Source organism: Spea bombifrons, chromosome 2 (genome assembly GCF_027358695.1).
Source record: "Spea bombifrons isolate aSpeBom1 chromosome 2, aSpeBom1.2.pri, whole genome shotgun sequence".
Taxonomy (NCBI): domain Eukaryota; kingdom Metazoa; phylum Chordata; class Amphibia; order Anura; family Pelobatidae; genus Spea; species Spea bombifrons.
This window is the reverse complement of record NC_071088.1, coordinates 47,154,989-47,227,077: the sequence shown is the minus strand read 5'-3', so window position 1 is coordinate 47,227,077 and position 72,089 is coordinate 47,154,989. Positions and strand designations below refer to the sequence as shown.

The 72,089-nt window shown below is 43.4% G+C and overlaps 1 protein-coding gene across 1 annotated transcript; it reads right to left on the bottom strand.

Moving 5' to 3' along the window:
* Window positions 1-30,473: 30,473 nt before the first annotated feature.
* LOC128475312 (PI-PLC X domain-containing protein 2-like) lies at window positions 30,474-51,180 on the bottom strand. The gene is made up of 4 exons (XM_053457794.1): window positions 50,884-51,180; window positions 37,915-38,375; window positions 35,172-35,413; window positions 30,474-30,877 (listed from the first exon to the last, which is right to left on the bottom strand). Exons 1-4 carry the CDS (start codon window positions 50,966-50,968, stop codon window positions 30,727-30,729), a joined length of 939 nt encoding a protein of 312 aa, XP_053313769.1. The 5' UTR covers window positions 50,969-51,180; the 3' UTR covers window positions 30,474-30,726.
* Between the last annotated feature and the right edge of the window lie 20,909 nt (window positions 51,181-72,089).

Sequence of the window (72,089 nt, the reverse complement as noted above, 5' to 3'; positions counted from 1 at the left end):
CCAGTGTACCCTGTCGAATGCCTTCTCCGCGTCCAGGGAGAGCAGCAAAGAAGGCATCCGTCGAGTCTCCGCATAATGGATTAAATTGATAAATCTTCTCGTTCCATCTACCGCTTGACGGTCTTTAATAAAACCAACCTGGTCATTGTTAATTAGAGATGGAAGAATGTCGTTAATTCTGTTGAGGAGATAAAATATGGTTATATTTTTTATAGTATTCCCCTGTAAGTCCGTCCGGACCTGGAGATTTGTTCGGCTTCAAAGAAGAGATCGCTGATGAAACCTCGTCTTTGGAAATGGGTTTATTTAGGAGGAGTAAAGTGTCCTCATTAATAGAAGGAAGTTTAATAGCTTCCAAAAAGGACGAAATGGAGGGTGGTGTCGGTTGGGGAGTGTTTGGATCCAGATGTAAGTTGTAAAGGTCCTTATAATAATCTGCTAGTGTATTTGTGATCGTTTGCGGGTTCAACACTTTACGCCCTTGTTTATCATAGATAAAGGGAATTTTAGATTTTGCTGCTTTTGTTTTAAAACGATTTGCTAATAATTTGCCAGCTTTATTGCCTTGCCAATAATATTGTGTTTTAGTCCTTTTGAGAAGAAAATCTAATTTGTAATGTAAAAGTTGGTAGAGTTGAAAACGCAGCGATTTAAGGTCCTTGAGTAAAGCAGGATCTCTAGAGATTTTATGTTTGTCCTCAATAAGTTTAATATTTTGCATAATATCTTGTGTCTTGGCGAGCCTGTGTTTTGTTTGAGCTGAAGTGAGTTTTATAAAAGTACCCTTCAAGACAGCTTTGTGTGCACACCAATTTGTAAGAATACTGGTGTCGGCAGGGGAATTGAAATGCAAGAATTCGTTTATATCCCTTTCTATTATGGAATCAGCGATTGGGTCGTTTAAAATAGAGTGGTTGAGTCTCCAGGGGGCAGTTGGCAGGGTGTTAAATTTTTCTGTGATAGTGATTGATACAGGGGCGTGATCTGACCACGAGATAACGCCAATTGTGGATGAGACAATTTTCTGGAGAAGCCATTTGTCCACCATAATCAGGTCAATACGCGAGTACATGTGGTGTGGGTTAGAGAAAAACGTGTAGTCTCTCTCGTCAGCGTGAAGGGTCCTCCATGAGTCATAGAGGTCTTCTTTGAATAAGATATTATATATGTCTGTGTACGTGTCTGATGTGTTATGTGGATTTTTGTCTATGTGGGGGGAGAGGACCTTATTAAAGTCCCCAGCTAAAATAATTGCCCCATATCTGTGTTTTTTGAGAACGGATAGTAAGTGAGAAAGGAATCCTCCCTGTCGCCTGTTAGGAGCATAAAGCGAAACAATAGAGAACTTCTCATTATTAATGTCACAGTTTAAAATTATGTATCGTCCATTAGCATCATAGGTGACATCAACCAAACGAAACGCCACTGAGTGCTTAATAGCTATGAGGACACCTCTCTTTTTTTGTGTGTTAGGTGTGAAAAAGATATTGGGAAAGTGTTTATGTTTAACCCTAAAAGTATCAGAATCGAGCAGGTGAGTCTCTTGTGCGCAAATGATGTCACATCGTAAGTTACGACATTCCTTCCAGAATACGTTTCTTTTAAAAGGACTATTCAAGCCCTTTACATTTAACGTGGATAATTTAATAACCATGATAATAAGTTAGGTGATGTGTGTGGAGTAGAGCACCTGCTCAATCCCTATAAGGTAATGACACACCATCAACAACATATGTTGCAGAGGAGTAGTTCCAACAAAGTGAGTGCAACAAAAATAGAAAACAATCAACTTTAAGTAATAACAATAATGTTCTGTGAGAACATGCCAAACCAACAGGTTTACAATGGCAAACAAGGGGGTGGATAAGCGTGGAGTGTATGAGTACATTAAGGCAGAGAGCATAACTGACTGCCTAACCCTGAACTAGAATAGGTAACTGTCGCTAACCATACATGACTAAAGATTGTCCGTTCAGGAGGGATCAGGAGTTTCGACCGAAGGCAGTTGTTGAATAAGCCGGGCGCGATGAATGTTCAATCCAGAAGCACTATCAGTACTGGAGACTGTAATGAAAAAACATAAAGGGCACGCCACAAACAGATAACCACATAAGTGTGGAAGGGTAAGGAGAGGATAAGGAGAGGGGAAAGGGAGTAGGGCTGGGGGAGGGGAGAGTATAGGAAAGATAGACCAGGAACCAAATTGTTGTGGCCGAACATGGAGGGAAGTGAGTGCGATGATGGAATAGATCTGGTGCAAAGGCAACAAACTTTGGCCAACGCGTGTCCATACAGTTCTTGAGGCATCATAATGTTCAAGTAGGAGATTCAGAGCCTAAATGAGAACGTTTATGTCCATGTGAAGATTCTGCAGATGGAGATCTCCTGACAGTGGTCCATTCTCGGTGAAGGGGGAAAGGCCGCTTCTTGTGTGGAGTCAGGGAAGTCTCCTGTATGGAGTCCGGGAACCATTTGCTAAGTAGATGAGAAGCCTCAGTGGTGTTATGAAGTACATGGGTGGCCCCATTTCTGGTTACAAGAAGTTTCACAGGGAATCCCCAACGGTAAGGAATTCCTTTTTTACGTAAAATTGTAGTGGTAGTAGCGAACTCCCTTCTTCTTTTCAAAGTAGCTGCTGATAAATCAGCAAATAACGCTATTTTAGAGAAACGTTCAGGTAGGATAGGAGGTTTCTTGGCTGCTTTAAGTATCTCTTCTTTGGAGAGATGAGAGGGTTTTGGAATCCTGTGGACTCTATCTATAATCATGTCTTTTTGAACCGCTTGAGGTGTAAGAATTGTAAAGTAATCATTGAGGAAATCTCTAAGGTCAGAAGCCTGTACGGATTCTGGGATTCCACGGAATCTGATGTTATTTCGCCTGGACCTATCTTCTAGGTCTGCCAATTTCAGGTGGACTGCAAATAAATCATCAGTCATATCATTTTGGTTGTCTACAAGGGCATTGTGGGCATCAGTAAATTCCCCCATTTTTTCCTCCAGATGTGCAGTTCGTTCCCCAATGTCAGTAACTTCTTTAGCTAAGGTGCTGAGGGAGGACATGAATTCTTGCTGTAGAGATTCCCTAAATTCTTGAAAAAGGGATCAAATGGTGGTTTCTAAAGTAGGTGAAATTTTAGAGTCTTCTAGTGATGCGTTCGAGGCATTGTCATCTAACATTGTAGGAGAGGCTGCTGGAATAGATGGTTGAGGCATATTTGAGTGTGTAGAGTAGTGGAAAGGTGACACGGAGTGGTAGTCACTTTGGTTGGGTTCCACTGAGGAAGGTAAGGAAGATGATGGTGGTTTATTGTATTTTGGAGACTAAAATGTAGTGAGCTTAAGAGGGGTTTGTTTTTTAGATCTCTTGCTGGGCGTAGTTTGGGCTGAGATAAGATTGGTGAGAGCGGAACAGTCTTTTCAGACTATTTCACATGCTTTTTAGATTTCAAATAGAGAAATGTGGCGTCGTATAGGATTTGTTGTGCTATGATGCCCTCTCGTGGTAGTATTTAAATCGTGCAGTATGAGTGAAGAGAACTTTTTTTTTTTTTTTTTTCCTTCTTCCTTATATTTCTTTTCCTTCTATAATCCACCTAACCCAGACAGTTTTTTGCCCAATAACAGTGTTTATGTCAGTTGTAGGAGGTTGTTGGCGTTGTCTGCTAGTTGGCAGGGAGTTCTGGAGGTGCTGGCTGATATTCCTCCCTTATATATGATAGCCGGAGGTAGGATATGAGTGAAATGGCGAAGGGAGGGGGTGAAGGTATCCCTTACCCTTGGAACTGTAGCGCTTCGGTGCAGGTTTGTGGTCGAATGCAGGTTGCTGACGCCGCTACCGGAGCTCAATACTTGGTGTAGCTGCTGTGTGGATGTGCCGGCACCTTCTCTCTGTAGAATCGCAGATGGTAAGTGTGGAGCAGGGCCGGGGAGAGATAAGATGGCGTCCTCTTCCCACGTGTTGTTCCAGGGAGCCGCCGGTGTTGTGGTTGATTTTTGGCTGTGGGTAGCGCGGATCTCGGTAAAAGTACCGTCCGGTGTGTGCTCCAGGACGAGCAGCTCTTCGGGATTGAGCGTGCCGGTTTTTACAGGGTTTTGAAGAGAGAAGTTCAGTCGTGCATCTTCTCTCTTCGGCTGCCACTCAATTTTATCCCCTTTTATTCTAACCGATACCCTCATTCTCCCTAATACCCCTTTCTTCCACCCTGCGACCCTCCACGCCCTTTTATTCCACCCTATACCCCAATTCTACTTAATACCCCTTTATTCTAACCGATACCCCTATTTTCCTTAATACCCCTTTATTCCACTCTGTGACCCCATTCTCCGTTAATGTACCTTCTTCCACTCTGTGACCCTCCATACCCTTTTATTCCACCCTGTGCCTCCATTCTTCCAAATACCCTTTTATTCTACCCTGTGACCCCCCATGCTCCCTGTTACCCTTTTGTTCCATCCTATACTCCCATTCTACCTAATACCCCTCTATTCCACCCTTTGACCCCATTCCCCTTAATACCCTTTTATTCCACCCTGTGACCCCCCATTCTCCCTAATACCCCTTTATTCCTCCCTGTGAACCCATTCTCCCGTAATACCCCTTAATTCCACCCTGTGACCCCATTCTCCCTAATACCCCTTTATTCCTCCCTGTGAACCCATTCTCCCTTAATACCCTCCCTTCCACCCTGCGACCCTCCACACCCTTTTATTCCACCCTGTACCCACATTGTCTGTAAAACCCCTTTATTCTAACCAATACCCCCATTCTCCCTAATACCCTTTTATTCCACCCTATACCCCCATTCTCCCTAATACCACTTTATTCTACCCTGTGACCCCCCATTCTCCCTATTACCCTTTTATTCCACCCTATACCTCATTCTACCTAATACCCCTTTACTCCACCCTGTGACCCCATTCTCCCTTAATACCCCTTCTTCCACCCCACAACCCTCCATACCCTTTTTTTCCATCCTGTGACCCCATTATGCGTAATACCCGTTTATTCTTCCCTATACCCCCATTATCCATAATACCCATTTATTCCATCCTGTGACCCAATTCGTCCTTATTACCCCTTTATTCCACCCTATACCCCATTCTCTCTAACACCCCTTTATTTTAACCGATACCCCCATTATCCCTAATACCCCATTATTTCACCCTGTGACCCCATTCCCCCTTATTACCCTTTCTTCCACCCTGCGATCCTCCATACCCTTTCATTCCACCCTGTGACCACCCATTCTTCCTATTACCCTTTTATTCCACCCTATACCCCCATTCTCCCTAATACCCCTTTATTCCACCCTGTGACCCCCCATTCTCCCTATTACCCTTTTATTCCACCCTATACCCCATTCTACCTAATACCCCTTTACTCCACCCTGTGACCCCATTCTCCTTGTTCCCCTTTTATTCCACCCTATACCCCATTCTACCTAATACCCCTTTACTCCACCCTGTGACCCCATTCTCCTTGTTACTCCTTTATTCCACCCAGTTACCCCCCCATTCTCCCTATTACCCATTTGTTCTACCCTATACCCCATTCTACCTAATACCCATTTATTCCACCCTGTGACCCCATTCTCCCTTAATACCCCTTCTTCCACCCCACGACCCTCCATACCCTTTTTTTCCATCCTGTGGCCCCATTATCCGTAATATCCGTTTATTCTTCCCTATACCCCCACTATCCATAATACCCATTTATTCCATCCTGTGACCCAATTCTCCCTTACTACCCCTTTATTCCACCCTATACCCCATTCTCTCTAACACCCCTTTATTTTAACCGATACCCCCATTCTCCCTATTACCCCTTTATTCTACCCTGTGACCCCATTCCCCCTTATTACCCTTTCTTCCACCCTGCGATCCTCCATACCCTTTTATTCCACCCTGTGCCCCCATTCTCCCTAATACCCCTTTATTCCACCCTGTGACCACCCATTCTTTCTATTACCCTTTTATTCCACCCTATACCCCCATTCTCCCTAATACCCCTTTATTCCACCCTATACCCCATTCCCTATGACCCCCCCATTCTCCTATTACCCTTTTATTCCACCCTATACCCCATTCTACCTAATACCCCTTTATTCCACCCTGTGCCCCCTCCCATTCTCCCTATTACCCATTTGTTCCACCCTATACCCCATTCTACCTAATACCCCATTATTTCACCCTGTGACCCCATTCCCCCTTATTACCCTTTCTTCCACCCTGCGATCCTCCATACCCTTTCATTCCACCCTGTGACCACCCATTCTTCCTATTACCCTTTTATTCCACCCTATACCCCCATTCTCCCTAATACCCCTTTATTCCACCCTGTGACCCCCCATTCTCCCTATTACCCTTTTATTCCACCCTATACCCCATTCTACCTAATACCCCTTTACTCCACCCTGTGACCCCATTCTCCTTGTTCCCCTTTTATTCCACCCTATACCCCATTCTACCTAATACCCCTTTACTCCACCCTGTGACCCCATTCTCCTTGTTACCCCTTTATTGCACCCAGTTACCCCCCCATTCTCCCTATTACCCATTTGTTCCACCCTATACCCCATTCTACCTAATACCCATTTATTCCACCCTGTGACCCCATTCTCCCTTAATACCCCTTCTTCCACCCCACGACCCTCCATACCCTTTTTTTCCATCCTGTGACCCCATTATCCGTAATATCCGTTTATTCTTCCCTATACCCCCACTATCCATAATACCCATTTATTCCATCCTGTGACCCAATTCTCCCTTACTACCCCTTTATTCCACCCTATACCCCATTCTCTCTAACACCCCTTTATTTTAACCGATACCCCCATTCTCCCTAATACCCCTTTATTCCACCCTGTGACCCCATTCCCCCTTATTACCCTTTCTTCCACCCTGCGATCCTCCATACCCTTTTATTCCACCCTGTGCCCCCATTCTCCCTAATACCCCTTTATTCCACCCTGTGACCACCCATTCTTCCTATTACCCTTTTATTCCACCCTATACCCCCATTCTCCCTAATACCCCTTTATTCCATCCTATACCCCATTCCCTGTGACCCCCCCATTCTCCCTATTACCCTTTTATTCCACCCTATACCCCATTCTACCTAATACCCCTTTATTCCACCCTGTGCCCCCTCCCATTCTCCCTATTACCCATTTGTTCCACCCTATACCCCATTCTACCTAATACCCCATTATTTTACCCTGTGACCCCATTCCCCCTTATTACCCTTTCTTCCACCCTGCGATCCTCCTTACCCTTTCATTCCACCCTGTGACCACCCATTCTTCCTATTACCCTTTTATTCCACCCTATACCCCCATTCTCCCTAATACCCCTTTATTCCACCCTGTGACCCCCCATTCTCCCTATTACCCTTTTATTCCACCCTATACCCCATTCTACCTAATACCCCTTTACTCCACCCTGTGACCCCATTCTCCTTGTTCCCCTTTTATTCCACCCTATACCCCATTCTACCTAATACCCCTTTACTCCACCCTGTGACCCCATTCTCCTTGTTACCCCTTTATTCCACCCAGTTACCCCCCCATTCTCCCTATTACCCATTTGTTCCACCCTATACCCCATTCTACCTAATACCCATTTATTCCACCCTGTGACCCCATTCTCCCTTAATACCCCTTTACTCCACCCTGTGACCCCATTCTCCTTGTTACCCCTTTATTCCACCCAGTTACCCCCCCATTCTCCCTATTACCCTTTTATTCCACCCTATACCCCGTTCTACCTAATACCCCTTTATTCCACCCTGTGCCCCCTCCCATTCTCCCTATTACCCATTTTTTCCACCCTATACCCCATTCTACCTAATACCCCTTTATTCCACCCTGTGACCCCATTCTCCCTTAATACCCCTTCTTCCACCCCACGACCCCCATACCCTTTTTTTCCCATCCTGTGACCCCATTATCCGTAATACCCATTTATTCTTCCCTATACCCCCATAATCCATAATACCCATTTATTCCATCCTGTGACCCAATTGTCCCTTATTACCCCTTTATTCCACCCTATACCACATTCTCTCTAACACCCCTTTATTTTAACCGATACCCCCATTATTACCCTTTCTTTCATCCTGCGATCCTCCATACCCTTTTATTCCACCCTGTGCCCCCCATTCTCCCTAATACCCCTTTATTCCACCCTGTGACCACCCATTCTTCCTATTACCCTTTTATTCCACCCTGTTACCCCCCATTCTCACTATTACCCTTTTGTTCCATTTCCCGAATACCCCTTTATTCTACCCTGTGACCCCCCATTCTCCCTATTACCCTTTTGTTCCACCCTAAACTCCCATTCTACCTGATACCCCTTTATTCCACCCTGTGATCCCCCCATTCTCCCTATTACCCATTTGTTCCACCCTATACTCCATTCTACCTAATACCCCTTTATTCCACCCTGTGACCTCATTCTCCCTTAATACCCCTTCTTCCACCCCACGACCCTCCATACCCTTTTTTTCCATCCTGTGACCCCATTATCCCTAATAACCATTTATTCCATCCTCTCACCCCATTCTCTCTTATTACCCCTTTATTCCACCCTATACCCCATTCTCTCTAATACCCCTTTATTTTAACGATACCCCCATTATCCTTAATACCCCTTTATTCCACCCTGTGACCCCATTCCCCCTTATTACCCTTTCTTCCACCTTGCGACCCTCCATACCCTTTTACTCCACCCTGTGAACCCCCATTCTCCCTATTATCCTTTTGTTCCACCCTAAATGCCATTCTTCCTAATACCCCTTTACTCCACCCTGTGACCCCATTCTCCTTGTTACACCTTTATTCCACCCTATACCCCCATTCTCCTTGTTACCTCTTTATTCCACCCTGTGACTCCCCCATTCTCCCTATTACCAATTTGTTCCACACTGTACGCAATTCTACCTTTTACCCCTTTATTCCACCCTGTGACCCCCCATTCTCCCTATTAACCTTTTATTCCACCCTATACACCATTCTACCTAATACCCTTTACTCCACCCTGTGACCCCATCTCCTTGTTACCCCCTTTTTTCCACCCTATACCCCATTCTCCCTAATACTCTTTTATTCCATCCTATACACCCATTCTCCCTAATACCCTTTTATTCTAACCGATACCCTCATTCTCCCTTATACCCCTTTATTGCACCCTGTGACCCCATTCCCCCTTATTACCCTTTCTTCCACCTTGCAACCCTCCATACCCTTTTACTCCACCCTGTGAACCCCCATTCTCCCTATTATCCTTTTGTTCCACCCTATACCCCATTCTTCCTAATACCCCTTTATTCCACCCTGTGACCCCATTCTCCTTGTTACCTCTTTATTCCACCCTGTGACTCCCCCATTCTCCCTATTACCATTTTGTTCCACACTATACCCTATTCTACCTAATACCCCTTTATTCCACCCTGTGACCCCATTCTCCCTTTATACTCCTTCTTCCAGCCACGACCCTCCATACCCTTTTTTCCATCCTTTGACCCCATTCTCCCTGATACCTGTTTATTCTACCCTATACCCCCATTAGCCCTAATGCCCATTTATTCCATCCTGTGACCCCATTCTCCCTTATTTCCCCTTTATTTTAACCAATACCCCCATTATCCCTAATACCCCTTTATCCCACCCTATGATCCCAATCCCCCTTATTACCCTTTCTTCCACCCTGCGACCCTCCATACCCTTTTATTCCACCCTGTGACCCTCCATACCCTTTTATTCCACCCTGTATCCCCCATTCTCCCTAATAACCCTTTATTCCTCCCTGTGACCCCCCATTCTCCCTATTACCCTTTTGTTCCACCCTAAACTCTTGTTCTACCTGATACCCTTTTATTCCACTCTGTGACCCCCCATTCTCCCTATTACCCATTTGTTCCACCCTATACCCCATTCTACCTAATACCCCTTTATTCCACCCTGTGACCTCATTCTCCCTTAATACCCCTTCTTCCACCCCACGACCCTCCATACCCTTTTTTTCCATCCTGTGACCCCTCTACCTAATACCCGTTTAGTCTACCCTATACCTCCATTATCCTTAATGCCCATTTATTCCACCCTATACTTCAATTCTTCTAATTCCCCTTTATTCCACCCTATACCCCCATTCTCCCTAATACCCTTTTATTCTAACTGATACCCTCATTCCCCCTTATTACCCTTTCTTCCAACTTGCAACCCTCCATACCCTTTTACTCCACCCTGTGAACCCCCATTCTCCCTATTATCCTTTTGTTCCACCCTATACCCCTTTATTCCACCCTGTGACCCCATTCTCCTTGTTACCTCTTTATTCCACCCTGTGACTCCCCCATTCTCCCTATTACCAATTTGTTCCACACTATACCTTATTCTACCTAATACCCCTTTATTCCACCCTGTGACCCCATTCTCCCTTTATACTCCTTCTTCCAGCCACGACCCTCCATACCCTTTTTTCCATCCTTTGATCCCATTCTCCCTGATACCTGTTTATTCTACCCTATACCCCCATTAGCCCTAATGCCCATTTATTCCATCCTGTGACCCCATTCTCCCTTATTACCCCTTTATTCAACCCTAAACCCCATTCTCTCTAACACCCCTTTATTTTTACCGATATCCCCATTATCCCTAAAACACCTTTTTCCACCCTGTGACCCCATTCCCCCTTATTACCCTTTCCTCCACCCTGCGACCCTCCATACCCTTTTATTCCACCCTGTGCCCCCCATTCTACCTAATACCCCTTTATTCCACCCTGTGACCCCTTATTCTCCCTATTACCCTTTTGTTCCACCTTATACCCCCATTCTACCTAATACCCGTTTAGTCTACCTATACCTCCATTATCCTTAATGCCCATTTATTCCACCCTATACCTCCATTCTTCTAATACCTCTTTATTCCACCCTATAACCCCATTCTCCCTAATACCCTTTTTTTCTAACTGATACCCTCATTCTCCCTAATACCCCTTTCTTCCATCCTATGTCCCCATTCTCCCTTATTACCCCTTTATTCCACCCTATACTCCATTCTCTCTAACACCCCTTTATTTTAACCGATACCCCCATTATCCCTTTTACCCGTTTGTTCCACCCCGTGCCCCCCATTCTCCCTAATACCCCTTTATTCCACCCTGTGACCCCCTATTTTCCCTATTACCCCTTTATTCTACCCTATACCCCTATTCTCCTTGATAACCCTTTTTCCACCCTATACCCCCATTCTCCCTCAATACCCCTTCTTACACCGTTTGACCCCCACATTCTCCCTCATACCCTTTTATTCCACCCTATACTTCCATTCTCCCTAAAACCCTTTTTATTTCACCCTGTGACCCCATTCTCCCTTAATACTCCTTCTTCCACCCCACAACCTTCCATACCCTTTTTTTCCATCTTTGACCCCATTCTCCCTAATACCGGTTTATTGTACCCTATACCCCCATTATCCCTAATGCCCATTTATTCCATCCTGTGACCCCATTCTCCCTTATTTCCCCTTTATTCTAACCGATACCCCCATTATCCCTAATACCCCCTTTTTCCACCCTGTGACCCCATTCCCTCTTATTACCCTTTCTTCCACCCTGCGACCCTCCATACCCCTTTATTCCACCCTGTCACCCCCTATTCTCCCTATTACCCTTTCGTTCCACCCTATACCCCCATTCTACCTAATACCCGTTTATTCTACCCTGTGACCCCATTCTCCTTGTTACCCCCTTTATTCCACCCTATACTCCCATTCTCCCTAATACCCTATTATTCTAACCGATACCCTCATTCTCCCTTATACCCCTTTATTCCACCCTGTGTCCCCATTCTCCTTATTATCCTTTTGTTCTACCCTATACCCCATTCTTCCTAGTACCCCTTTACTGCACCCTGTGACCCCATTCTCCTTGTTACCCCTTTATTCCACCCTGTGACTCCCCCATTCTCCCAATTTCCAATTTGTTCCACACTATACTCCATTCTACCTAATACCCCTTTATTCCATCCTTTGACCCCATTCTCCATAATACCCGTTTATTCTTCCCTATACCCTCATTATGCCTAATACTCATTTATTCCATCCTGTGACCCCATTCTCCCTTGTTACCCCTTTATTCAACCCTATACCCCATTGTCTCTAACACCCTTTTATTTTAACCGATATCCCCATTATCCCTAATACACCTTTATTCCACCCTGTGACCCCCTATTCTCCCTATTACCCTTTTGTTCCACCCTATACCCCCATTCTGCCTAATACCCGTTTAGTCTACCCTATACCTCCATTATCCTTAATGCCCATTTATTCCACCCTATATCTCCATTCTTCTAATACCCCTTTATTCCACCCTATAACCCCATTCTCCCTAATACCCTTTTTTTCTAACCGATACCCTCATTCTCCCTAATAACCCTTTCTTCCATCCTGTGTCCCCATTCTCCCTTATTATCCCTTTATTCCACCCTATACCCCATTCTCTCTAACACCCCTTTATTTTAACCGATACCCCCCTTATCCCTTTTACCCGCTTGTTCCACCCTGTGCCCCCAATTTTCCCTAATACCCCTTTATTCCACCCTGTGACCCCATATTCTCCCTATTACCCCTTTGTTCTACCCTATACCCCCATTATCCTTGATAACCCTTTATTCCACCCTATACCCCCATTCTCCCTCAATACCCCTTCTTACATCGTTTGACCCCCACATTCTTCCTCATACCCTTTTATTCCACCCTATACCTCCATTCTCCCTAAAACCCTTTTTATTTCACCCTGTGACCCCATTCTCGCTTAATACTCCTTCTTCCACCCCACGACCCTCCATATCCTTTTTTTCCATCCTTTGACCCCATTCTCCCTAATACCTGTTTATTCTACCCTATACCCCTACTATCCCTAATGTCCATTTATTCCATCCTGTGACCCCATTTCCCCTTTATTCTAACCGATACCCCCATTATCCCTAATACCCCTTTATTCCACCCTGTGACCCCATACCTCCTTATTACCCTTTCTTCTACCCTGCGACCCTCCATACCCTTTTATTCCACCCTGTGCCCCCCATTCTCCCTAATACCCCTTTATTCTACCCTGTGACCCTCTATTCTCCCTATTACCCTTTTGTTCCACCCTATACCCCATTCTACCTTATATCCGTTTATTCTACCCTATACCCCCATTATCCTTAATGCCCATTTATTCCACCCTATACCTCCGTTCTTCTAATACCCCTTTATTCCACCCTATACCCCCATTCTCCTTAATTCCCTTTTATTCTAACCAATACCCTCATTCTCCCTAATACCCCTTTCTTCCACCCTGTGACCCCATTCTCCATCAATACCCCTTTATTCCACCCTGTGACCCCATTCTTCCTAATACCCCTTTATTTTCCCTATTACCCTTTTGTTCCACCCTATACTCCCATTCTATCTGATACCCCTTTATTCCACCCTTTGACCCCTCATTCTCCCTATTACCCTTTTGTTCTCCCTATATCCCCATTCTACCTTAATACCCTTTTATTCCACCCTATACCACATTCTACCTAATACGCCTTTACTCCAGCCTGTGACCCCCCATTCTCCCTTATTTCCCCTTTATTCTAACCGATACCCCAATTATCCCTAATACCCCTTTATTCCACCCTGTGACCCCATTTTCCCTAATACCCCTTCATTCCACCCTGTGACCCCCCATTCTCCCTATTACCTTTTTATTCCACCCTATCCCCCATTCTACGTTATACCCTTTTATTCCACCCTGTGACCCCATTCTCCATTTTGCCCCCTTATTCCACCCTGTGACCCCCCCATTCTCCCTATTACCCATTTCTTCCACCCTATACCCCATTCTACCCAATACCCTTTTATTCCACCCTGTGACCCCATTCTCCCTTAATATCCCTTCTTCTACCCCACGACCCTCCATACCCTTTTTTTTCCATCCTTTGACCCCATTCTCCCTAATACCTGTTAATTCTACCCTATTCCCCCTTTATCCCTAATGTCCATTTATTCCATCATATGACCCCATTCTCCCTTATTTCCCCTTTATTCTAACCGATACCCCCATTATCCCTAATACCCCTTTATTCCACCCTGTGACCCCATTCCCCCTTATTACCCTTTCTTCCACACTGCGACCCTCCATACCCCTTTATTCCACCCTGTGACCCCCTAGTCTGCCTATTTCCCTTTCGTTCCACCCTATACCCCCATTCTCCCTAATTCCCTTTTATTCTAACCGATACCCTCATTCTCCCTAATACCCCTTTCTTCCACCCTGCGACCCTCCACACCCTTTTATTCCACCCTATACCCCAATTCTCCTTAATACCCCTTTATTCTAACCGATACCCCCATTTTCCCTAATACCCCTTTATTCCACCCTGTGACCCCATTCTCCTTTAATGTACCTTCTTCCTCCCTGTGACCCTCCATACCCTTTTATTCCACCCTGTGCCTCCATTCTTCTTTATACCCCTTTATTGTACCCTGTGACCCCCCATTCTCTCTATTACCCTTTTGTTCCACCCTATATCCCCATTCTACCTGATACCCCTTTATTCCACCCTGTGTCCCCATTTCCCTTAATATCCATTTATTCTACCCTATACCCTCATTCTGCCTAATACCCCCTTATTTCACCCTGTGACCCCCCATTCTCCCTAATACCCCCTTATTCCTCCCTGTGACCCCATTCTCCCTTAATACCCTTTTATTCCACCCTATACCACATTCTTCCTAATACCCCTTTACTCCACCCTGTGACCTCCCATTCTCCTTTATTTCCCCTTTATTCTAACCGATACCCCCATTATCCCTAATACCCCTTTATTCCACCCTGTGACCCCATTCCCCCTTATTACCCTTTCTTCCACCCTGCGACCCTCCATACCCTTTTATTCCACCCTGTGCCTCCCATTCTCCCTAATACCCTTTTATTCCACCCTGTGACCCTCCCATTCTCCCTATTACCCTTTTATGCCACCCTATACCACATTCTCCCTAATACCCCTTTACTCCACCCTGTGACCCCATTCTCCGTGTTACCCCCTTTATTCCACCCTATACCCCCATTCATCCCTAATACCCCTTTTTTGCACCCTGTGACCCCATTACCCCTTATTACCTTTTCTTCCACCCTGCGACCCTCCATACCCTTTTACTCCACCCTGTGACCCCCCATTCTCCTTGTAAACCCTTTATTCCACCCTATACACCCATTCTCCTTGTTACCCCTTTTTTCCACCCTGTGACTCCCCCATTCTTCCTATTACCAATTTGTTCCACACTATACCCTATTCTACCTAGTACCCCTTTATTCCACCCTGTGACCCCATTCTCCCTTATTTCCCCTTTATTTAAAAAAATCGCCCCATCATCCCTAATACCCCTTTATCCCACCCTGTGACCCCATTCCCCTTTATTACCCTTCTTCCACCCTGCGACTCTCCATACCCGTTTATTCCACCCTGTGACCCCCCATTCTCCCTATTACCCTTTTATTCCACCCTATACCACATTCTCCCTAATACCCCTTTACTCCACCCTGTGGCCCCATTCTCCGTGTTACCCCCTTTATTCCACCCTATACCCCATTCTCCCTAATACTCTTTTATTCCACCCTATACCCCCATTCATCCCTAATACCCCTTTATTGCACCCTGTGACCCCATTACCCCTTATTACCTTTTCTTCCACCCTGCGACCCTCCATACCCTTTTACTCCACCCTGTGACCCCCCATTCTCCTTGTTAACCCTTTATTCCACCCTATACACCCATTCTCCTTGTTACCCCTTTTTTCCACCCTGTTACTCCCCCATTCTTCCTATTACCAATTTGTTCCACACTATACCCTATTCTACCTAATACCCCTTTATTTCACCCTGTGACCCCATTCTCCCTTATTTCCCCTTTATTTAAAAAAATACCCCCATCATCCCTAATACCCCTTTATCCCACCCTGTGACCCCATTCCCCTTTATTACCCTTTCTTCCACCCTGCGACTCTCCATACCCGTTTATTCCACCCTGTGCCCCCCATTCTCCCTAATAACCCTTTATTCCACCCTGTGACCCCCTATTCTCCCTATTACTCTTTCGTTCCACCCTATACCCCCATTCTACCTAATACCCGTTTATTCTACCCTATACCCCCATTATCCTTAATGCCCATTTATTCCACCGTATACCTCCATTCTTCTAATACCCCTTTATTCCACCCTATACCCCCATACTCCCTAATACCCTTTTATTCTAACCGATACCTTCATCCTCCCTAATACCCCTTTCTTCCACCCTGCGACCCTCCACACCCTTTTATTCCACCCTATACCCCAATTCTCCTTAATCAACTTTTTTTCTAACCGATACCACCATTTTCCCTAATACCCTTTTATTCCACCCTGTGCCTCCATTCTTCTTAATACCGCTTTATTCTACCCTGTGACCCCCCATTCTCCCTATTACCCTTTTGTTCCACCCTAAACTCCCGTTCTACCTGATACCCCTTTATTCCACCCTGTGACCCCCCATTCTCCCTAATACCCCTTTATTCCTCCCTGTGCCCCCATTCTCCCTTAATACCCCTTTATTCCACCCTGTGACCCCATTTGCCCTTATTACCCATTTTTCCACCGTACGACCCTCCGTACCCCTTCTACCACCCTATACCCCCATTCTCCCTAATACTCCTTTATTCTACCCCATACCACCATTCCCCCTTATTACCCTTTCTTCCACCCTGCGACCCTCCATACCCTTTTACTCCTCTCTGTGAACCCCCATTCTCCCTATTGCCCATTTGTTCCACCCTATACCCCATTCTGCCTAATACCCTTTTATTGCACCCTGTGACCTCATTCTACCTTAATACCCCTTCTTCCACCCCACGACCCTCCATACCCTTTTTTCCATCCTGTGACTTCATTATCCGTAATACCCATTTATTCCATCCTCTCACCCCATTCTCCCTTATTACCCCTTTATTCCACCCTATACCCCATTCTCTCTAACACCCCTTTATTTTAACTGATACCCCCATTATCCTTAATACCCCTTTATTCCACCCTGTGACCCCATTCCCCCTTATTACCTTTTCTTCCACCCTGTGACCCCCCATTCTCCCTCAATAACCCTTCTTCCACCCTATACCCCTATTCTCCCTTAATACCCTATCTTTCACCCTGCGACCCTCCATACCACTTTATTCCACCCTGTGACCCCCAATTCTCCCTCAACACTCCTTTATTCCACCCTGTGGCCCCACATTCTCCCTATTACCCTTTTGTTCCACCCTATACCCCATTCTACCTAATACCCCTTTACTCCACCCTGTGACCCCTCATTCTCCCTATTACCCTTTTGTTCCACCCTATATCCCCATTCTACCTAATACCCCTTTATTCCTCTCTGTGACCCCATTCTCCCTTAATACCCTTGTATTCCACCCTGCGACCCTCCATGCCTTTTTATTCCACCCTGTGATCCCATTTTCCCTTAATGTGCCTTCTTACACCCTATGACCCTCCATACCCTTTTATTCCTCCCTGTGCCTCCATTCTTCCTAATACCCCTTTATTCTACCCTGTGACCCCCCCCATTCTCCCTATTACCCTTTTGTTCCACCCTATACTCCCATTCTACCTGATACCCCTTTATTTCACCCTGTGACCCCTCATTCTCCCTATTACCCTTTTGTTCCACCCTATATCCCCATTCTACCTAATACCCCTTTATTCCTCCCTGTGACCCCATTCTCCCTTAATACCCTTGTATTCCACCCTGCGACCCTCCATACCCTTTTATTCCACCCAGTGCCCTCCATTCTCCCTAATACCCCATAATTCCACCCTGTTACCTCCCATTCTCCCTCAATACCCCCATTCTCCCTTAGTACCCTATATTTCACCCTGTGACCCTCCATACCCCTTTATTCCACCCTGTGACCTTTTATTCTCTCTCAACACCCCTTTATTCTACCCTATACTCCTACTTTCCCTAATACCCCTTTATTCTACCCTATACCCCTATTCTCCCTTATACCCCTTTATTCCACCCTGTGACCCCATTCGCCCTTATTACCCCTTTTTCCACCCTGCAACCCTCCATACCCCTTTTTTCCCCCTATACCCCCATTCTCCCTAATACTCCTTTATTCTTCCCTATACCACCATTCTCCCTTATACCCCTTTATTCCACCATGTGACCCTCCACACCCTTTTATTCCACCCTGTACCCCCATTGTCCATAATACCCTTTTTATTCCAACCTATACCCCCATTCTCCCTAATACCCCTTTATTCCACCCTGTGACCCCCCCCATTCTCCCTATTACCCTTTTATTCCACCCTATACCCCATTCTACCTAATACCCTTTGCTCCACCCTGTGACTCCATTCTCCTTGTTACCCCTTTATTCCACCCTGTGACCCCCCATTCTCCCTATTACCCATTTGTTCCACCCTGTGACCCCATTCTCTCTTAATACCCCTTCTTCCACCCTACGACCCTCCATACCCTTTTTTTTCCATCCTTTGACCCCATTCTCCCTGATACCTGTTTATTCTACCCTATACCCCCTTTATCCCTAATGCCCATTTATTCCATCCTGTGACCCCATTCTCCCTTATTTCCCCTTTATTCTAAACGATACCCCCATTATCCGTAATACCCCTTTCTTCCACCCTGCAACCCTCCATACCCTTTTATTCCACCCTGTGACCCCCATTCTCCCTAATACCCCTTTATTCCACCCTGTGACCCCCCCTAGTCTCCCTATTTCCCTTTCGTTCCACCCTATAACCCCATTCTACCTAATACCCGTTTATTCTAACCTATACTCCCATTATCCTTAATGCCCATTTATTCCACCCTATACCTCCATTCTTCTAATACCCCTTTATTCCACCCTCTACCCCCATTCTCCCTAATACCCCTTTCTTCCACCCTGCGACCCTCCACACCCTTTTATTCCACCCTATACCCCAATTCTCCTTAACACCCCTTTATTCTAACCGATACCCCCATTTTCCCTAATACCCCTTTATTCCACCCTGTGACCCTATTCTCCCTTAATGTACCTTCTTCCACCATGTGACCCTCCATACCCTTTTATTCCACCCTGTGCCTCCATTCTTCTTATTACCCCTTTATTCTACCCTGTGACTCCCCATTCTCCCTATTTCCCTTTTGTTCCACCCTAAACTCCCGTTCTACCCGATACCCCTTTATTCCACCCTGTGACCCCTCATTCTCCCTATTACCCCTTTGTTCCACCCTGTGACCCCATTTCCCTTAATATCCGTTTATTCTACCCTATACCCTCATTCTGCCTAATACCCCCTTATTCCACCCTGTTACCCCCATTCTCCCTAATACCCCTGTATTCCTCCCTGTGAACCCATTCTCCCTTAATAACCTTTTATTCCACCCTATACCACGTTCTACCTAATACCCCTTTACTCCACCCTGTGACCCCTAATTATCCCGTATTTCCCCTTTATTCTTACCGATACCCCCATTATCCCTAATACCCCTTTATCCCACCCTGTGACCCCATTCCCCCTTATTACCCTTTCTTCCACCCTGCGACCCTACATACCCTTTTATTCCACCCTGTGCCCCCAATTCTCCTTTATTACCCTTTATTCCACCCTGTGACCCCCCATTCTCCCTAATAGCCCTTTATTCCTCCCTGTGATCCCATTCTCCCTTAATACCCTTTTATTCCGCCCTATACCACATTCTACCTAATACCCCTTTACTCCACCCTGTGACCCCCCTTTCTCCCTTATTTCCCCTTTATTCTAACCGATACCCCCATTCTCCCTAATACCCCTTTATTCCACCCTATACACCATTATACCTAATACCCCTTTACTCCACCCTGTGACCCCATTCTTCGTGTTACCCCCTTTATTCCACCCTATACCCCATTCTCCCTAATGCTCTTTTATTCCACCCTATACCCCCATTCTCCCTAATACCCTTTTATTCTAACCGATACCCTTATTCTCCCTTATACCCCTTTATTGCACCCTGTGACCCCATTCCCCCTTTATTACCCTTTCTTCCACCCTGTGACCCTCCATACCCTTTTACTCCAACCTGTGAACCCCCATTCTCCCTATTATCCTTTTGTTCCACCCTGTGACCCCATTCTCCTTGTTACCCTTTTATTCCACCCTATACCCCCATTCTCCTTGTTACCCCTTCATTCCACCCTGTGACTCCCCCATTCTCCCTATTACCAATTTGTTCCACACTATACCTCATTCTACCTAATACCCATTTATTCCACCCTGTGACCCCATTCTCCCTTAATACTCCTTCTTCCACCCTCGACCCTCCATACCCTTTTTTCCATCCTTTGACCCCATTCTCCCTGATATCTGTTTATTCCACCCTATACCCCCATTATCCCTAATACCACTTTATCCAACCCTTTGTCCCTATTCCCCCTTATTACCCTTTCTTCCACCCTGCCACCCTCCATACCCTTTTATTCCACCCTGTGCCCCCCATTCTCCCTAATAACCCTTTATTCCACCCTGTGACCCCCTATTTTCCCTATTACTCTTTCGTTCCACCCTATACCCCCTTTCTACCTTATACCCGTTTATTCCACCCTATACCCCTATTATCCTTAATGCCCATTTATTCCACCCTATACCTCCATTCTTCTAATACCCCTTTATTCCACCCTATACCCCCATTCTCCCTAATACCCTTTTATTCTAACCGATACCCTCATTCTCCCTAATACCCCTTTCTTCCACCCTGCGACCCTCCACACCCTTTTATTCCACCCTATACCCCAATTCTCCTTAATCAAGTTTATTCTAACCGATACCACCATTTTCCCTAATACCCCTTTATACCACCCTGTGACCCCATTCCCCCTTATTACCCTTTCTTCCACCCTGTGACCATCCATACCCTTTTATTCCACCCTGTGCCTCCATTCTTCTTAATACCCCTTTATTCTACCCTGTGACCCCCCATTCTTCCTATTACCCTTTTGTTCCACCCTAAACTCCCGTTCTACCTAATACCCCCTTTACTCCACCCTGTGACCCCATTCTTCTTTTAATACCTTTATTCCACCCTGTACCCTAATTCTCCTTAATACCCCTTTATTCCACCCTGTGACCCCCCATTCTCCCTCTTACCCATTTGTTCCACACTATACCCCATGCTACCTAATTCCGTTTTCTTCCACCCTGAGACCCTTCATACCCTTTTATTCTACCCTGTGACCCCCATTCTCCCTAATACCCCTTTATTCTACCCTGTGACCCCCCATTCTTCCTATTACCTTTTTGTACCACCCTATACCCCATTATCCTTAATGCCTATTTATTCCACCCTATACCTCCATTCTTCTAATACCCTTTTATTCCACCCTATACCCCCATTCTCCTTAATACCCCTTTATTCCACCCTGTCACCCCATTCTCCTTGATACCCCTTTATTCCACCCTATACCCCCATTCTCCCTCATACCCTTTTATTCCATCCTATACCTCCATTCTCCCTAAAACCGTTTTATTTCACCCTGTGACCCCATTCCCCATTAATACCCTTCCTTCCACCCGGCGACCCTCCACACCCTTTTCTTCCACCCTATACCCCCATTCTCCGTAATACCCCTTTATTCTAACCAATACCCCCATTCTCCCTAATACGATTTTATTCTACCCTATACACCCATTCTCCGTAATACCCTTTTATTCCACCCTGTGAAGCCCCATTCTCCCTATTACCCTTTTATTCCACCCTATACCCCATTCTACCTAATACCCTTTTTCTGCACCCTGGTACCCAATTTTCCTTGTTACCCCTTATCCCACCCTATACCCCCATTCTCCCTAATACCCCTTTATTCCACCCTGTGACCCCCCTTCTCCCTATTACCCATTTGTTCCACCCTATACCCCATTCTACCTAATACCCCTTTATTCCAACGTATGACCCCATTCTCCCTTAATACCCCTTCTTCCACCCAACGACCCTCCATTCCCATTTTTTCCCCCATTCTCCGTAATACCCTATTATTCCACCCTATACCACATTCTACCTAATACCCGTTTACTCCACCCTGTGACCCCATTCTCCTTGTTACCCCTATATGCCACCCTATACCCCCATTCTCCCTTAATACCCCTTTATTCTACCGTATACCCCATTCTCCCTTATACCCTTTATCCTAAACGATACCCACATTCTCCCTAATACCCCTTTTTTCCACCCTTACCCCCCCTATTCTCCCTAATACCCCTTCTTCCACCCTGGGTCCCCGTTCTCCCTAACACCCCTTTATTCAACCATGTTACCCTTCATTCTCCCTCAATACCCTTTTTGTACCCTATACCCCCATTCTCCTTTATTACCCCTTCTGCCACCCTCCGTACCCCTTTATTCCACCCTGTACTCTTATTCTCCCTCAAAATCCCTTCTTCTACCCTATTCCCCCATTCTTTTTATTCCACCCTACACCCCCATTCTCCCTAATACCCCTTTATTCCACCCTGTGACCTCCATTCTCCCTATTACCCATTTGTTCCACCCTGTGTCCCCATTCTCCCTAATACCCCTTTATTCTAAACGATACCCCCATTATCCCTAATACCCCTTTATTCTACCCTGTGACCACATTCTCCCTTATTACCCTTTTTTCCACCCTGGGACCCTTCATACCCTTTTATTCAACCCTGTGACCCCCATTCTCCCTAATACCCCTTTGTTCCACCCTGTGACCCCTCATTCTCCCTTTTACCCTTTTATTCCACCCTGTTACCCCCCATTCTCACTATTACCCTTTTGTTGCACCCTATACCCCATTATCCCTAATGCCTATTTATTCCACGCTATACCTCCATTCTCCCTAATACCCCTTTCTTCCACCCTGCGACCCTCCACACCTTTTTATACCACCCTATACCCCAATTCTCCTTAATACCCCTTTCTTCCACCCTGCGACCCTCCACACCCTTTTATTCCACCCTATACCCCAATTCTCCTTAATACCCCTTTATTCTAACCGATACCCTCATTCTCTCTAATACCCCTTTCTTCCAGCCTGTGACCCTCCATACCCTTTTATTCCACCCTGTGCCCCCCATTCTCACTAATACACCTTTATTCCACCCTGTGACCCCCCGTTCTCCCTCAATAACCCTTCTTCCACCCTATACCCCCATTCTCCCTTAATACCCTTTCTTTCACCCTGCGACCCTCCATACCACTTTATTCTACCCTGTGACCCCCCATTCTCCCTCAACACCCCTTTATTCCACCCTGTGACCCCATTGTCTCTTAATACCCTTTCTTCCACTCTGCGACCCTCCACGCCCTTTTATTCCACCCTGTACCCCCATTGTCCGTAATACCCTTTTATTCTAACCAATACCCCCATTCTCCCCAATACCCTTTTTTTCCACCCTATACCTCATTCTACCTAATACCCTTCATTCCACCCCACGACCCTCCATACCCTTTTTTTCCATCATGTGGCCCTATTATCCGTAATACACGTTTATTCTTCCCTATACCCCCATTATCCCTAATACCCATTTATTCCATCCTGTGACCCCATTCTCCCTTATTACCCCTTTATTCCATCCCATTCCCCATTCTCTCTAACACCCCTTTATTTTAAGCGATACCCCCATTATCCCTAATACCCCTTTATTCCACCCTGTGACCCCATTCCCCCTTATTACCCTTTCTTCCACCCTGCGACCCTCCATACCCTTTTTTCCACCCTGTGACCCCCCATTCTTCCTATTACCCTTTTATTCCATCCTGTTACCCCCCCATTCTCACTATTACCGTTTTGTTCCACCCTATACCCCATTATCCTTAATGCCTATTTATTCCACCCTATACCTCCATTCTTCTAATACCATTTATTCCACCCTATACCCCCATTCTCCCTAATACTCTTTTATTCTAACCGATACTCCCATTCTCCCAAATACCCCTTTATTACACCCTGTCACCCCATTCTCCTTGATACCCCTTTTATTCCACCCTATACCCCCATTCTCCCTCATACCCTTGTATTCCATCCTAAACCTCCATTCTCCCTAGAACCGTTTTATTTCACCGTTACCCCATTCTCCATTAATACCCTTCCTTCCACCCTGCGACCCTCCACACCCTTTTATTCCACCCTATACCCCCATTCTCCTTAATACCCCTTTATTCCACCCTATACCCTCTTTCTCCGTAATATCGTTTTATTCCACTCTGTGAAGCCCCGTTCTCCCTATTACCCTTTTATGCCACCCTATTCCCCATTCTAAGTAATACCACTTTATTCCACTAATACCCCTTCTTCCACCCCACAACCCTCCATATCCTTTTTTCTGTCCTGTGACCTCATTCTCCCTAATACCCGTTTATTCCACCCTATACCCCCATTTTCTCTAACACCCCTTTATTTTAACCGATGCCCCCATTATCCCTAATACCCCTTTATTCCACCCTGTGACCCCATTCCCCCTTATTACCCTTTCTTCCACCCTGTGACCCTCCATACCCTTTTATTCCAACCTGTGCCCCCCATTCTCCCTATTATCCTTTTGTTCCACCCTATACCCCATTCTACCTAATACCCCTTTATTCCACCCTGTGACCCCATTCTCCTTTTTACCCCTTTATTCCACCCTACACTCCCATTCTCCCTAATACCCGTTTATTCCACCCTGTGACCCCCATTCTCCCTATTACCCTTTTATTCCACCTTATACCACATTCTACCTAATTACCCCATTCTCTCTAACACCCCTTTATTTTAACCGATGCCCTCATTATCCCTAATACCCCTTTATTCCACCCTGTGACCCCATTCCCCCTTATTATCCTTTCTTCCACCCTGTGACCCTCCATACCCCTTTACTCCACACTGTGACCCCCCATTCTCCCTATTATCCTTTTGTTCCACCCTATACCCCATTCTACCTAACACCCCTTTACCCCAACCTGAGACCCCATTCTCCTTGTTACCCCTTTATTCCACCCTATACCCCCATTCTCTGAAACACCCCTTTATTCTACCCTGTGACCCTCCCATTCTCCCTATTACTAATTTGTTCCACATTATACCCCATTCTACCTAATACCCCTTTTTTCTATCCTTTGACCCCATTCTCCCTAATATCCGTTTATTTTACCCTATACCCCCGTTATCCCTAATGCCCATTTATTCCATCCTGTGACCCCATACGCCCTTATTTCCCCTTTATTCTAACCGATACCCCCATTCCCCCTTTTTACCCTTTCTTCCACCCTGCCACCCTCCATACCCTTTTATTCCACCCTGTGCCCCCCATTCTCCTAATACCCCTTTATTCCACCCTGTGACCCCCCATTCTCCCTATTACCCTTTTGTTCCACCCTTGACCCCATTCTACCTAATACCCCTTTACTCCACCCTGAGACCCTATTCTCCTTGTTACCCCTTTATTATACCCTATACCCCCATTCTCCTTGTTACCCTTTTATTCCACCCTGTGACCCCCCATTCTCCCTATTACCCATTTGTTCCTCACTATACCCCATTCTCCCTTAATACTCCTTCTTCCACCCCACGACCCTCCAAACCCTTTTTTACAATCCTTTGACCCCATTCTCCCTAATACCTGTTTATTCTACCCTATACCCCCATTATCCCTAATGCCCATTTATTCCATCCTGTGACCCCATTGTCCCTTATTTCCTCTTTATCCAACCGATACCCCCATTATCGCTAATACCCCTTTCTTACACCCTGCGACCCTCCATACCCTTTTATTCCACCCTGTGCCCCCCATTCTCCTAATACCCCTTTATTCCACCCTGTGACCCCCCATTCTCCCTATTACCCTTTTGTTCCACCCTATATCCCCATTCTGCCTAATACTCGTTTATTCTACCCTATACCCCATTATCCTTAATGCCCATTTATTCCACCCTATACCTCCATTCTTCTAATACCCCTTTATTCCACCCTGTGACCCCATTGTCCCTTAATGTACCTTCTTCCACCCTGTGAGCCTCCATACCCTTTTATTCCACCCTGTGCCTCCATTCTTCCTAATACCCCTTTATTCTACCCTGTGATCCCCATTCTCCCTATTACCCTTTTGTTCCACCCTATATCCCCATTCTACCTAATACCTCTTTATTCCACCCTGTGACTCGCCATTCTCCGTATTACCCATTTTTTCCACACCATACCCCATTCTACCTAATACCCCTTTATTCCACCCTGTGACCCCATTCTCCCTAATACCTGTTTATTCTACCCTATACCCCCATTATCCCTAATTATCCCTGTGACCTCATTCTACCTTATGTCCCCTTTATTCTAACCGATATCCCCATTATCCCTAGTACCCCTTTATTCCATCCTGTGACCCCATACCTCCTTATTAACCTTTCTTCCATCCTGCGACCCTCCATACCCTTTTATTCCACCCTGTTCCCCCCATTCTCCCTAATACCCTGTATTCCAACCTGCGACCCTCCATAGCCGTTTATTCCAAGCTTTACCCCCCATTCTCCCTCAACACCCCTTTATTTCGTCCTATAACCCATTCTCCCTAATACCCCTTTATTCTGCCCTATACCCCCATTCTCCTTGATACCCCTTTGTTCCACCCTATACCCCCATTCTCCCTCAATACCCCTTCTCACACCGTTTGACCCCCCATTCTCCTTCATACCCTTTTATTCCACCCTATACCCCCATTCTCCTTAATACCCCTTTCTTCTAACGGATACCCCCATTCTCCCTAGTACAACTTTATTCCACCCTGTGACCCATTCTCCCTTACTACCCCTTCTTCCACCCTGTGACCCTCCATACCCATTTCTTACACCCTGTGACCCCATTCTACCTCAATACCCCTTTATTCTACCCTATACCCCCATTCTCCCTAATACTCCTTTATTCTACCCTATAACCCCATCCCCCCTAATGCACATTTATTTCACCCTGACCCTCATTCTCCCTGAATACCCCTTTTTTCCACCCTATACCCCCACTCTCCCTAATACCCCTTTATTCCCCCCATACCCCCATTCTCCCTAATACCCCTTTATTCCACCCTGTGACCCCATTCTCCCTTAATACCCTTTTTTCACCCTGTGACCCAATTCTCCCTAATACCCCTTTTTTCCACCCTGTGACCCCCAATCTCCCTAATACCCCTTTATTCTACCCTATACCCTTATTCTCCCTAATACCCCATTATTCCACCCTGTGACCCCATTCTCCCTTATTACACCTTCTTCCACCCTGCGACCCTCCGTACCCCTTTATTCAACCTTATACCCCCATTCTCCCTCATAACCTTTTATTCCACCCTATACCCCCATTTTTCCTAATACCCATTTATTCCACCCTGTGACTCCCCCATTCTCCCTATTACCTTTTTGTTCCATCCTATACCTCCATTCTACATTATACTTCTTTATTCCATCCTGTGACCCCATTCTCACATAGTACCCCTTCTTCAACCCATGACCCTCCATAACATTTTATTCCACCCTGTGACCCCATTCTCCCTCATTCCCTTTTATTCCACCCTATACCCCCATTCTCCATAATAGCCCCTTTATTTTAACCATTCCCCCATTATCCCTGATACTCTTTATTCTAACCGATACCCAATTATCCCTAATACCCCTTTATTCCACCTTGTGACCCCATTCTCCCTTAATACCCTTTTATTATGCCCTATACCCCCATTCTCTCTAAAACCCATTTATTCCACCCTGTGATTCTCCATACCCTTTTATTCCACCCTGTGCCCCTCATTCTCTCTAATACCCCTATATTCCACCCTGTGACTCCCATTCTCCCTCAATAACCCCTTTATTCCACCCTGACCACCATTCTCCCTAATACCCCTTTATTCTACCATCTACCACCATTCACACTAATACCCCTTTATTCCACCCTGTGACCCCATTCTCCCTCAGGACCCTTCTTCCACCCTATACCCACGTTCTCCTTAATACCCCTTTATTCTATCCGATACCCCCATTCTCCCTAATACCCATTTATTCCACCCTGTGACCCTATTCTCCCTTAACACCCCTTCTTCCACCCTGCGACCCTCCATACCCTTTTATTCCACCCTATGCCCCATTCTCCCTAATACCCATTTTTTCCACCCTATAACGACGATTCTCCTTAATCCCTCTTCATTCCACCCTGTGACCCCCATTCTCCCTAATACCCCTTTATTCCACCCTGTGACCCCCCATTCTCAGTAATACCTCTTTATTCCACCTTGTGACCCCCCATTCTCCCTAATCTGTCTTTATTCCACCCTATGACCAGTGTTCCCTCTAACCGGCTAAAAAACAATGAAGGGTTGCAGGAGGTCTGTTAATGCAGACCTCTGATCCTGCTCCCTTGCAATGTGCGCGGCAACTGATGCTGTTTGTCGGGATTTGATTTCATATCCCGGCGCACAAAACTGAAGCCACGAGCACTGCCTTCACTGCATCGTAAGGACAGGTCACAGAAGAAGAATAGGAAGAAAGAAGAGGAGGAGGAAAAGTGACAGTGACACAGAAAAGGTAGGAAAACATTCAGTGAGAGTGGATTAATAAGTGTGTGAGAGTGATGGGTGTTATGCTGTAGTTTATGCTGAATGTTTGTGAATGAGTGTGTGTGTGTAATAGCATGGATGTGTAAGTGTGGGGGGATAGCATGGCAAAGGGAGGCTGTAATCACATTCCTATCATGCCCAGGCTCCAGCTGTTAGCAATGATATATTATTATTTATATGATTTTTCGTCCAATTTTGGTGTGTTAACCACACCACATGCCTGTATCTCTGGCATTTTAGCAGCTACAGGCCCCCAACAAGGCTTGTAAAAGAAGAATAAAAAGTATGAAGTTAAAAAAGTAAAAATGTAAAAAAAAATGATTTGGGGCTCTCTAAAGACAGATAAATAAAGATCAAAATTGCCTAGAGACCCCCAAATTAAATAATCTAAAAATAAACTAGTTTAAAAAAAAAAGTTTAAGTATTCTAGCTAAATGATCACTGTGGTAGCCAATGTTACCGCAGTGATATAGCTATGAAAAGTCACATTGCCTTTTTAAAATGGCCGATACTAAATTTTAATCCCATGATCCCTTTTATCATGGGGTTAAATTTAGCCAATGGTAGAGGGAGGCAATTTTTGAAATTCTGATGAACTGTAAATTAACTGCAACTATTATTAAAATCAGCAATTTAGCCTGTGTGGTAGTTGAGTAACTATCTCATCCCTGAAGCTCCTTGCATTTTTACCGGAAAACGTATTTTTGCTGTAAAAGTGATTTTTTTTTCTCCCTTTACCATAATTTCTTTGGAATTGTAAGGGGAAAGAATGTTGTGTGCTTTTTTGAGTGAATGTATGGAAAGTATGGTGTGTGCTTCTGCGAGTGAATGGAGATATGAAAGGCGTGTGAATGGTCAGTAATTAGGGTTGAAGCCTTGACGTGGCATTACTGCTCACATGGATATCCATGTGCTAATTCAACCAATTTGAGTGTCTGTAATGGTTGTGTGGGTAATTTAGCATTAGGTTAGTCAATTAGCTGTTTAATTGCAGACATAATCCCTATACACCTGGAGTGCCCAAGACACAAATGAACATGTGGCTATGGTTAGAAAAAACATATTTTCTAGCCTAAGCGACATATTCCATCGTTATTTATGCACTCAACTTTTGTCCTAGAAATACATGTAGCCCCTCATTTAAAGTTCCAAGGGGTGTAGTTTCTTGAAATGTGTACTTTGTGTACCCTAATTTAACTTCCCAGATGTCTAGACCACTTTAACTTGATATGGCAGCCTTGAAAATCTTGTTATAGTATTTTCTTAAAGCATTTAGAGGTGATGTCTGCAATTAGATAGCTCTAGACAGCTGGGAAGTTAAATTATGGTGCATGAAGTATACATTTACAGAAACTACACCCCTTGGCGCATCAAATGAGGGGCTGCATGTATTAGTAGCACAAGACTGGCGTGCGTAAGACATAAATGAACTTGTCGCTTAAAATTTTTTTTGTGTCATATTCACTTATTTGTTGTGCACGTCAGATTTGTGATAATACAAATAAGACCTCATTTGCTGTAGCTGGGGGTGTAGTTTCTTAAAATATATAGTTTTGTTGGCATATTTTAATATCCCAGGCAGCCAGAGCTGTTTCATTGACGGCAGCCATGCGCTCAATTTAAAGATGTCTTTTGTTATAGTAAATTGAACTTTTAGCAATAAAATATTAGAAAAACACAGTCTACTGTTCTGAATTTCTTATTTTTTTAGACCGGTTACCTACTACAAATATTTAGCAACACAGGTTTTGATATTAGAGTTTAGAAAAATAAAATTACAAACTAGTTTTTATTGAGAAGTGAAGTGAAAAAATGCACTTTTTTCCCCATATTTGGCTTTATTTTGCAAACCTAATGAGACATACACATATAAAAATGGTATATTTGGAATCTACTGGGTGTGCTGAAAAAAAAACAATATATGGTTTGTATAGTTTATTCCCAAGAAATTTACAGCTTAGCAGCGAAAGGGTTAAGAAACTGATATGACATCATATAGATTCTGTCTGCCCTTAATATATAGTTTTATTAGTATTTACAGTAATAGTAGTAATTTAAAAAACGGCTTGCTATGGTCTTAAATTCTTTGTCGTTTTAAAAGAAGATAATTTAATCCAATAACAGTTTCTGCAAAGTCAACCAATTCTACAAAATCCGAAGTAATGATGTTAACACCCAAGGCACCTGGCTTCTGCATTTTTACCCAGTTCAAGATCATTGGAAGATTCCTGGATTTAAAAGAAAAAATAGAGATAAAGAAGACGTTTAAATATAAAATCAAAGGCATTTCTACTCCAATAATCCAACTAAAAACTATTCATTTTCATTACACATCCTCATAAAAAGTAATTTTAAGCACACATGTTGCAAAAATGTCAGCAATCACAAGCAGGAATATTGAAAGGTCTGTTTTTACTGTGAAAACTTTCTGTTTCTAAAAGTGAAGGCTTGCAAAAAATTAATGACGCATCTAATTAAAAATGTTAATGCTGGATGTGGTCGATTTATATTAAATAAGAGCCACCTATTTTTTTTTTTGTTTAAAATAATATATACACAACATAATTTTTTTTACGAAACAACAATGTTACATGCAGGTATTTATTCAATTTCTTAACACATGGCAATTTCTGGAGGCTATTTTGTTTCATAAGTCGTCACCACATAAATTTTGCTAAGTAACTTTGGATGAATGGTCAAGAGTTTTTTTACAATGTTTCTAATTACACCATTTAACTGAACCTCATAATCTCTCAGTTGTTTATGTATGAGTAACGGTATATTTTTGCACGCATGTTTATTGCATTGCCATACAGAGCACTGTCTTTTGAGGACAAAATCACTTGGTGCATGTACGTTTGGATGGAAGAATACTTTTTTCCTGAAAGAAAATGATTAGCTCCTTTTCGGTGTGTTATGTAAATCCTGTACAATATAATCCAGGTGGCACCTGGATAATATACAAGTACCAATGGATGCTTTATACTTTTAACATATTTCAGCATAATCCGAGGACATTGAGTATATTTTTGAATAAGAAGAGCACCTACCATAAATAGTGTCAAAATCACAAAAAATATGTTTCAGAACATTGGAAAGTGAAACCATACATAATGAAGCCCATGGAGCAGCACAGGTTAGTGGAGTGGGCCTTGACAGATCTAGTGGGTGTGCATGAGGGTGTAATTTAAGTTAATTGGTGCAATTTTGTTATGGGTGTGGCTTACATTAGGGGTATATAAGTGGGAGCCATTTTGTAAGAGACTCACTTAACTGTTTTTCCAAATCTGGGTTGTCTATTTATTTGGAACGATTTAGGTTTGGAGAAGCCTTTGCTTTGTTTTATAGGTATGGAGCAGGAGATTGAGGAGCTGTTGGAGGGGATTTGGATGGCTGCGCGGGACCGGGTGGTTAAGGGAGCAGCTGGCACCCATGTTGCAGGACAGTGTGATGCCTTCGTCTGGTCGGCCTGTGAAACGAATGAGGCCTCCGGAGCGGTTGAGCCCCCAAGCACCGTCGGGAGGACGACGTGTGAGGAATCGCTCCAGCACAGAGGCGAGGAGAACAGCAGGGGTCGCAGCGGAGCTGGCATATGAGGGAGCGGTGGGGACGCCACGTGGTTTGGAGCGGGTGATGGCAGCATGGAGGAGTGGTGAGGAAGACCTGGCAGGTATGGAGTGGTGCGGGCCCTGGAAGCTCAGGAGGTGCTGTCAGGTTGGCGGAAGCAGAGGCAGCGAGCATCATGGTTACCGGAGTGTCAGGCCCTGACGTCCAGGGTGGCATGAATGTGACAGTTGGCCCCACTGGTGACGTGAGCGCAGTGTATGACTCGCAGAGGGTCAGTGGCGGCCCCAGGGTGTTTGCAACAGGCCTTCAGACGGGGAGCTCTGTTTCTTTGAATGCCTGTCAGGCAGAGTTCTCAATCGTGGGAGAATCTGCATGCTTTGCTTTGGCTTTCCACTCCTTCTAGGTCTAGCGGTCCACGGAGGGCGTTGTCGTGACCAGCAAGGACATCCAGTTGTGGCAGCTGAGAGTGACAGGAGTGTGGTCTTGCCAGATGCTGTGCTGGAGGGCAGTGGTCGGGACGCAGCCTCGAGGTCAGGTGTTACAGCTGGAGGTTCAGGCGGTGAGTTACAATCTTCGGTGAATGCACAAAGTTTGTTGGATGGTTTGCGGAGTTTGTTGGGGGTCTCTGGAGAAAGGGTCCTGTAACGTGTTTTGGTCAGGTTTCGTCTCCGTCGGGATCGGGGCAAGCAGGGGTTGCTTCTTTGTCAGTTCCAGAAGTGGAGGGTGTTTCAAGCGGTGAGGTGTCAGCGGTTGGTATGAGCTTTTCGGAGGTTGGTGGTGAGAGGGCAGAGTTGGTAGGTGGGATTCCGGATGCGGCTTGGCAGAATGCATATGTTTCTTTTGCTGGTCCTTTAGGGGTTCATCTGAAGCAGGAGGTTAAGCATAAAATTTGGAAAAGTGATTTTGTGGATTTTTTTCTCTCCTGCTGCTTAAGGAATTTATTGATTTGAAGGAGGAGGATAAGAAGGATGCGAAGGAGGAGGAGGAAAAGAAAAAGCGGTATAGGAAAATTCCTAAGTCCTATTCTGGCTAGTGTGATTGGGGAGAAGGCGACTAACTTGTGCTCTTCTGTTTTTTTGTTATTTAGATGGGAGGCTTATCATACTTATGGGGGTTTAGCATGATGGAAGTATGATGAGCAGTTTCGCCAGCGGTTATTGGCTAAACCGGGTATGCAGAGGGACCAAATGAGCCTCCCGTTGTGGATGAAGCTTATGATGGCTCAGAAGGCTCAGCCCTTTCAGCAAGGGGGCGGCGTGGGAGGGCACGGTTCTACGTTGGCCGGTAACAAGAAAGGTTTCTGCTGGCTGTTTAATGACAGTCAATGTAAATGGGGGTCAGCTTGTAAATTCAAGCACGAATGTTCCTGTTGTGGAGGTTCCCATAGTCTCAGCAGGTAGCAGGTTAAGTCAGGTGGTACCTCAGGATCAATGGCTGCAGGGTCAGGGGCTGCTTCCTCTGGGACGAACCCCAGTGAGGTTAGGCGCAATGTTACCGTGGCTAAGCCGCTACGGTAATCGCGAAGCAGCTAGGTTGTTGATGGAAGGGTTTCGTTCTGGTTTTTACATTCCGATTTGTGTTCGGGAGTTGACTAGTTGTGGTCATAATTTGAAGTCGGTTTTGGATTTTCCTAGAGATGATATTGATGGTGATTTGTGTTCTGTCTCTTATGCATCATTTGACCAGCCTGTCAAGTTGGTTAGGAGAGCAGGGCTGAACACACTATGGCTAAGGCGGATATTGAATCGGCTTTTTGTTTGTTGCCAATTCATCCCGATTGTCACAATTTACTTGGTTGTTGTTTTGAGAGTCAGTATTTTGTAGATTTATGTCTACCCATGGGTTGTTCTATCTCTTGTTCTTATTTTGAGAAGTTTAGTTCTTTTATTGAGTGGATGGTCAAGGTGGAATCTGGGAGTCGGTTTATGGTTGATTTTTTATGTGTGGGTCCTCAAGGCTCTGGGGAACGTGTTTATTTGCTATGAATGCTGGAATGGTTGACAGGGTTGTTTGGTATGCCACTGGCTGCGAATAAAACTGAAGGTTCCACCACGTGTTTAAGGTTTTTTTTAGGTTTGGAGATCGATTCAGTGGCAGGTGAATGTAGGCTTCCACAGGACAAGTTATTGGCACTTGTAAGGTGACTTTGCATTGGTTGCAATCTTTGATTGGTCGTTTAAATTTCGCTCGTCTAGGTTAATGTGGTGCTGCCAATGTTCATACGGCTAATATGTTTATAATTGGGGGTCACTGTTTATGAAGGGGAAATGTGTTATCACTGTGTAATTGTGATGGTCTGTTATGACAATGACTTTTAAATATTGTAAATTGTTAATAAAGCTGTGGAAACTATATTTGCACTCAATAAAGGTGTGCATGTCTTTTTGGGGTAATGTTGGTTTGTGGGTACAGTTAATCTGGGGCACATTAGACTATGCGCCTGCCAAGGGCAGACCAGGTAAATGTCCAGTGGGCAGCTGCAATCTAGTAGAGGTGCTCTGGGAAAAGTGCAAGCATGAGCCAATTCCTCTTGGCATTTCTTAACTGGAGGAGAGATTTATTAGTTTAAAAGGTCATTTTCATTAACCACCTATACCCTAGTGACCAAAATCTTACTATGTGTATTCAATCTCAATTCCCATTTTTAAATTTAGTGTGTGAATGTTTTATACACACTAATTGAGTAAGTACTTACTGAAAATTAAAACTTAACTTTTACTACATCAATCAATTTAAATTAAAAATTCATTTAGCGATTCCTAAAAATCCCTAAGCACCCTACTCTCCATATAGCCCTTCTAACTTCAGTAGCTAAAACATTTTAGGCTACTGAGTTAGAAGAGCTTTGTGTAAGTAGTAATAGTAGCAGAGAAGGTCTAAACAGATACTTGTTTTTGTGTGTGGAGATTTTGTGTAGTCATATCAAGTAAAATGATTTTATAGAAAGAGACTTACCTGTGAACAAGTGTATTTTTCAATCCTGATTTTAACCCGCGAAAAATAGTTTTTGCCCTTGGTGTGAGAATAGCTTGTGAAACATGAAAGGTCCCTCTTTTTGAGCGTTCTCCAAGTGTTGTCTCTAAAAACTGAATTAACTTGTTTACATTTGTTGTGTTCGCCCATGGTGCTGGTATTTTATTTCCTGGCCACAGAAATGAATATTCATTCCATATATTGTAGTGATAGAAGATCAGAACCTAATTATATTAGAAAAAAAAAGTAAATTATAATATTCCATATTTGCATTAACCACTCAACTACCGAACAAATCATTTAAATAACCATACATTTTGTACTATTTATGGTTTATACTCCTTTCAAATGTTTTAGATCACTTGCTTTAAGGGTTTAGGACTGGGATCTTACTGAGAAGTGTTATGTGATTTTGTGCCCTATGTAAAATTAAAATATACATTTTTTGTGACATTTAGGGCTATAGAACATTTGTTCCTCACAAACCTTTCGTGTAAGACTATCATAACATCAGGTTTCACTAGGAAGAATCATTTCCCTGCTGTCACAAGTATGCTGAGATACACGTCTATCCTCAAGAGACTGCACCGTTTTCATAAGTATGTACTTTATATCCAACCGCCATACAGTAAATCTCAAGGTGAAATAATTGAAACAGCTTTACAGAAAAGCAAATCACTGATTAATTGCTAGCTACATACAAATCTAACTGAATAGCTATAGTTTAACTGCCAATAATAAATATTTAAATTACTCTGTAAGCATTAACATTAAAACTACAAATACAGGTCGGGAAGATTACATTTGAGCATGGAGGAAAACAGAAGATTGCATGTTAACACTAAAAAGGACTATGTTCTGCCTTAAATAGCCTCACCAACGATGAATACATATAAAAGTACTTTAATATGCATTCATAAATTGTAAGAAACAAAGCCACTTGCACTGTGTGTGCACGTTGCTTTGAAGACAGGCTCTATACAAGGTGTGTGAAATTAGTGTTATTAAATGCTGTTAGAAAAGCATATGGTGTTACAGTGAGTATATAGTGCTAAAGTATGTGTGTGTGTAAGCGTATGGTGTTAGAGTAAGATTGTAAAGTTATAGTGTTAGAGCGAGTGTGTCAGTGTTAACGTATTCAGTTAGAGTGTGTGGGGGTAGTGTATAGTGTTAGTGTGCATATTCGGCCAAACATATCTTCTAAAAGCCTAGAAGGTACAGGGTATCCCTTACAAAAAATTACTACAGTTTTTGTGAAGTAATACTGCAGTTTTTTGGACATGAAAAAACTACAATACTGCACTTTTACTGCAGTTTTACTGCATTTGTACTTCACTGTACTGCAGTATTACTGCACATTTAGGCAAATGCTTAGGGGATTGTGCTAAATCTGTAAGCACTGAAAAGTGAGAAAATGTTAAATTATATAGGACACTCAGCTAACATTAAGATCCATACAATGCCTTAATTGTCCCCTAATATTACTTAATAATTACTTTAATATAAACTCTTTACCTGCAAATAAAAAACAAGTTGCCAGAGTTGCAGTGTATTAAGTCTCTTCTCTCCACGATTTGCCACATGTGAGGACGGGGTCTCATTGGACCCCTTGAAATTCTCACACAAGCCAGTGCTGGCCCTTGCTGGAGGTAAGGACTGGCACATGCACAATGCTGAGGGGCCAGACAGAAACATCAAATGCATAAAAAATACTGATCAATCCATCTATATATATCTACATGCAAAAATAAAAACTAAAATTGAAATCAGCTATCACGTGAAATAAAATTCATATGATGACCGGAATGCACATTTAAGAAAACCGTTGCTCCCACTTTTAAGGCTATGTCTAACCAACACAACAACCCTTTATTATTATTATTATTATGCTTTATTTATATAGCGCCAACAGTTTACGCAGCGCTTAATACAATACATAAATTCAAGGGATATGACAAGACAAGAATTGACAGACTAAGACAAACCGATACATTTGGTGGAGCGAGCCCTGCTCGCAAGTCCTACTGCACCTTATAGCTGTGGCTCACCTCACTTTCCCTCCACTTTTCCTCACTATTACACCTGGAGTCTCCTAGTTGCCAGGCACTATATTGATTTATAGTTCTGGAGTCTGATTACTGATATAAGATGTAATAATTGTAGTTAATGATTAAAAAATAGAAAAACGTATTACATGGCCACCTAATGAATCAACCTCTATAGTAAGGACCTGCAAAGTATAATGGGCAGGTGGAAGAAAGCCTTGTCACACCTAGGGCACTCATCAATCCCACCTACCCAATTAATTTTGTACATTGTGATACTTCAAGACATTTTGTAAACTGCAAACTTCTATTAACAGTGACATTCTGTGGTTGACTTATCAGCAGACCCTTTTTAATTATTTTTACTATTATTAACAAATCACATCATGTTTATCTATAGGCCGAGACCTGTCTCAGTTGTATCCCAGATGCATATTTTATTCAGCAACTATGCTTCACATTTTGCAAAACTGTAGTCGCCTGAATGGCAGCTCACAACTTTGTGGCAGGAATTAGATAACATCCTACATTCCCTATATCTCTAGTTCAACAAAACTATGTCAATAACCTTTTCTTAATTCTTAAAATATTCATACAAAAACAAATAGCTGACAACAAAATTATTTGGAGAAGAATCCAAAACAACATGAAAATTTGAATTAAAATTGTGGTTTTGTTACCTGATATTTTTTAGCCCACAGATGTTGTAGTGTAATGTTCTCTACACATTCAGCAGCACATAGTTTACTTCCAAAAGCTTCTTGCAAAAGATTAACAAGATACAAGTGATGCTCATGTTCCATTGCATAAAAATGGTTGAAGTCCAACAAAACAACCTCTTTCTTGTGAATTGTCAAAAACTGATTAATCTCTGTTAGTCCATCCCATACTTTAATTCCATATAAGCCATGTATAAAGTAAATATCTTGGTCAGTTTCCTCTGGTTTTGAAGATACACGTAGGTCAAAATAGCGAATGCCTGACTCCAGCTGCTCTTTAAATGTTAAATTTTGGGTAACAGACCATTTCTTCATTAATTTTTTCACCAAAGATATTTTTGCTAAACGTTTAATTGACGTTGCCTGGTCTGGTGCAACTGGAGACTTTTCATCAACCCAAAAGCTAAATGAATCGTGTGAGCCTAAAAAAAAAATAAGGTTGTGTAATCATTGATGGCCATTTCCAATATGAAAGCAATATAATATGTTAAAATAAGAACAATATTACAAAAATAAACCCTAACATCTAATTTGTTTAATACACAGAAGGTTAACAATTACCAGGCAATTTAATTGTTTATTTGCTCTACTTAGTTTCATGTCAACATGGGAAGAGTCAATATGTTGGCTCCAAACCCACAATACTGTAACATTAGGTTGTCATTGTTTAACCAAAACAAAGAATATTAATGTTTAATATTGATGCCTTATTTCCTAGAATCACAAAAGCAAACTTTGTTTGCTTCACTGACCCCAGATATTCAGCATTTCAATAATAAATTGTGCTCTGTTATTCCTCTGGGGGCTGCTTAACACCGCAGCATAAAAGTTGCATCCTGCTATCTCCTCTTGTGGAATAAAAAAAAAAAACAGAAACAAATGACTGGGGAATGTATAAAAATATTGTGACAACATTTTCCAGACCCATTAATAAAACCAAAGTGAAATCTGTGGCCTAAAAAGAAGCATAATAACCCAAAGAATGATAACATTTACTAACATGGCAGTGACTTTGTCTTGTTATTATGTTATGATAACAATAAAATTCCATCCCAAAACATTACTGGACGCCAGAATTATGGTTAAAACCTAGTTAGGTTTTATACTAGTTTTAACATATCTGCGGTGCTCATGTTTAGCTGTGATTTACTGTACCCACACAAGTTATATATTGTTTTTATTCAGGACAAGAATGGTTTTCTTTAGATGCCATTTTTGATCATATCATCTAATTTACAATAAAATGTATAATAATAAAGTCGTCTGCAAAAGCTAATAAAAAAAACCTTGTAAATAGAGTCTAATATGTGTCCTGAGTTTACCCAATGTTTTTATGTTTTTTTTGCAAGTTATAGGGCAATAAGTACAAGTAGCATATTGCGATTTCAAAACCATTTTTTAAGATGTGGTCATTTTGCCCCATGCCCTATTTGGGACATCTTTTAAGCCATTCAGTTGAATTTATATATACGGTATATATTTGAAAACTAGACATCCTAGGGTATTGCGAATGCTAGTATTTTAATTGTGTATACCAGTGATACCACCCATATATGGGTTTGTCAGGTTGTTTGGTGGTTAATATGTCACATTTGGGAAGTGCGCTGTGACAGAACTACATTGCTGGGCCAGACACATCCCCTTCCTGAGAGTTGCAGTCTCGTGGACACTTGCCCACATTCAGCCTGGGCATTTTGGTCATGGTTCCTCCTGTGGGGGAAGTGTGGGTGGTCACTTGTAAAAATGCAGGTTGATATCTACAAAGATATATGCTCACACCACAGGAGGCCCTTTACAAAGTCATTGTTTCCCTGAACCTTAAGTTAGTTAATTTTGTAATTGTTCTGTTAAGTCTTAATCTTGTGTAATGTACTTCGATCATGTACTGATGTGATTGAGCCCTTTTGTTCTGTTAAATACCTGGTTGTTGTCTTGATGTTTCTGTGGATAAATATGCTATATTCTGTTCAATAAAATGTTAATTTCTGCTGTACTCAATTAAAGGTAGTTGTGTCTACTTATTGGATACACAAAGCAGGGTTTAAAGGTGTGCATGCTGACTGGTGCTGGAAGCGAATTTCGGGGACAGCACGAGTGTTGGTTGAATTAATGGTCGAATTCTCCTCAGAAAGAGTTTTCCTTTATTTAGATCATGCGCATAATCGAGACAAGGCACACAACACACATACATCGAAGCATTGTCTAATTACATGTTTGGATTACATGGCTTATATAGCATCTTATCTACGTCTAATAGCATGCATCATTCTGAATGGCTACTTTTCAAGCAGGTTACGCCTATTAAGCTGCATAATTAAGAATGGCCTAGACTTAACCCTTTGCACACACACACACACACACATATATATATATATACATATATATATATATATATATATATATATATATATATATATATATATATATAGAATAACATAGAGTAGATGTGTTGGCGCGAACTCGTGCATATATCATAGACTAGACCTAATGTTTTTGTCAGCAATAATATTTACGATAACATAAGCATTTTTCCAACAACGAGGATACATCTGGGTGATCTCTGGGAGTGACTACGGTTCACTAGGTGAACCTGTTACATTGGTGGCAGAAGCGGGATCCTCCTTGCAAATGTCCCAGCAGAGTACCAGTGGGTATAAAAGCAGCAAGCTTAAGATGGTTCCAACCCTACAAGACGTGTTGGTGTGCAGCAGAGTTGCGAGCTACGTGAATGCCTGGATGGAGGCTCTCAGAGTGAATCAGGGTGTCCGGGGAATGGTCCGCCCATCCTCCAAGAAATGGTACGTGCTACAACTAGATTGGTAAATGCCGTACCTGGGAGAACAGCTCCAAGAGGTGGCTGAGTTGGAGAAGTTGCTTCCACTTGAAATGACTGTGGATTGTGGATACCGGGCCCTGTATTGGCAGGCCGCACAGTCCAGTGTCCAGAGCTGAAGGATGACTACCTGCCAGAGGGCGATGACTTCGGCGGCCCGGATTGATAATGGAAAACCTACAGGAGGACCTAGTATTTAAGAGCCCATGGAAGTATTGATGCAAGGAGATCCGGGAGTTCAGGGAAGGGATTCTCGCAGATGTGCCCTGTTACCTGCCCGACCTGTGGGCTGATTTCGATTGTTTGGTTTACCAAGAATGGATCTTGGAGCAGGCCTACTGAGAACTTTTCGACCGTGTTCAGCAGCGTACCCCAGAGGAGGTGGAGCCTGTGAGGATTGTGCCCCCACCAGAAGCACAAACAACCGGGCAGAACGCAGCTGGCCTCTGCCCGTTCCCTTCCCCCACCCCAGACACTTTGCCCTATTCCCCGCAATATTGGCCAAAAACTGACCGAGACCCCCTTGCATGTCACAGCTAGATCCCCCAGCTGAACTGCAGACATCAAGGCAAAGCGCTGCTGGCCTCTGACCACACCGTCCCCTTGTTCCCAAGCCTGACCACAGCAACCAAGGAGGGTCCGGTCAGGCAGCCCCCGAGTTGGCGGTGCCCCTGGATTTTACAAATGCAGCTGAAGCATTGCCCACTCCCCTCTGTGACCCCAGCTCCCCTCTGTCACCCCAGCTCCATTAGCTTTACCCCCACAATGTTACCCAGAGGCGTCGATTTCTATGGATCTTGTAACCCCAGCAGAAGTGTTGACAATGGGAGAGTGGCAGATCACCATCTCTCCCCAGCAGATGGAGTATACAGGAGGAGATGCATGTGGCTTCTCTCCCCTCGCAGTGCATCATACAAACATTTGTACCATGCAGGTGGATTGGACTACGGTCGCCACCTGCAGTCCCCAGAGGTGCTGGGCAGTCAGCCCAGAACCCATATGGAAGGGACCCCAGCCTCTCTGTATTCTCCCCAGTGGCTGAGAGGACACCAGGGAGAAGGCACATTTGGCCCTTCTTCCCAGCGGCAGTTACATTATTTGGGAGAAGCAGAGTGCGGCTGGATGAGTAATGCTCTTTTGTTGAAAGTACCAATTTGTGGCTGGCAATGGTGGTCCAGATCTAAAGACTGACTTTGGTGCAAAACCGTCTGGGGTCTTCTCCGACATCAATCTCCTCCCGAAAAAGGAGATATGTGACAGAGTGTGTTTGGGAACTGTCCGTCACTGGGGAGGACTGAAAGCAAGACTGCTACCCACAGATTATGGGAGTGACTACAGTTCCCTTGGTCAACCCGTTACATGCACAAAAAAGTTTTTCAAATTGAAATTTTGACATGGTGACAATTCTGCCCCATGTCCTATTTAGGAGATCTTTGAAGCTGCCAATTCAGTTTATCCAATTAAATCATATATTTTTGAAAACTAGACAGCCCAGGGTATTTCAAATGCTGGTATTTTAACTCTTTGCATGCACCCATTTTTTCCGTTTGAATAGGTACATATGTTCTATAGGTACCTATGTTCTATACTATAAATTGTTTATGCATAAAAAAGATTGGAAACCATTTTTTGTTAAAATTAAACAAAGTGTTTTAATAAAGACAAGTCGGATAAGACATGTAGGTAATTATATAATAAAAAAATTCATACCACATACAAAATAATATATACCACATACTGTACACAGTTGTATAGCACTTATTGTGAATGTGATTGAACATTCCCTTGCAAAAATAAAACTGATTACAATTATAAAAATGATGTTTTTTAAACTACATTTTCAGCACATACAAAATGCCAGCATAACCTTTACATTTAGATAACTGGGTAGACATTTTAGCAGAATCATAAATGAAGTCCTTGGGCTCAGGTCATTAACAATCTACAATAGATCCTCTAATTACAAGATTAGCCTCTTAGCAGAAATCTCTTTCAATAATCCAGCCATAAAATCCTGCTACACTAACATCCAAATGTCAAATAACGTTACTTTATACATATTGTAAATTAATTGAATTATTGCACCAGGTAATCAGCTTGATTAAATTGTCAAAAAGAGGCATACTGACGTAGAACAATGGGGATTAAAGCCTTTTTATATTAAGGAAAGTACAGAACTGATCACCCACTTACACATGGATTACAATAGTACATTTCACCTGGCCCTTGCAGAGGCAAAGCAGCTCAAAAAGCTGCCTATTTTATTAAAGATTATCTTTGTGCTCCGTGATCAAGAGGAGAGAAGGTGTCTTATGACAGTCTGGTCTCATCTTTGTCAGCAGGATACATATATAAATATTTACATATATAAATGGATTTAATTAAGTACTGGATGAAAGTTTATTAAAAACGAATGAGAAATATTAGAACAAGAGCTCATAATTTAAAACTAGAGGGACAGAAACTTAGATACAATGTAAGGAAGTTATACTTTACTAAGAGGGTTGGAGACAATTGGAACAGCCTCCCAGCAGAAGTGTTGGACGTAAGATATTGTTAGGGAATTTCAATATGCATAGGATAAACATATAGCTATCCTGAATCAATGACTAGACCAAGGACCAATTAGGGTTTAAGTCTTTACAACATTGGCAGACCAGATAGGCCCAATTGTTCTCATCTGACATCAAATTATGTTTTATTGCTGTTGTGGTCCAGACATCTACAATGGGCCATGTTATACAAATATTTTATATGTGTATATTTTGACCTTGCAAAATATTGCTGAAGTTTACTATTTTAGAAAATGAGAGATACTTATGAGTAATACCTGATTTTGCTTCATAAGTGTAATAAAAAGAATATTTATTATTATTATTATGGGTTTATTTTAATGGGGTTCTTTGTAAAGGCTTAGTGGGGCTAAAAAAGATACATATACCTTCAGATATGATAGCATACCTAGGAACACTTTGGATTTGATCCACAGCCTCTGGGTGAAGCCCTGGGTTCTAGGATCTATTTCCTCCGCTGTTCACGCTCTGCCGACTTCCCCTCCCTCTAACAGATCGTTTACCCCTTAAGGGGGTTACTGAGCTGTTTTTATATGTTTGTACCCTTCATGACAATGGCTGTTTTAACGTGTCTGCGGTGCTCATGTTCAGCTGTAATTTTCTTCTCTCTCATTTACCGTAACACAAATTATATAGTTTTAGGACAAAAGGGGCTTTCTTTTAACACCATTATTTTGATCATATCTATTTACTATAAAAAAGGACAGTTTAAAAAAGGACTTTTTCAGACTTTTATTTGAAAGATATTTTACTCATCTACAAAAGCTAATAAAAACTGCTATAGAGTCTTATACTTGTCCTGTCCGGAAGGACAGGACACAGAAGAAGAAGAGGCAAGAGGAAGAACGAAGAGGAGGAGGAAAAGTAAATGAGGAAAGGTAGGAAAACATTAAGTGAGAGTGGATTAGTAAGTGTGTGAGAGTAATGGGTGTAGTTTATGCTGAATGTTTGTGAATGAGTGTGTGTGTGATAGCATGGATGTGTAAGTAGGGGGGGGGGATAGCATGGCATAGGGAGGCTGTAATCATATTAATATGATGCCCAGGTTCCAGCATGTACTGGCTGCCTGGGCATGATAGGAGTGTTATTGCTGTTAGCAATTATATATATATATATATGTATATATATATATATATATATAAATATATATTGTTGTTTGTTTGTGCAATTTTGGTGTGTAATTTTCAGTTTCGGTCAAGTGAATGCTGAATTTTCGGTCCAGAATTTTCATTTTGGTGCATCCCTATATCCTAAGCCAGACACTGAAGCGGTAGGCCTACACCACATCAATGTTTGGCTTAGTATATAGTGATAGGGGTTATGCTACATTATTGGCAATGTCTGGCTCAATGTATAGTGATAGGTGTTGTGCTGTGCCTCAGTATATAGTGATAGGTGTTATGCTGCCCCACCGTCAATGTTTCCCTCAGTATATAATGATAGCAGTTATGCTGCACCACTGTCAATATTTGCCTCAGTATATAATGATAGCAGTATACTGCAACACCATCAATGTCTGCCTCAGTATATAGTGATAGGTGTTATGCTGTACCCCAGTCAATGTGTGCCTCAGTATATAGTGATAGGTGTTATGGTTGCCTAACGACAGAAGCTATGCAGTTTTTCCCAATAAAATTTTTATTTGATTTTATATGGCCTGTAGAAGCATATTGTTCGCACAAAATTTTGGCTCTGGGAAAAATTTTGCACAACAGAAATATTCTGCGCACACCACCCAAGAAAAATTAGAGGGAACATTGGCTGCCACCAGAAAATATGAGAGAAAAAATGGCTGCATCTTGGTCAGCATCAGTATAACAAGTTATAAAGTGGAGGCTAGTAGATCCATTAGGATAGCAATTTAAATACACATTTAATGGGTTGCATTGCTAAAATCTATATTTCCATGATACATTTAAGTCCTGTGACAACTGGGATACTTGGGAGGTATGCTCTGGGTATTGGCATCTGGAGGCTGACCGAAGAAGCAGCAAGGGAGCGAGAAACAGTAGGCTGTTTAGAGTAGGTTAACTAGGCAGAAAAAATACCTGGTGGTTTGGTCTGCTCTCTGTCTCTGTTCTTCTAGCTGGCCTCCTCCTTTTCATTCTGGCAGCTGCTTCTCTATAGACACGGAGTCCTTGCCTACTAAGTGTCTTTTTTTTCCCAAGCACTTATGTCCCTTTTTTACTCCACTCTAACTACCCTCTTTTTTTGTAATACCTCAGTATGCTACACAGCCCAACATTAACTTTTCTTGACTGCAACTCTTACGACACTGAGCCAGCAATAGCAGGAATAGTAGCTGGTAACTGTAGGTGGGGCTTTGAGGGACGCTGCAATAAGTCTTCAGTACAAACACTAACTTTTGTTGAATATTATCTACAATAATATTCAGCAGCAGTAGCGTACCTAGCGGGGGTGTCCGCCCCGGGTGCCACTCATCAGGGGGGTGCCACGGCTAGGGGGACCACATGTCCCGGATTGCCCGGGTCCCGGGCAGCCTCGTCACTTTTCTTTTACGCGGAGGAGAGAGAGAGGCGCCTAGCAACCGCTTGGCACCCCTCAGTCTCCCCCGTGAGGCCTCTAACTCCGTTGCGGTGCCGGCATGGAATGCTGAGCGCCGGAATATGATGTCATACTCCGGCGCTCAGCAGTGAAGCGGCAGAGCAGGAAGACGGAGGTGTCACACTCCCACCACAGGATGGTAAGTACAAAACCTGTTTGCCTTTAACTACAGAGGGGCAGAGGGTAGATAGTAAAAAACGAGGGAGAGGGGGGTAGATAGTGAGAAGCAGTGGCATCGCTACAGGGGGGCAAGGGGGGGCAATTGCCCCCCTAGGTTAATCCTTGCCCCCCCCTGTTGCCCCCCTGCCGAATTTGGAATATAGTCACAATGCGACTTTAAATCCCGTCTTTTCTTTTTTTTTAATGCGGAAGAGAGAGAGAGGGTGCGGCCCGCGTAAGATCGGCAGCCAGGGCAACCGATCTTACGCGGGCCGCACCTCGAGTACTGCTACTTACCTGTGGGAGGGTCTTCTGTACTGCATAGAGGAAGCGAAACCTAGCAGAGTTCATGTGACATCACATGACTCTGCTCCAGTCCTGCTTCCTCTGTGCAGTACCAGAGAACGCAGAGGGAGGCCGCACCCTCTGCTGAAGTCTGTGAGCGGCATCGAGGAGCTGCAGTGCAGGTAAGGGGGTGGGGAGGGTGTTTGAATGAGTATGCGTGATTGAGGGAATTAATCTGTGAATGAATGAGTATATGAATGAATGAGTGGGTGTGTGATAGCATGGATGTGTAAGTGCTGGAACCTAGGCATGATGCTGTTAGCAATCACACTCCTATCATGCCAAGTCAGCCAGTACATGCTGAAACCTAGCTAGCTGCCCCCCTTGTGTATTGATGCTGCCAGCAGTATGGGGTCTAGACATCACTTACAGCCACCCTGTACCAGCATGTACTGGCTGACCTGTCATGATAGGAGTGTGATTGCTAACAGCAATCACAGCAAGCACAGTCCCATCATGCCTAGGTACCAGCATTTACTGGTTGCCTGGGTATGATAGGAGTGTGATTGCTGTGTGGGCAGTGTGGATGCCAGGGCTGGCTTTGGGGTGTGCAACCTGTGATCTATGCCTGTAATTTAGGGGGTTTTAAATATACCTTTTAATGACGTGTTTTTATGTGAATTCCAGTTGATCTATACCTGCAAAGCTGGGTTTTTGCGTTATTCTGTAGATCCATATCTATATATTTCCATACATTATTTATGTATACCTGCAAATACAGTGTTTGTATGTCTTATTCAGTTGATTAATACCTGCAACGCTGTTTCCATGTATTTATTTAATCTATACCCGCAATGCTACGTTTCATATACTATTGTATACCTGCAAATACAGGATTTGTATGTCTGATTCTGTTTATTTGATACATACCTTCAGTGCTGAGATCACTAGGGTGTGTGTTTGGGTGTCAGTGTGTCAGAGCCTGTCCTGGTGTGTGTGTTTGGATGTGGGTGTGGCAGAGCCTGTCCTGATGTGTGTGGGTGTCTGTGTGGCAGAGCCTATCCTGGTGTGTGTGTGTGTTTGGTTGTCGGTGTGGCAGAGCCTGTCCTGGTGTGTGTGTCTGGGTGTTGGTGTGACAGAGCCTGTGTTGGTATGTGTGTTTGGTCATCTGTTTCCTGGCACTTAACTTAAAGTAGGAATTATTTAATTTATATTTATCCAGAGATAAAAGGCCCTCCTGAAGTTGTAGTGACTTCAGGGGACAAAACGTTCAAGGCCCTGAAATCATTTAGTGGAAAAGTTATTTATTGTGTTATAATATTTATTTCAAGGATTAGTCGCACTCAATTGTGGCTTCAGGCTTCCCATGTTGAACGATCAAGTATTATTTTAGCCCAATAACAAAAGTAGAATTCCATAGCACATTACTTTTGGAAATTATGAATGCCCCCCAGTTTGGCAGTGGTATCTTGTGTGCCCCCCCTATATATTGTTTCTAGAGTCGCCACTGGTGAGAAGCGAGGGAGAGGGGGGGTGGATAGTGAGAAGGGAGAGGGGGTAGAGAGTGAGAGGGGTGAATAGTGAGAAAGGAGGGGGTGGATAGTAAGAAGGGAGGGGGTAGATAGTGAGAGTGGGGTAGATAGTGAGAAGGGAGGGAGAAGGGGGTAGATAGTGAGAAGGGAGGGAGAGTGGGTAGATAGTGAGAAGGAAGGGAGAGGGGGTAGATAGTGGGGAGGGAGGGGGTAGATAGGGAGAGGGGGTAGATGAATTACTGTATGGGTGCATTGTGTGAATGAGTGAGAGAATGACTGAATGTGTGGATGAATTGTCTGAGGAAAATAATTAATGAGTTTGTGTGAATGAGTGAGAGAATAAATTATTGTGTGAATTAATTATGAGAATGAAAGTGTGAATTAGTGAGTGACTGTAAAAGTGTTTGTGTGTATCATAGATGTATAATTGATTTGTGGAAAGGTAAAGATGGCACAGGCCGGGCTGTTTGGGGACAAAGTTGACTCATGCTGGGCTGTTTGGGGACAAAGATGGTAAATCCTATGTGTGTGTAATTTGGGTGCTGGTCAGGTTCTGTGTGGGCAGTGTGGACACCAGGGCTGTCATCTATGCCTGTAATTTAGGGGGTTTTATCTATACCTTCATTTCTGATTTTTTATGTGATTTCCAGTTGATCTATACCTGCAATGCTATATGTCCATACATTATTATTTTTTTTTTTAATTCATATTTATTGATTTTCCATATAACACAACGCAACATATTTTACAATATACCATACAAACACCAAAACAAGACCATAATCATAAACATATAACAAAACGAAAAAAAAAAACGGGAAAAAAAAACAAAACAAAAAAAACTAGAATTTGAAGCCGGGTATAGGGCAAACCTCCAACTCAAGTGTTTCATAATACTTGTAACTTTTTAATCCAGTCCATACATATATCTGATTTTCTTTTGTGAGATATACTTATCCAACTCATACCTTTCTCCATTTGCAGCTGAAACATTAATTGTTTTTCCAAATGTATCTTACTTATGGGTTTATTTTCTTTCCATGACCGTGCAATTAATATTTTTGTAGCCGTAAACGCATGTATTATTATTATTTTTCTTTCCAGAGATAAAGTTACAGGGAGAATATGTAGCAAAGCGATCTTCATATTTTTTTTAATCTTATATTATCTATTTTTTCCAATAGTTCATATGTACCCTTCCAAAGGGAACTTATTTCTTTACACCACCAAATGTGTTTATAATCACCTATCTCCCTATTACACCTCCAGCAAATATCTGATGCGTTTGGATACATAATTTTCAATTTTGTAGGTGTCAAATACCATCGGTGTACGAGTTTAAAGTAATTTTCCCTAATTGCTATGGAATGTATAATATCATATGTGCACTTTATTGCAGTGTACCATTCTTGCTGTTGAATCTCTGATCTCAAATCTCTTGACCATCCCACCAAAAATTTTTCTGGATCAATCTCATCTATGCTTTTTTTATACTGCATTTCTTAAATATACCTTCCAATTTCCCTTGTATATCTCTGTTACCCTTAAATCGTGCTTGATTTAGGAACGATTTAACTCTTAAATACGTAAATACTTCCGAATTAGGTAAATTGTCATTGTCTGCCTCAGTATATAGTGATAACAGTAATGCTGTACCACCATCAATGTCTGCGCCAATATATAAAGATAGAAGCTATGCAGTTTTAAAGTGTGTGTGTGGGGGGCGCTGCCACATACAGGATCAGCCCCATGTGCCAAATACTCTAGGTACACCCCTGTTCAGCAGACATATCACTGCGTGAACTTCACGGAACGTGTAGTTATAGACTGGGGTTGGGGTGGCCTACACTACACACTATTTGCAGCTCCCATGAGATACTGTCAGCCATAACTGGCTGAACACCATTACATTTATTTATATAGCATCAGAAGATTCCGTAGCGCTGTTATAACAAAGGCAGTAAAATAATTAAAAATCACGCGCAATAACAAAGGGGTGCAAAAGGAGAAGAGGGCCCCAAATGAGACTGGGACAGTTGTGGCTAATCTTTACCACCCCAGCTATTGTAAAATAGTTCTCATGTTGCACAGGGACGTGCTAGTTTTAGCTACTACTATCATGGTCATATAATATTTCATATTAACGGGTTAATAGCATTTGCCTCTCACCAGGAAACCCCTCTCCTGAGCAAATAAAGGTAGGTCATGGAGATGATGTAAGGAGGTAGAGAGAACAAAGGTTCGAAGGATATTTGCCCCTCCCCCCGTAAAAAAAATCCTGTGGATGCCCATGGTTCTGGCAAATGGACATGGGAATATGCAATCTGTTAGAGTTCAAGAAAACTTGCACAGATACAATTGTACAAGGGAGTTACCAAGATTGTCTGCCCCCTCAGTGCCTCCTCCCTTGCAAACCTTTCTCATTTTTACGTTACACCAAGTGTAACATCGAAAGCCACCAATGAATGTTATGAAGCGGCTCAAAGTAATGAGGAAGCTATTATAGTGTATATGCTGGAGGATATAGATATTATAAATCCAACCAATTAAACTCTGTATTTAGGTGATAGCCCGTGTAATGCATATTGTAAAAACATAATGTTTTAATTGCATTATAGCTTATACCAAAACAAAAAAACACATTCAAACATTTTATGGTTAGGAAAATCATAAGTTTCCTTTAACGACATTTAAGGTAAACACCCTAGAAACTATGACAAACTATGTGCAAAACAATTTATGGTAGAAAATATGAAAAAGTGCATAGTAAGTTTATCAATGGCAACTCCTTTCTCTACAACTACAACTTTACATTACACTAGTTATCAAAGAAACTTTGTAAAAGCATTACAAAAAAGTAAATGCGCACTGTACAGTCCATACTGCTTATGGATAAACAAATTATAATATTATTTTGCATATATTCTTTATCATAAAACCGCATGTCTACATCATAAGTAATGAAAGAAAGAAAGAAAAATACCTGGTATTGCCAGATTGGACAAGGGCAACGTACTGAGACCAGGTGGCAGAGAGGCCATCCAGTCTTCATTGCACTTTATAGTCATCTCTTATATGTTGCTTTCTTGTCTTCACTGTAAATTGCTCATTCCAAGCATATATACAAGTCGGATTACTCGATTCTGTTTTTACTTGTCCATTAACAGCAGAAAACAAGTAAGGATTGTTTATTCGGTTAGGTGCAGTGTGACTATTCTTTTTACTGGAACTTCCTGGTGCTCAGGTGACAAATGCTCCACATTCCAAATTGCAGACGATAGCTCTGTATGAAACAAGGAGGAATGATAAGCTTCTTAAACCTCACTGCTGAGTAAGCTTGTCTGTCACTTTAATTACTTGGTATAATTCAAGCACACGCCATGTTAGTTATGACAATGCAACCACTCCTTCTTGCGTTGCGATCTTGGTTTTGATCTGTTCATTATATAAACTATGGATGACTGCAAAATGGTGCTGTTCACTATATTTTTAATGGTTTGTTTTATTTACATATCTACCAAGTTTCCCTCTTTAGAAAAGACTGTGCATTGTTTTACTTGAATACCCTGCATGTACGCCTTATGTTGGTAGGTTACAGTGTTACATAGAAACAGAATTTGAAGGCAGATAAGACTCAGACCCTAATCAGTCCTCGGTCTCATCTTAAATTCAGGATAGTTTTACGCCTATCTCATGCATGTTTAAATTCCCTCACTGTCTTAGCCTCTATAAGGTGTTACAGTGTTATATAGCCCTAAAATCCATAAAAGACAAAATGCACAGAAACCACAAACATTTTACTTATTGGGAAGACTAGCCCCTTCTTTGGTGCCTTGAAATATCACCAGGTCACAGTTGGGAGAGGGGGGTTACCAGCTTTTTCCTGTTCGTTGACAGAGTTTGAGAATATGTGCGATCAATAAACACACCTGACCCGTTACATCTCAAACATGTATAGTCTTTTAACTACAGTGAGCAAACACTACGCTTCTGCAAGGAATGAGAAAAGTAGTTAGGTGACCCCAGCAGGGTGACACAAGATCTTCCTGGTTGTCAGACAATGCTCGGTTGCAAGCTCCTATCAAGAATTCTCTTTTAAATCATTGATACAATGATATTACATGCTATTAACCACTTCATGACAAAGCCCACAATGCATTATTCCTAAGGTCAACCCATTCTCCTTAAGGGGTTTAAGTTAAGACGTTTTGTTCCGGGGTGCTTGGGAAATTGCTGGTGGTGCCAACAAGAGAATGGTACCTTTCTGCAAACTTGGTGTATGTGTTTTAGAGTTGCTCTGTTCTGGGCAATGGTGATAAGGTGCATACCAGCTCTTGGACTGCCCTTCCAGTCTGACTTCTTTTGGTGCATAACACAGTTAGTTACCCATGAAGGAATATAAGAAATTGCTTTTGAGATACTGGCTGCATTAGCCACAATCCCAAGGTACTGGAAAACATCTCGTATATATCAGTGGATGGCTACATAAAGTTGATGAAATGAAGGAAATGATACGATATGAAGAGAAGGGTCACCCATTGGGGGGAAGGGGAAACATACTCAAAACATATACTTGTGTGGATGCATTCTAATGATGAATGGTGTAACATCATAACTATTATTAATATTAATAATATATGAGGGTACTGTGATATATCTTGGGTAATCAGTAATTCAAGTATTTAGGTTGTTTATAAGCCTTCCTGAGACAGTATTTGACACACAGAACTCAGAGGCAGGTATGCAGTCACCCGAGACAAAAAGCGTGGTCAGAGGAAGGCTGAGACAAACCGGGAGATTAGATGACAGGCATGCAGAATCCGAATAACTAAGTCAGAAGCAGGCCAAGGTCAAACCAGGTAATCTGATGGTATATGTGCAGAATAAGAATGCAGAATCAAAGATGGGAACACACAAGCGGGTAGCCGGAGCCAGGAAGATCCCAGGTATGTCCATGGCCCTGAAAAAAGGTCCTGGATACTAGAACCTACTAGCCAAGTCCATGCCCCTGCCAGGGTTTGGGAATTTTACAAAAGGTAGATCTGGTAGATCTGGCTAGTAGGTTGTAGTATCCAGGACCTTTTTTCAGGGCCATAGCCCAAAAGCAACCTAGCCTGAGGGGTAGGGTGGCTTGACCCTGCCTTTTGCTCGCTGCCTGCCTACTGACCCGGATTGCCTCTTGACCCTGCCTTTTGCTCGCTGCCTGCCTACTGGCCCGGACTGCCTCTTGACCCTGCCATTAAATTCACTGCCAGCTTATTTGGGCCCCGGACTTCCTCATCACTCCTGCATATCGGGCTCCTCTTCCAACTCTAGCTAAAAGGTGCCTTACCATGCCTAACAGACCTGGGAAGGCAGAAATTTCACTGTAAAGCTGTTGCTTGTCTTAGCTCTTTCAGTTCATTAGGAGTGTCACACTGTTCAAGTACTGGTGCCCTCAGTGTAACCATTGATAATGTTGATGGACCAAAATAGATAATGCTTGGTTGCTGTAAGGGCCCTATGAAAGGGTCTTTTAAAACCGTGAGTTAAATTGAGCGGCACAATTTCAACATCTATGTTAAACAACTAGAGAAAGCAATTAACGGTTGCTTTCTTTGCTCAGCTCAGCATTGAGGCATTCAGGAACACCAAAAACAAATGTGGGGGCCCCATACGACCGCTTCCAGAAGATGCTTTTCAAATGTGGAGGTGCTTCAATGATTGCCTCCTAAGCTCAGCCAGTGTATTCAATGAAGCCATGAGCTGCATTAAAGACATGCTAGGGCTTCAGAGGGCATGTGTGTGGAATTGGCTATATTAGTGTGTGTCTGAATATGTTAGTGTGTGTGTATCCTGGTGTGTATGGTCATGTTAGTGTGCATGTTTATGTTAGTGCCTATGTATATTGTGTGTGTGTGGGTGTACTGGGTATGTGAGTGTGGATGTGTTTATCCACAATAACATACCTTCAGTATCATGCCCTCGTGTAATGTGCCTGCATTGTTCCCATAGTATGTTGGTGATTTATTCCATTTGACCCGGGTTGTCCTGACCCTGCTTGCTGTTTGGCGATTTGGCTTGACCTTGTCTTTCTGCAGCGATTTGGCCTTGGTTTACTGTTTCGCAGCTGCTTCCAATAATTACACCTCCGGCCTTCCAGCCTATCCTGCTCAAGGCTGTCCTAACCTTCAGTACAGTGGCAGTAAGGTAATATGGGTGTTAGAGTGTGTTTCTGGGTATTTTAGTGTGTATGCATGTGTGTCTATGAATGATAATGTGTGTCTAAGTTGTTAGTGTAAGTTCGCTAGTTTACTATGTTGTTCACTCATTCTTTGCTTGGATATTGAAGTTACTACACCTTCAAGACACTAGCCCTGATTTATTTTCAAATCTTGTTTAATTCTTCCTTGTGAACTTGGATTACCTATTTTGATTTACATATCTGCCCGGAGCCTCAATCTCCGATTGTTTTTCACCACGCTGTCTTCTTCTACTTGTTTAACGTGCAATGGGTCATCACTCCGCTGTGATTATTCCAACTACAGCAACATTCTACTTTAAAGTTTCCTTGCTGTAAGAATTTCAACATTTTCTTTGCTACTCCAAATTGGCAGCAGTATTTTCCACTCTGGTTATACTGTTACAGAGCTGCAGTGTGCCTCCCTCTAATGACCAGTCTTCAGATTGCATCTGTGATTCTGACTGTTCCCCTCTACAGACTGGTCCTCAGATTGCAAGTAAGCAAACATGTTAGTAAAAGTGCTTGTGTCTGTAAGTGTTAGTACAGATCCAGGACCAGAGGCAACAGGGCAATTCCCCTCCCCTCAGGAAGACCTTGTACACTGCTCCAAAAGATCTGAATGAATGAACTATTCGTATGACATACTTTCGTCTTTACATAGTTGAATGTGCTGACAACAAAATCCCACAAAAATTCTCAATGGAAATCAAATTTATCAACCCATGGAGGTCTGGATATGGAGTCACACTCAAAATCAAAATGGAAAACCACACTACAGGCTAATCCAACTTTGATGTAATGTCCTTAAAACAAGTCACAATGAGGCTCAGTAGTGTGTGTGGCCTCCACGTGCCCGTATGACCTCCCTACAACGCCTGGGCATGCTCCTGATGAGGTGGTGCAACGTGTTGTTGGTGGATGGACAGTCTGTGGTGCAACGTGTTGTTGGTGGATGGAGCGAGACATGATGTCCCGGATGTGCTCAGTCGGATTCAGGTCTGGGGAACGGGTGGGCCAGTCCATCAATGCCTTCCTCTTGCAGGAACTGCTGACATACTCCAGCCACATGAGGTCTAGCATTGTCTTGCATTAGGAGGAACCCAGGGCCAACCGCACCAGCATATGGTCTCACAAGGGGTCTGAGGATCCCGTCTCTTATGGCAGTCAGGCTACCTCTGGCAAGCACAAGGAGGGCTGTGCGGCCCCCCAAAGAAATGCCACCCCACACCATTACTGACCCACCGCCAAACCGGTCATGCTGGAGGATGTTGCAGGCAGCAGAACGTTCTCCACGGCGTCTCCAGACTCTGTCACGTCTGTCACATGTGCTCAGTGTGAACCTGCTTTCATCTGTGAAGAGCACAGGGCGCCAGTGGCGAATATGCCAATCCTGGTGTTCTCTGGAAAATGCCAAATGTCCTGCACGGTGTTGGACTGTAAGCACAACCCCCACCTGTGGACATCGGGCCCTCATACCACCCTCATGGAGTCTGTTTCTGACCGTTTGAGTGGACACATGCACATTTGTGGCCTGCTGGAGGTCATTTTGCAGGGCTCTGGCAGTGCTCCTCTTTGCACAAAGGCGGAGGTAGCGGTCCTGCTGCTGGGTTGTTTCCCTCCTACGGCCTCCTCCACGTCTCCTGATGTACTGGCCTGTCTCCTGGTAGTGCCTCCATGCTCTGGACACTACGCTGACAGACACAGCAAACCTTCTTGCCACAGCTCACATTGATGTGCCATCCTGGATGAGCTGCACTACCTGAACCACTTGTGTGGGTTGTAGACTCCGTCTCATGCTACCACTAGAGTGAAAGCACCGCCAGCATTCACAAGTGACCAAAACATCAGCCAGGAAGCATAGGAACTGAGAAGTGGTCTGTGGTCACCACCTGCAGAACCACTCCTTTATTGGGGGTGTCTTGCTAATTGGCTATAATTTCCACCTGTTGTCTGTTCCATTTGCACAACAGCATGTGAAATTGATTTTCCATCAGTGTTGCTTCCTGAGTGGACAGTGTGATTTCACAGAAGTGTGATTGACTTTGAGTTACATTGTGTTGTTTAAGTGTTCCCTTTATTATTTTGAGCAGTGTATATCCCTAATTTCAATGAAGAGGCTAGGTCGAGCATAGTCACAAGACATTGTGTTACCCTGTAATTGCAGCACCACAGCTTGTGTGAGCTGCAATGATGACGTGGCTTCAGAAGGTGAGTAGCATATGTGCTTCTGGGTATGGGAGAGTGTGTGTGTTTGTTAGTGTCTGTGTGTTAGTGTAATGTGAATGTCTGAGTATGTCAGTGTATGGGTATGGTAGTGTATTGGTATGTTAGTGTGTGTGTCTGGGAATCTTTCTTTGCGTGTGTTTGGGTACGTTAGTCTGTGTATCTGGGTTGTTAGTGTAGGTGCGTGTGGGTATGTCTGGGTATGTTAGTGTGTATTTGTCTGGGTATATTAATGTGTATGGGTATGTTACTCTGTGTGTATGCGTATGTTAGTGTGAGCATGTGTTTGGGTATCTTAGTGCGTGTGTCTAGGTGTGTCTGACTGTGTATTTTAGTTTGAGTGTCTGGATGTGTGTGCTATTTTCTGGGTGTGTATGGGGTAGTATGAGCTCTGTGGATCTGACCCTGCTGGCACCTACAATTAATTAAAAAATGTCTGTGAGACAGAGTGATTCCACTTTTGATAGGTTAGGCAGAGCCACCAGGCATGTACAACAAAGTACACTAACTCTAAGTATCCTGAATCCTTTTTGCTTGGAGTCAGAACTATTAAGAGCTGCATGCAGCAGCAGCACTATTGTATATCCTGGCTCTAATATTGGCAAAATCCTCTCCACCCCACCTACCAAATAAGTTACAATTTTAGTTACAACCAAAGACTCACAAAAGAGTCATGTGCTGGTGCCTTGGCTGGAACAAAGGCAAAGATTACTTGTAAGCTATTCTATGGTGAAGCACGAAATAAACTACTACCAGTGCCTTTACAACCACCACAAATGCCACCAATATCACTGCACTGCCAGCACTGGAATGTTTCTAATGTCACAGAGCAAATATGGGGAGGCACTGTCAGATGATAGCACCAGATCTATTTTTGGTCCAGAAAAAAAGTGAAGAAGAGGGGTATGTCAGCTCTTGCAGCAAAAGTGGGCCTTACCGCCTCTGTCAAAGTGCCACCTGGGTAATTTTTATAGAAGTTTATTTGCTTTTGTTTTATGTTTTTCCTGACATTGGGAATGTGGGACAGTGGGTCCTAGTTACAGTGGCCTGAAGATGACGGTTTGCTGGAGGTAGTGGTAGGTTTTGATCCTCACCTGTGGAAGATCAAAACCTCCCATTGGCCATTTAGGAGTGGTGGAGATGTTCTGTGCTTCTCAAGCATTGTCAGCATAAAGACCTGAAGGGCTTTTGATCCGAGTTGAGCAAGAAAGAAGACCGGGGCTCAACCTGTGGATTAATTGGTCGACTACTAGTCAGTTGGGTGTATCCACTAAAGGAGATGAGTTGTAATGACGTAACAGCACTTTATCTTACTGCAATGACTATGGAGTATAAATCAACACCCTGGACTTGTCTCTTAGCTAAAATAAAGCAATAATCTTTACAGTGGATTATCTTTTGTTGGTCGATATTTACCATATATTTCATGACCTCTACATGGAGTACCATTGAAATAATGATAAAAGATATCAATGAAAACACAGAGGCTGAAATAAACCCCTTCATGACAATGGCTGGTTTTATTTTTTGTAACCTTTGTTTAGCTGTAATTTTCTTCTCTCAGTTACTGTATCCACACAAGTTATAAATAGTTTTTATGTATATTCAGGGCAAGAAGGGCCTTTCTTTAGATGTTATCATTTTAATTGTATCATATAAATTTACTATAAAAAAAAAAAAACTAGCGAAAAAGATTCTACTATTTGTCCTGAATTAATAAATACTTAATGTTTTTATTTTTTGCACGTAGGACAATAAGTACAAGTAGCATATTGCTATTAAAAAACATTTTTTAAAAAAAATCTACCCCATGACCTATTTGGGACATTTTTAAAGCCGACCAATTTAATTTACCCCATGAAACCATAAATGTTTGAAAACTAGACACACCAGGGTATTTCAAATACTGGTATTTTAACCCTTTCCAGGCACTAAATACGCTAAATATGGGGACGGCCACTTACTTTAAAAGACAATTGCCTCCTAAGCTCAAACAGTGTTGCAAAAATGCCTGGATAATGAGGCATTCAACGAAACCGAAAATCCACCCCAGAATGCACTGTGACGGCTCTGGATAGCGGCCATAAGCGCCATAGTGAAAGATGTAGCCTCTCGCAAGATGGCGAAGCCAACTAAAAAATAAACAAGTTCCCAAGAGGGTCTCTGCATAAAAAATGAAAAAAAAAATAGTTTAGAAAATCTATAAAAATTTTGTAACATTTAAAACTAATCCTCTAGTGAAGTCATCATCAGGGAACCCATTCGGTTTCAACAAAATGCAGAAAAAAACAACAAAAAATAATATATATGAAGTTTATTTGAAGTTCAAAATAAGTGCTATATTTTTACAAAAATACTTGCATGGAAACAGTTAAAATACTGGAATTTGAAATACCCACTGGGTTTCTACTTTTCAAAAGGTATGATTTGATGAGGTAAATTGAATTGGTCGAATGTTCCAAAATTTAAAAAAACAACATGCTGTCACCCGCTCCCGCGTTCCTGTTTTTTCCTGTCGTCCCGCATCCGTCCGTCCCGCTCCCGGTGTCCCGCTACCCTTACCTCGTGTCGGGGTCAGGAGGAAGCGTCGGCCGGGTGCTCGACGTGTCGGTCGTGCTCCCCCTGCTGGATGCACGCGCCACTATAGCAGTAACTGGCCCATTCTCATATTCTGGCAGGGAGGGGGGCGCGTGTGATGTCTGTGTTGGGGGCGTGGTGGCTACCGGCGCCAGATTTAAAAGTCCAGAAGTCCTTTTGCCTGTACCCTGGTGTGGTCTTTTGATGTATTGCCTGTTTGGAAACGTTTTTGGTGAATCTGATTTCTGGCTTGTCCTGATTACTCTTGGATCTACGATTTGGCTGTGTTTGCTCCATCCTGTTTATGACCTGGACTGTCTGACTACCCGCTCTGGATTTGACCCTTGGCTCGTCTGACTCTGCGTTTGGTTTTGCCCTCTGCCTATCCGCATGCTATTTAGCGAATTGTGCCTGACCGATTATCTCCGACATAACTATTTCTCGTGGATCTCTCAGCTATACTCAGGAACTATCTTCCTTACTATATCTACCTATTCCGGGGCCTCTTTACTGTTGGGCTCATCGAAAACCTGGGAGTACTACTAGGGTCTCTCTGGTACGTCCCTCCCTGGTAGTCCCTCCGGGAGAAAAATGGGAAATACAGGAAAAAAAAAAAACCCACACACATACCCCCACAAAAGATATGCAATTTATATCAGAGGAATCACAAGCAAACACGACCACTACAACCCAAAGGACTCAAGTTAGGATGAGTCATGTGGAAGGATCGCTAACGAGACCAGTAAAACCACAATTTCCCATGCTCCTCCTCCAGACCTACATGATGAGCTGCCAACTCCTCAAGGGCCCTTGTGCGCACCACTCTAGCAACCCACTCCCTAATGGAAGGCGACAAATTCTCACCCTAGAGTACAGGTATCAGGGCCTTAGCCTCGTTCAGTAAGTGTCACGCCACAGAATAATGGGGAAGGAACAGTCAATTCGGAAGTACCGCTTATGTGGAACAAAGAAGAAACGAAAGTCTTTGTCTGTGGGATGTAAAGCCCTCCAGCAATCAACTAACTGTGCATCTTTCAGCAAGGTCTGTATCCATTGCATCACCGGAGTAGGGGTCCAAGATACACCCGCAGAGGAATCTAACTTCGGGTTGAGAGCCATGTTAAGGTCATCACCAAACACAAGGGTCCCTTCCTGAAAATCATGCAATTGCCGCAGTGCCCTGGCGAGCCACACATGTTGCTTAACATTGGGCACATAGACATTAGCAAAAGTATACATAACCCCACCAACCTTCCCCTTGATAAAGAGGAATCTCCCTTCAATGTCAGACAACTGAATAACCTCAAAGAGCGGAAAATGCTGAGAAAATATGGCCACTCCCTTCGACTTAGAGAGAGGGTTAGAACTATAAAAAAGCGATGGGAAAGTCCCTAGTAGCAAAACCAGGGTGAGAATCACCCCGAAAATGGGTTTCCTGAATAAATGCTACAGATACACGATGATGTCTTAAATCCCGATGTAAAGTGGACCGTTTTTCTGGTATGTTGAGACCACTCCCGTTAAGGGAGAATACAACAAAATCCATAGGTTGATAGGCCATGGCAGGAGCGCTCAGAAGAAAACCTCAACAAAAGAAAAAGAAGACAACCCCCCCACTACACACTAAACAAGAAGACAACCCCCCAACACAGACCTAGGAGGACAAGAAAATGAGGGAACTGGACAGGCACAAGAGAGGGGAGGAGGAAAAGGGAGGAGCGGGACAGGGAAAGGGAAACAAATACCAAGGGTGTCCGCTGGTAAATTGGGAACACGCCGTAAATCGAAAAGAGCTCCCCGGAGGGCCCACTGGCACCACTGAGACACCTATGGTAGGTGGCAAACAGCAGCCAAGAAGGATTAAACCAGAACTCGAAATGCGCGGCTACTTGCACCAGGCAAACTTTTTTTGGATAGCTTATGTTGTGTTATTCATATCTCTATATTCCTTACATGTTCCTTCATTCTCTTTTTTTTTATAGTGCCAGTGGTTCTCCCTGTGTACTGAAGTCCACACGGACATCCTATGAAATAGATTACGTTTGTGGAGAAACTTGAGAGATTTTTTTTATTTAGAACTCTTAACATGGAGATTGCTTTGCAGATTTTACGAGATTTCCTGGTTTAGAAAATGGTTGTGCGCTTTAATTTTTTTTTTTTTATTTCCCTGTGCAGTTTTCAGTTTTAATTTTTGTTTTGCTACTTGCACCAGGCAAACTTTTTTTGGATAGCTTATGTTGTGTTATTCATATCTCTATATTCCTTACATGTTCCTTCATTCTCTTTTTTTTTTATAGTGCCAGTGGTTCTCCCTGTGTACTGAAGTCCACACGGACATCCTATGAAATAGATTACGTTTGTGGAGAAACTTGAGAGATTTTTTTATTTAGAACTCTTAACATGGAGATTGCTTTGCAGATTTTACGAGATTTCCTGGTTTAGAAAATGGTTGTGCGCTTTAATTTTTTTTTTTTTATTTCCCTGTGCAGTTTTCAGTTTTAATTTTTGTTTTAGGTTAGAAGTGTCTCTAAAAACACCAGTGATCTCTGGTGTTGAGATTTCTCAACTTTTAATACAATTTCCAGTGTTTTCTTATTTTTTTCATTATTTGATTTGTTGTTATAGTCAAAAATGACTGGAAAATGTTGTAATTTATTCTATCTGTATTTTGTATTGTAATAGTGTTGTACGGTCAATGTTCACCACATCTGGTATATTTCATTTCTCCTTTTGTCTTTATATAATTTTCCCATACATTTTTGTTTTAGAGATATAATTTGTTTTTATATGTTCCCAAATCTATACAGTTGCATCTAAGGCTGCATTGGCTATTTGGTATCCCAGAAATCATTGCCTCATTTGTCATATCCAGTGGCATTGCTAGGGGGGCTACTGGAGCTGAAAGCCTGAATGTCAAATACACAGCCCTAAATCTGGATTCTCTGAGGCTAAAGCAGGGGGGTCTACAAGCTATGCCCTGCCACAAGTTCTTATCTTATCACAGCTCACGGTGGTAGCCTGTCTTACCTGGGGCTGGCCTTGTGGCCAGCCATCTGAAATTTGTGTGTCCGCATCCATAAAAGAGATCTGTGCCGATTGAGGGGAAATAATGTACCAAGGGAAATAAAACTGGGTATAGATATTGAGTGGATTGTTTTGCAATGATACATGATACAATGATACACACACCTACATACGTATACACACAATCAAACACCTCACTTACACGTATGCACACACACACACATACATACACACAGCGCATCCAACGCCATATGCATTTTTTTTTAAATTGTATATTTTGTTAGAATAGTTACTAAACAAAATGTTATAGGCATTTCTGTTACTCTGTATGTTTCTAAAAGTTTTCACATGTTGTTCCCCTTTTCCATGTGGTTCTCTTTTGCCCTATACCTGCAATGTAATGTTTGCACGTTATATAGTTGATCTCTATGCTTCCATGTGATTCACATTTGATCTACACCCACCATGTGGGATGTACACGTTATTCATTAATCTGTTTCCATGTGGTACTCAATTGACTATACCCACTGTTGCAAAGTTGGGGTACCTAGATTTTGTGAGGGGTTTGCTCCAAGATCTGATATCCAGCCGGTTTTATCCTCAAGTCAGGGAACCGCCCATGTTTACCACTACAATAACCTCCTACTGGGCAAAGGTGGGCCGAGTCCAAATACTGAGCCTTGTGCAAATGAGGGCCTGAGAACCCCAATCTTCCATTTGATCTATACCCACACTGCAGGGTTTGCATGTCTTACTCACAATACTTTCTGTTCTAATCTTGGCTGGGTAACCAAAAAATACACCTGGGTAACAAAAATACAGCTAGACACAAGCACCGCAAACAGCCTCGGGTACAAAGAAAAAAAAATAGCCAAGTCCTTAAGTGGTTAATGTACAGGATGAGGCCCTTAAGTCAATATGTGAGCACACTTCATGGTATAGCATAAACCTGATACAAAATAGACAAACACATTGTGCTTTAGGTATGAATTTACAGCTCCAGCTGTCACTTGTAAACAACACCCCAATATGTGTTAAGCAATTTTCCATGCCCACAGAGTAATTAAATATTCATTCATCTATACATGAGGAGCCAGAGACATGAGATTTTCCCCTTAAAGTTACAGGCCCAGCATACTAAAGGTAAAACGTTTTGAAACAAAGGTCTACACATGTTAATATTTCTCTTGTAATTGCCAGAACTACATGGAAATGTTATATAAAAGTGATATTTCCAAAATCAAGACACTACAATTATTGCATGTAACTAGTTTAGTGGCAATTTACATCGATTTTTTTGATTTTTCATAATAAATATTGGATTATAGTGAGTCTGGCTATCTTGGATTACTGACATGTTGGTAAAAACACATGATCCCTACAAACTTGCAAGTATCAGGAGCTATAACGTCATTGGTGACCCCCACCTAAAACTCAATCCCCCTAAAAAAGTAAAAAAATAAAACAGAACAGCACAATCATACATGTAACGTCCACCCTGTGCAATTAGGAATTGTTTGAACTCTGTGCTGCTCATTTTCGTCAGCATCCACTAGTGGCCACCCTTGTCACTCTGAACCACTCAGAGTGATTATCATGTCCAGCTGCACTTTATTACCTGATCAAGCCAGCCTATATAAACCTGCCCAGTCCTTCAGTCTGGACCTTGACATTGACGTTATAGGACTGCCTGCGTTTGTTCCTACGTTGTGGCCAGCACCCCACAAGTGGACTCCCAAGCTGAGTACCCTGCAAGTGGGCTATCTGCCGTGTGCCCTGCAAGTGAGCTTCCCTGTTGTGTGTGTGTGTGTGCCCGTCCAGGGGGCCTCCTGCCGTGTGTGCCCCATCCAGAGGGCTTCCTGCCGTGTGTGCCTCATCCAGAGGGCTTCCTGCCGTGTGTGCCTCATCCAGAAGGCTTCCAGCCAAGACTTTCTATCATTTTATGTTGTTGTACCATCATTTGCAATACAACTCCTATCAGCATCTTCTGTCTGTGGTTTATTTCCTGCACCTGTCTGTAACAACCCCAAGCCATCATGCATCGTGGGGTACAGACAGAGCCCCTCGTTTCCCCTGCACCTGGGCTCCTATTAGACCTGCTCACCCAGTCCATGACAATACAACAAAACATGGCAACTAAGAAACAATGAAATGACCCCTATTCAAGTCTGCATACCCTTAATTCTTAATACTATATATTGTCCCCTTTAGCATCAATGACAGCATGCAGTCTTTTGTAATAGTTGTCTATGAGGCCCCAAATTCTTGCATAGTGGTATAACTGCCCATTCGTCATGGTCACATTTGAGATCTCCAGAGTGGTTCAATGATATTAAGGTCAGAAGACTGTGATGGCCACTCCCGAACCTTCACCTTTTTCTGCTGGAACCAACTTGGCCTTGTGCTTAGGGTCATTGTCATGCTGGAAAGTCCAAGAGTGTCCTATGTGCAGCTTTCGTGCTGAAGAAAGCATATTGTCTGCCAGTATTTTCTGATAACATGCTCCATTCATCTTTCCATCAATTTTCACAAGATTTCTTGTGCCTTTAGAGCTCACATACTACCAAAACATCAGTGAGCCACCACCATGTTTCACAGTGGGGATGGTATTCTTTGCGCTATAGGCAGGGCCGGACTGGCCCACCTGGAAATTTCCCGGTGGGCCGGCAGACCAAGAATCAAAACAGCCACTGAGTGGCAGCGAGCGGAATTGAATTCGAAAGCGGCCGTCGTGTGGCAGCTGGGCCGCCTCGTGTCTGGTGGGGGCAGCGGGTGGAGGCCGGCGCCTAATGAAGTTAAAGGGGCTGGCGTGCGTGCACCGCGCCGCCCAATGGTCGTGCCTCAACACTTCGTCCCATGCCTTTAAAATGTCCACCCGCTGCCCCCACCAGACACGAGGGAGCCAGAAGCAGTGGTAATATGGGGGGCATAAGGCTTTTCTGGAGTCAGAGTGCCCCATGATATGCCTTTTTTTTAAACTTCTTTATTACACGGAGAAGACAAAGCATACAACATAAGAACAGAGTTGCATATAGACATGGTGACAAAATAGATGTGTTCAGGTACAAGCGATGCACAATTCCAATAACGCATACATTGTAAGTAATACTACTTCCTCAATCTCAGAACCTCGGGCCACAACACAGACATGTCCTGCCCCGTAATGAGATCAGAACCCCGGTATGGGGCGAGTACCTTTCAGGACCTGAAGACAATACCATTTCGTGGTATTGAATGTTTGAAACAGTGACTGGTAGTGCTATCTAGTGTCGCGATAAATGGGGACCAGCGATTAAAAAGATATTTGACTTTGCTCTCTTTGTGAAGGACAGCATCAAGCCAATCCATTTGAACAAGAAGTGCAGCCGCGACAGAACCAGAGGAAGTAACGGTGGTTGTGGAGCAATCCATTGGGACAATATTGCCATTGCGGAAAGAATGAGCAAGAGAAATTTAGCCCTCGCTACAGGGGGGGGGACGTGTTCAGGGAATATACCAAAGATGGCCCATTCTACAGAAATTACAAAACGAATGCCCAGGGTGTCAGTGATGTACAATTGTAGTGCTTCCCAAAATGGGACAATAGACTTACAAGACCACAGGCCATGAAAAAGATCGGCCTCAGGTAACTGACATTTTAAACATCGGGAGTGATCTGCTAAGCCCATTAAAAACCGAAGTTTGGGGGTGACATACGCTCTATGTACGATCTTGAGGAACATTTCACTATAGTCCCTAGAAACCAGGACTTTAGAATTGCGTATATACGCCTGAAGAATCTGTTTCGGAGTTAGATTTGGAAAATCAGTCTTCCAGGAGGGAAGACCTGCACCGTAGGACTCCTAATCAATGACAGGTCTATGGGGTTGTTGAGATTAGCCCCAGAGAGGTAAGGAAGCAGTGTATTAACATAATTACGGAGTTGAAGGTAGTGAATAGGGTGAACGTTAATAGTAGAGTATTTAGATTGGAGCCACAAGAGACAATAATTTACCCTCTCGTGGGTCAAGAAAATCGCCAATGGTGCGACCCCCTGCCCGGGCCAGGCGTCTGAAGACAACATCCTCCCTCCCATGCTGGAATTGCGGGTTACGAATCAAGGGCATGAATTTAGAATAGTGAACCTCCAGGCCCAGGCGCCGTCTAACACGCCCCCAAGCCTTCAAAGCATGATACAGCAATGGGTTGGAGACAACCTCTGGAGGTAGGTTAATTTTAGACAGATGTATGAGAGAGGCCAAAGAAATGGTTGGAGATAGGCGTTGCTCCAGAGTTACATTGGTGAATTTAGATCTGCCACACGGCCAATAAGCCGCAAAACGATAGTTAGATGCCAGATTATAGTGCAATAGGTTTGGTAAATTCACCCCTCCATTGTGAGCAGGCTGTTAGAGTTTAACCAATGAAATTCTAGCTTTTTTATTGCACCACAGGAACTTACGCAGCAGTGCGTTATGATATTGGATATCCTTTTTTTTAAGGTAATAGGCAACATGTGGATCGGATATAAGAGTTTGGGGAAAAAGGCCATTTTGTACAAGTGGCATCTTCCTAAGAAGGAGAGGTTAAATTTGGACCAGGTTTTGAAAGAATCCTCCATTTGACGTAACAGAGGAGAAAAGTTTAGTTTGTAAAGATGTGCCAAATTCGTAGGGATAATGAGGCCCAGATACTTCAAAGAGGGAAGTTGGGTCCAATTGAAGGGGAACATCCCTCCCCAGCCACGTTTAGCCTGAGGGAAAACGGGAAGCGCCTCGGTTTTGAGTTTATTTATTAGAAATCCTGAGGCTTTATGAAAGCAATCAAATAATTTAAGAAGGAATGGCATTGCCGCTTTAGGGTTAGAAAGATATAATAAAAGATCATCAGCAAAGGCAGCGATTTTTAGCTCAACATCACCTATTCCAGGGGTGTCCAAGATTTTTCTGCAGTGGGCCACTTCATCAGAATTGTATACGTGCGCGGGCTGCACTCATTTTTCACTGTGAGAAAATATGGCCTTTAATAAAATATGCAGATTAAAATAAAGTAAATGACACAAAACCTTTACCCTCACTGATTTCTGGGCCTAGAAAGTGTTGTGACTACAAATTAGGGATAATTCAAAATTAAATAGTTCTATTTATTCTAGGGATGCACCAAAATGAAACTTCTGGACCAAAACATTCACTGTTGACCCCCACCTTTAAAAATAATAATAAAAACTCACATTTTTAATAAAAGTAGGTAACACACCATAATTGGACAAAAAAAATTAGCAAATTACTTGGCATGATAGGAGTGTGATTGTTAACAGCAATCATACCCAGGCAACAAGTAAATGCTGGTACCTAGGCATGATGGGACTGTGCTTGCTGTGATTGCTGTTAGCAATCACACTCCTATCATGCCAAGTCAGCCAGTACATGCTGGTACAGGGTGGCTGTACGTGATGTGCAGACCCCATACTGCTGGCAGCATCAATACACAAGGAGGCAGCTAGCCAGGTTTCAGCATGTACTGGCTGACTTGGCATGATAGGAGTGTGATTGCTAACAGCAATCACAGTCCGATCATGCCTAGGTTCCAGCACTTACACATCCAACCAGTAAATGCTGGAACCTAGGCATGATCGGACTGTGATTGCAGTTAGAAACCACACTCCTATCATGCCAAGTCAGCCAGTACATGCTGGTACAGGGTGGCTGTAAGTGATGTGCAGACCCCATACATCTGGCTGCATCAATACACAAGGGGGGCAGCTAGCTAGGTTTCAGCATGTACTGGCTGACTTGGCATGATAGGAGTGTGATTGCTAACAGCAAGCACAGTCCCATCATGCCTAGGTTCCAGCACTTACACATCCAACCAGTAAATGCAGGAACCTAGGCATGATGGGACTGTGATTGCTGTTAGCAATCACACTCCTATCATGCCAAGTCAGCCAGTACATGCTGGTACAGGGTGGCTGTAAGTGATGTGCAGACCCCATACTGCTGGCAGCATCAATACACAAGGGGGGCAGCTAGCCAGGTTTCAGCATGTACTGGCTGACTTGGCATGATAGGAGAGTGATTGCTAACAGAAATCACAGTCCCATCATGCCTAGGTTCCAGCACTTACACATCCATGCTATCACACACACTCATTCATTCATATATAGATTCATTCCCTCAATCATACTGATTCAAATACCCTCCCCACCCCCTTACCTGCACTGCAGCTCCTCGATACCGCTCACAGACTTCAGCAGGGGGCGCGGCCTCCCTCTGCGTTCTCTGGTACTGCACAGAGGAAGCAGGACTGAAGCAGAGTCATGTGATGTCACGTGAACTCTGCTGGGTTCCGCTTCCTCTTTGCAGTACAAAAGACCCTCCCACTGGTAAGTAGCAGGGCTCTTGTTGTAGCAGGGCTCGAGGTACGGCCCGTGTAAGATCGGTTGCCCTGGCTGCCGATCTTATGCGGGCCACACCTCGAGGTCTCGGCCCGCGGGCTGCATGTTGGATGCCCCTGACCTATTCTAATTCCCTCAAGCTCGGCGGAACGCTCAATAACTCGTATGAGAGGCTCGATCGCTAGGTTAAAAAGTAGAGAGGACAGGGGACAGCCCTGACGAGTACCCCTGCCTAGAGAGAACCAACGGGAATTCACATGCCTTATCAGCGTCACAACTAATTACTATAGAGGCCTTACTATTTGTAAGTTTAGCAGTAAAGATCGCTGAAATAAGGCCTCTAATATTTTGTGTAGAGTGGCGTCCTTTAACAAAACCCGTTTGAGAGGGGGAGGTAAGTTTCATTAAAATAGGTTGTAGTCGAGAAGCCATGATTTTGGCATATATTTTTAGATCTTGGTTCAGTAGGGAGATGGGGCGATAAGAGGAAAGCAGGGTAGGGTCCCTGTTAGGTTTGGGAAGAACTATGATGCGGGAAGCCGTAAATTCTCTCAGGGGTATCTTTCCCTGTCGAAATCCGTTATAAACATCAGTAAGATGCGTCGGAAGATAAGTAGAAAGTAGTTTATAGTATTCGGCTCCCAGGCCATCTGGTCCCGGGGATTTACCGTTAGGAAGGGATTTTATGGCAGCAGCAATTTCGGGAGGGGTAAACGGTTTAACGCTCTCGGTCGTCAGGCGTCAATTTAGGAATATCAGCCTGCCGAAACATTTGAAGCATCGTATAAGGATCATTGGATTCTGAGGAATAAAAATCCTCAAAATATGCAGCAAAGAGTGGTGTGATTTTATTGGGTTCGGTCACAACCGATTGAGAACTATTCCAGAACTGAGTTACACTATGATATTTAGATTTAGAGTGACGGATAAGGTTGCCCAAGAGCTTACCGGGCCTATTGCCCTAGCGAAAAAAGGCGTTACGAGTGTAATTATAGGAAAGCTGTGCCTTTTCAGTAACTCAGGCATCGTAGAGGGATTTAATTTCTTTATACGTTTTCAGGGTATCAGGACTGGGATGGGTTTTATGAGCAACATACGCTGTAGAGAGATCCTCCGTAAATTGGACAAGTTTGGCTACAGCCTCTCTCCTGCGTCCCACAACATAAGCAATGATGTGACCCCTCAGAACCGGCTTGGAAGCACCCCAAAATAAATCAGGGTCGTCCAGATGTACATGGTTATCATCGGCATAGTCATTCCATTTGGTAATCAGGAATTGCTTAAAACGCCTCCGAAGAATATAGATAGCTAGGAAACCTCCAATTACAGGACACCTGATATGGGGAAGTTAGAGAGACATCTATCCAGATGGGAGCATGGTCAGAGATTACTATTTGACCTATGTGGGCATCCTGTAACCTATGTAGAAATAATTCAGGTAGGAACAGGTAGTCCAGCCTGGAAAACGAATTATGGGGATGAGAGTAGAACGTGTATTGTTTATCTGTTGGATTAAGAAACCTCCAAGCATCCCGCAAACGGAGGTGATCCAGCATGGGTAGGGAGGAGAGCCCGAGAGGGTGTGAGGAAGGGCCAGATACATCTAAAGAAACATTAGCCGCTAAGTTAAAATCACCCCCCAAAATTATGTTAGGGGCCAAAATTTTCAGCAGTAGCGAATAAACTTTGGCCAAAAAAGCGGACTGGTCAGAATTCGGAGCGTATAAATTGACAAAAGTAAAAGATTCATTAAACAATTTGACTGTAAGAATAATGTATCTCCCTTCCGGGTCAGCAATCTCTGACTCGACAACGAAAGGCAACTTTTTGGAGAGTAGGATAGTGGCACCTCTGGATTTCTTGGTGTACATAGCGGAGTAACAAGCGCGCAGCCACGGAGCTTTTGGCGTATTTTTGACAGGGTCACACCAATGGGTTTCTTGGAGGTAAATAACATCCGGACGCATACGCTTGAGATGGGTGAGTACTTTTTTACGCTTAACAGGGGTATTTAAACCTTCAACATTCCACGATACAATACGCAAGAAAGATGGCGCATCGCACCTATTATCGGATTTCATCATAGCTACTATGGCAACGGAGCCAGGTTTTCACCCGATGCCCCGTTGAGGAAGAGATAAAACAGAGTGAGCTGGAACAGGTCGGTCTAGGGAGGTCCCAGCCATATATACATAAAATGAAATCGTACATCACCAGTTGCAAAGTGCTATGCTTCTCCCATTTTTTGTTTTTTTGCATAAACCAAAACTTGGCACATGTAATCTTGTGCCTAGAAACACAACAGAATAACCAAAAACAATAAAAGTAACCAAGAGCCAACAAAACATTGTATGACAGAAAATGGTTACTCAGAAGATACAATTCTAGACACCAACGGCTTTCTGAGTTCTCAAGCCGTAGGGAAAACTGACGGAGAGGAATTAGGCAAAGAAGCAGGGCGAGAGTGAGAAGAATTAGGGGGGGGAGGCCTCAGGCACTGCGGAACCATCATCCGGAGAGGGAGAAGATCTGGATCCAACACGAAGAAATTCCTTAGCCGCCGTAGGGGTGTCAAAAAAGTAGGTATGCCCCTCATGGGTAATCCTGAGCTTAGCCGGGTAGAGAAGAGCAAATTTCACTCATTTATTGTAAAGTTCCGTACAAATATCAGAGAACTGATGACGTTTGACTGTTATGGCTGCAGAAAAATCTTGAAAAAGTAACAGTTTATGATTGTGATAAGAGAGAGACGCAGCCTTCCTATAAGCGTCCAGTACCTTGACCTTGTCTGTATAGTTTAGGACACGAAAAATCACTGCCCTGGGACGAGATGTAGTAGAAGCTGGAAGCTGACCAATGCAATGCACTCTTTCAATGATCAGTTCACCCTGAAGAAGCACCAGGCCCAAGGACTTGGGAAGCCAGGTCATAACTAGGTCATGTAACGCTGTGCCCTTAACCTCCTCAGGCAGGCCAACTAGGCGCAGGTTATTGCGTCTACTACGATTTTCAAGATCATCAATACGTTCCTGTAATGATGAGATTAGTAGATCTTGCGAGCGGAGGGATGTAGCCATGGAAACGTTCTCATCTTCTATGTCGGATACCCTGGATTCTAGAGTAGTGATCCTCTGGCCCTGAGAGACCAATTCAGTGAGAACGGCATTGATAGAATCAGACAATTTGTCAAGCTTGACGTCCAAGAGCGGGGATATAACTCCAATAAGGTCTTGAGACCTCCGCTGCACCAGCGTTCGACCCAAGGGAAGGTGGAGGCTTGAGGGTCGCTGTGGATTTATCTCTTGTCTTGCTATGTCGGGTGGATGTTTTAGGCAGCGGATCCATATATTTTTCCATGAGTAGACAAGGAGCCGTGAGGAACTCACCCCCAAGAGTAGAAGAGAATAGGATAACCTGTACCCCGCCACCCAACCTAACTAGAGCCCAACTTATCCCCCAGTCTAAATAAGTGAGAGGAATGTTAGTAAATCAAAGCAGGAGCAGTCGCAGTGGTATGTAACCTTGTGCACTTGAAGATCGTCGAAGTTCTATTTGTCTTGTAATGCACACCCCTCCCAAACCGTGCCCAAACCTCCTAACCTAATTAGAACCCACCCTGAACCCTTTCCTAACTAATGACGGACCCCAATAATGAGAATAGCCAGAGAGTCCAAAATACGTACCCAAAAACCCTTCCCAACCTAACTATGACCCTCCCGTACCCTTTACTAACTAATAGTTATATCACTGGTGCTCCCACACTTGAAGA

Coding starts and splice junctions, on each gene's coding strand:
- LOC128475312 (XM_053457794.1), bottom strand. CDS start 50,968: ATGACTATAAAGTGCAATGAAGACTGGATGGCCTCTCTGCCACCTGGT. Junction 35,414..37,914: donor TGTGGGCTAAAAAATATCAG/GTAACAAAACCA, acceptor TAATATAATTAG/GTTCTGATCTTCTATCACTA. Junction 30,878..35,171: donor AAAAATACACTTGTTCACAG/GTAAGTCTCTTT, acceptor TTTTAAATCCAG/GAATCTTCCAATGATCTTGA.